Raw genomic sequence first — 72,089 nt, 5'->3', positions numbered from 1 at the left:
GTATATGATGGGGAATTCGTGATGAGGGAGGGAAGGGGAAGCTATGGTGTGAGTTTGGGGTCGAACAAAGGCGGCGGCGCCACCGGAGAGCCTAAGGGCGGCGCTAGGGTTTTGAAGGTTTGAAAGGTTCCGATGGGATTCGAGGAGAAAGGGTTGTGGATTTGGAGAGAGGAGGAGAAGAGGAATATTTTTGTGTAAGTTTGGTGGGAAACGGAGGTTCGCCGCCGCCGTGAGCGAATTCCGGCAGGCGGCAGACGGTGGTCTATGGCGGAGGTTGGTGGAGTCTCTGAGGGTGATGAGTGGGGTAAGGGAAACAGGATTGATGGGGGGGTAGGGGGTGTCTTGGAACAGTTATATATCAAAACCCTCATCAGTTCCCAACCGTCGGATAAGTGGAGATCAACGGCTCCAAATTAAAGTCAAACAAAATGGGGTCGTTTAATTAGTGGGGGGAACAGACCGGGCAAGGGCAGAACTGGGCCGGGTTTGGAGCTAATTGGACGGGTGTGAATGGAATTGGGCTGGTTAAAGTGTTTGGGCTTGGTATTTTAATTGATTTGGTCCAAAACATTTCTTCAATTCTTTTCTTTTTCATTTTCCTTAATTCCAATTTTAAACTAAAACCCTAAATTAATTCTAAAAGTAAATTATCCCACCAAATCATATTAAGCTCTAATTAATAACTAATACCATTAATTAAATAACAAATTAAAGAAAATTCACAAAATTCAAAGCTACAAATTAAGCAAAGCAAAAATAACTCAATATTTTTGTGATTTTTGTATTTTTTGCAAAATCCTAATTACTCATTAATCTAAAAATATGTAAAATTAAATCCTAAATGCAATGCGTATTTATTTTTTGTATTTTTTTATGAATTTATGTTAAAATCAAAATGCACACAGAAATGCAAATAAACATGGAAATGATGCAATTAATTCCTAAAAATTAAATAATTAAAAGAAAAATCCTAAATATAGGAATTCTGTAGGAGTAAATCATGCGATGCAAAAATCACGTGCTCACAGCAGTCAAGCGCTATTATGTGTAATCTTTGTGCTTTCCTATATGATGTATTTTGAACTACGTCTGACCTGATTCCCGTTTAAGAGGGGATACGGAGGCAGCCTTATGGGTTCGGTTACAATTCAATAAAATTTTCATTTCACCCCGCAATTGGAAATTGGGGCAGAATTTTGAGGAGGACCCTCAAAATTTCGAAGTAACTTCAGCCGACCATCGCAAGCGACCGTCAGAAGCAGCAACCCATTAAACTGGGGCAGAATTTTGAGGAGGACCCTCAAAATTCCGAAGCAAGAGAGGTTGCAATGTCCTGAACCACGTCACAGTCATCGGTTCATCTAAAAACTATTTCTTAAATATATACTTATGACATATCTTCAACAAACTCATGCATGTTTATTATTGAAGTCGCTTTGTTCAGCAACGCTACCCCAATGATACGCACAGTATCACCGAAACAGAGCCAAGCACGTCAAGCAAAGTCATCGGGGACACGAACTAACCTTTCCCCTTTACAAAACTCACGATTTTTCTTTGGATGCAGGCACCCAAGTCGCAAAATCATATATTATACACTCACACTATTCAAGGATACAACTCTCAGAACCGTCACACCTATTCACAGTTGCTATCCGCACACAATGTCTCCAGCAGCCACAATATCACAATCAGCTATCAGCTAAGAAATTTTTTATTACTATTCTCCTTTTATCTCTTGTATAAGGCTACCATTCTGCCTTCCGAGACTAAGCACTGTCTCCATCTGCATTTCCTGCATTGCATAAGGCTACCATTCTGCCTTCCGAGGTTAAGCTCTACCTCCATCTGCATTTCATGCATTGCATAAGGCTACCATTCTGCCTTCCGAGACTAAGCACTGTCTCCATCTGCATTTCTGCATTGCATAAGGCTACTATTCTGCCTTCCGAGACTAAGCTTTGTCTCCATCTGCATTCCTGCATTGCATAAGGCTACCATTCTGCCTTCCGAGATTAAGCTCTACCTCCATTTGCTTGGCTGAAATATCGCCACCTTATTTACATTTTGCATGGCTGAAAGATCGCCACCTTCACATTCTGCATGGCTGAAAGATCGCCACCTTAATTACATTTTGCATGGCTGAAAGATTGCCACCTTACTTACATTTTGCATGGCTGAAAGATCGCCACCTTTATTTATGTCTTGCATCGGCTGAAAGATCGCCACCTACTGCATCTCATGGGCTGAAAGATCGCCACCTACTGCATCTCATGGGCTGAAAGATCGCCACCTATTGCATTTCATGGGCTGAAAGATCGCCACCTACTGCATCTCATGGGATGAAAGATCGCCACCTATTGCATTTTATGGGCTGAAAGATCGCTAAACTGTCCAAAGGCATCATTGTTCGGAGGCACCATTTCCATAGCCCGAGAACGTCATGCCATGGCCCGAGGACCTCTTTTAATCTCTTGCATATCATTATTCAAAAGCATCATAGTTCGGAGGCATCATTCGCATAGCCCGAGAGCATCATTTCATAGCCTGCGAATCCTTTATTATACGCTTCATGGCCCAGGACATCATGGTCTAAGGACGTCATCTTAACCGTCCAAAGACAGCATTCATGGTCCAACGGGAACTTGCATCATGTTTAAATTTATGCACAATATCGCTTGTATTGTTTATTTGCAGGTAAACCGGCGAGCAACGGCCATCTCGGCAGGAGCATTCCGCTCCAGTTCCCGCAGCCCTTCTAAACCTTGACCATTCATCCCAACCTGAATATTGCGTCCTTTCTTGAAAGGTCTCCATCGGCATACTCCGCCGACGGATCCTGAACTACATACGGCCTGATTCCTGTAAGACCAGGGATATGTAGGCAGCTCAGAAGCCGGAGCACGCCAAATTTTCTTCAAAATATTTCGTTCGGTTAAAATTGGTCATCATGTCTTTACCCGACAACTCTTTCATCTTTCCCGGGTAAAGAGGGGCAGCTGTTGATACCAAATTTTTCCCTGTATATTTTTTATATGCAAAATACTTTCAAAATAACATATGTTTGCATATATAAGAGTGTCCAAATGTTTTTGTATTTTTCCTGATTTTTTAAAAAAGATTTTAAAATCAATTTATTGCCCTATTTTAGCTATACAAAAACCAATAATTATTCCTCAAATTATCATTTTGGTGATTAATTTATTTTATTCTCATATTTATCCCAAAATATAGCTAAGGTAATTTTTTTGCACATTTTTTACAAATTTATTTAGTATTTTTTAAAGCTAAATTGCATATAATTGCAATATTAGCCTATTTTAAGAATTAAATGCGTTTATAATTACCAATTTGATTCCAGTATTTTTAATTTAATATTTACATATTATTTATTAATTTAGTACCTTTAATTTGTTTTCAGAAATCATTTTACTGTTTTTATAAAATAAAAGGGGAAAAAGTGGCTATTTAAAATCTAGCCCTATTTCATTTCAATTGTAGCCCAAATCGACCACCCCAGCTAACCCAATTTCAATCCCAATTGGACTGGACCAAATCCTAAATTTACCCGCCCATGACCCAATTAAAAAACCCGCCCGGCTCCCCTTTTTTGATCCAGGCCGTTGATCATTTTGATCAACGGCCACAATTCCCCCTTCCTTTTTTAATTTCCAAACCCCCCAACCCTAATATCGTTTCACTTAGTCAGCCGCGTCTAAACACCCCCTTCTCTCAAACTCTCTCGAACCTTCCTGGAACCCTAATCGTCTCCTATCACCTCCACCGTGAAACCCACCGGAATCCATGGCTTCTCAGGCTGTGGGAGTCCTATACTCACCGCCTATTGCTCCTATGTGCCTGGTACCTGATGATTCGAGGTCTGACCTCGAAGGTTTTCATCCAGACCTTTGCCGGCTTGAGGTTTCACGACCATCTCCGGCCTTGCTCCGGCTCCGACTCAGGTCAATGACCTTTTCAAAGCCTTTCTCATTCTAGGGTTCTTCTGAAACCCTAACCCTTCGAGGTTTTTCTCCGATTCTTTTTAGATCTGTTGTGTATCTATGCTCTACTTGAGTTTTCAAACAATTTCCCTAACTTTTATTTTAAAAATTACTTTCAACGCCCTTCTTTTCCGATTTAGGGTTTTCTGGAAAGTGTTTAAGTGTTTTATGATTTTTCTTCTTTGTTATTCGTGTGTTTGCCTCTGCTGTGTTCTCGTATCATCTTTTGTATGCTTCTCTTACTGTGTTTTCCTATATTATGGTCTCGTAGACTTCTCTACTGTATTTTTACCATGCTCTTATATGTTTATCTTACTGTGTTTTCCTATATGCTTTTCTGCTATACTTTTCCGGTGTTCTTGTGTTCTTCTACTGTATTTTCCTGCTAAGTTTTTAAGTTTCTCTGTTTTCCTTCTATTGAGCCCTGTTTAAGTTTCTTCTAAGCATGCTTTTTCTACTGTTCGTATCAGTATTTGCCATTATGTTCTTTGAATCCTTCTACTGTGATTGCATGTTACTTTGCTATCATATTCTTCATAAGTTCTGTTGTTGAAGAAGCCCGTCCTTTTCTGAAACTTCTGAACATGATTTTGATTCAATTGCCTGCCCTCTCATCCTTGTTTTATGGTTTGCTTGAACTAGGGTTTCATTTCAAAATCCCTAACTCTGTCAGACTAACTTTGAGTCTCTGAACTGAGTTTACACCTTTGTTTTCATACAATGTTGAACATTTTGCTAAACTCTTCTACACTGGATTCTTTCTACTGATTTTTACAAGGGTATGACAAAATTTCCTTCATGTTTAACGTGTCTGTATGCTTTTATATGTGATGAATCTTTCTTCAAAAAAGGTTTTCAAAAAACTTGTGATTGATTCAGAATTCCTTTTAAATAGGTCTAATTGATTTGTTTGCTGATTTTCCTTAAGTTAAAAATCTTTCCCATCTTTCTGACTTGGTCCATTTGTACAAAATCTCTGGCCTCAGATTCTTGGCTGTTAATTGATTTTTTTTTCCTTAAATTGTACAACCGTGTATTTCAAAGACCTTGTCCTTAAATAGCCTTTATGTATTTGCCCCTAATTTACTACTTTGCACAAAGTGTTTGATTAATTTCTTTCCTTAATTGATTTTACCCGTTTGAATCTGAATCCCTTAATTAAGGGAAGCCTTGTGTAATTGATTGACAATCAATTTTCAAACTATTTTCTTACCTTATTTCTGCCTGCTTTATGTACTATAAATACACGACTCTTTAACACACAACACACACGATTAACAATCCTCCACTACTACTTTACAATCTCTTCTGAACTCTTACTAGCACTCTCTTCTTGTCTATTCTGTGGCTTTCACAAGACTATTGCACTTTCTCTTTGTTTGTTTCCTTTGAAACTGGTATGTTCTAATTTAAGTTTCAGCATCATCACAATGTGTTTATTTACAGCTTTTTTTTGTATCCCTGCCTACTTTACTACTTCTGCAAAGTTAACTATTTGAACTAGCATGTTAATCTTTTCTGTTTGTTTTTGCTATGAACCCTTGCTCCCTATCCCTATTTGTGCTGTGAGTTGCAGTTTAAAACATGGCAATATGCAAGTTATTGTCTATGGTTTGAACTTGATCCCTTAAAGGATCCTAACTTCTAAACAATGTATTCTAACAGGCTTATGTGGTAGGCCAGCATTCCTCATTGCTGAGTATGCCACACCAGCCTGCCGTTGCTTTTCCTTTACTATCTCCCCATTCCCTATACCCCTATGTGTATCAATGTGAACTGTTTCCCTTTCCCCCTTCCCCTTTCAGAATCCTGCACTTGCACTCTCTCTTAGTTCCTAGGTTCTGCCCCCCTCCTGTGAGCCTTGCCTTGGGACCTTGAGTTCCCTCTGAACTTGGACACTTGAGGGCTGGCTTTTCCACACTGCACTATGCCCTAGTCTGGTAATGTATTTGGGGTGTAAGCACTGCTCGGAGTTTATGTGAGGCTCTTAGGGAACTCTGACACACCCCAAATAAGAGAAAAGCTTTAAAATCTTGGTTTACTTCATATTTCAGACAGGAAGTCTGAATCAGGCTCTCCTTAGTTGTAACTTTCAATTTCTAATGTATTTTCTTTATTTTCTTTAGACTGTAATAATTTTGCAATAACTTTCGGGGATGGTTAGTGAAAAAGGGAAGGGTAACCATGCATGTAAAAAGGGGTAGATAACTTGCCTATAGGAATCTCTAGATTTCTGCATTTTCATATAGCTACCATGCCTATAAGATTTCTGCATTTTCATATAGCTACCATGCCTATAAGATTTCTGTTTTTTTATGCCTATAAGCATTTCTCCATTCTCGTTTAGTTACCATGTCTATGAGGACTTCTGCATTCTCATTTAGTTGCCATGTCTATAAGAACTTCAGCATTCTCATTTAGAGATCCTGCACTTTCATGTAGATATCATGTCTATAGCTTCTGCACACGCATGTAGAAAATATGCCTATAGGTCCCTTCTGATTCTTGCATACCCGCTTTTCACTAGGCAAACCTGTCCATAGGTCCTAATAACCAAAAAATGTAATCAGATGTCACGTTCGTAATAAGATGTAACACCTAGATATCATGTTGTAGGTTTTCTGCATTTTTCATATCTATAAAAGTGTTTAAAATCAACAACGCGTAGAAAGCATGCCTATAGGAACTATCAACCAAGTCTGAAACGTTTCCACTCGCTTATGAGTCTAAAACCAGTAATAATGTTTGCAGAACCTGTAACTTTTGCTAAAGTTTGCTTTTCTGTAATAATCTGGTAACCCCTCTTAATCAGTATGTATTCAATCTATTTCATTCTTGTTTCTGAAATTTGTAGATATCATGCCCATAGGCTTTCGTCTATCACTTAGGCAAACTGTAGGATAAATTTTATAAACTGAATCAGATCTTATTAGCTACAACCCACAGGTAGGCCTGCTTCGGGCTTCTTATCTGAACTATGTAATAAATCAGTCTACCTCAAACCTTCTAAGTTTAACTAGACCCTAAACAGTACGTGCAAGACATGCTAAACTATGCGCTTTCTTTGGTTTAAAGGAGGTCTGTCTGAGCCTTTTATTTGTTTATATGCTTCCCAAACTTGCTATATGTGTTTTTTGTTTGTCGCCTTAGCGTTTTTACCTTTTGAAACCACAAATAAGCCAAACATCCCCTCCCTTTAGGATTAGTAGTCCCAAGTACCTCCGGGACTGATAGGACAGGGGCGGTAATAGCATGCAATAAGTAAACGAGACCATTCCGCTCTTAAACACCTTAACAGGGTGGGAAAAGGTAGATATGGATATGATGACCACGCGATAACATCACGTGTAAGAGTGATTACCGGATATTGTGTGGGGTGATCCATATTATTAATAAACCTAGGACCCCCCTTCCCTTTGTTTCCTTGTTTCCTTTTAAATCTTTTAAAACGTTTCTTTTAAGAAAATCAACTCTCTTTAATGCTTTCCAACTTTGTTGATTCCTAACCTTTATGTGAAAAATCCCCTCTTATTTGAAGTCTTACTTGTCTATATGTTATTTATACCTTAAGTCATAACAATAGCTTGGCCAGGAACCACACTAGTGGATTCTGAGGGGTGTCTAACACCTTCCCCTTGGAATAATTTCAAGCCTTTACCCTATCTCTGGTTATCCAAAATCAAGCTCTTCTAAAAGTTTCCTAATGCACTTAAATCATTAGGTGGAGACTCTTCAATTCCATTAAACCCAATTCCCAAAAGGGAACGAGTTGTCTTCCCAAATGTCATAAACCCGATTTCGCGAGAAAAAGGGGGCGCGACAGCCAACAACCACAAACTCCACATTCATTACTAGTCGCGTTCGAGCGAAAGAGTTTGAGGGCTTATCATATGGCCAGAGGATGGGAGGAGCATCTTGACACTGCTAAGTCCTACTTGGACAAGGCAGCTAAGAAGATGAAGAAGTTTGCGGACCGTAAGTAACGCCCCACGGACTATAGAGTTGGGGACATGGTCATGGTCAAGTTTAACCTAAGACAGTTCAAGGCACTACAGGGCATGCATTTGAATCTGGTTCACAAGTATGACGGGCCATTTAAGATCGTCGCCAAGGTAGGCAAGATCTCATAGAAGCTTGACGTGCCATCGTATCTTAATATTTACCATGTCTTCCATGCCAGCATGCTTAAGCCATATCCTGAAGACAAGGATGATCCGAGTAGGGGCCAATCAAGTCGAGTGCCTATTACTATCACCGCCTTGCATTATCGGGAGATTTAGGCTATCATTGATTACCAGGCCAGGCAAAAATAGGGGTAGAAAGCCGTCGTTATGTTCCTCGTCCATTGGAAGGGGCAATCACCGGAGGAGGCCACGTGGGAACGATATTAAGACTTGTGCCAATTCAAAGATAAGATTCGAGAGTTTATGTAGCAGCATTGCGTTGCGGTAGTCGCAATATTAGGTGGGGGAGAGTGTGATGATCCTCCATGTCATCATGCCACATATGCATCATTTGACATATATTAATGCCGTGTGGAAGCTTACATAGTAGGAAGGCTAGCATTTGTGAGAAGATTCTAGAGAAGTATGGACATTTCCTCTGGAAGACCCAAGATCCTTATGGATTTGCTAGAAAAGTCCTTGGAATCTTCTATGTTGGTATAGAATTCTAGAGAAAGCCCTTATCTTGTAAATACTAAGGACTTGTGTAACAATTAATATTTACACACTAGCCCTTAGGAGACTAGTATATAGAGGGGGTCATTTATTTGTAACTCATCAAGCAAACAATTCAAGTTCTCTTTAATACAAAGCTTCTTTAGCAATTCTCTTGTGTTCTTTCTAGCATTCCCTTAACGATCTTGAGTGTAGTAAGGATGACTTGGCATAGCAAGAATGTGAGCAAGTTGTGCAAGATTGTGAGCGAGTTGTCAAGTGTCACACATGTACTTAGTTAACTACTAAGATCGTGACATGATGGTGTGCTCAATTTCGTGTGGAGTAATAAATATAATCTTACTCATAAGAGTCTAATACGGAGTGGCTTGCATTTTCCTTTGGATAAGTTGTAGTGGACGTTTGGACATAAGAATTATAAAATTCTAAAAAAAATTGTAAAATTCTAAAAAAAAAAGTAAAAAACAAAATTCAAGTGAAAATGGTATTTATAAATTTGAGTTGTGTTTAGACATGAATATAATTTTAGGTTGTTTTGATGTTTTATGAGCGATCTGAGTGAAAATTTTGAAAAACAACTTTTGGGAATTTTTTAAATTTTCGAAAAATTACAAAATTCATTTTAAACTGAAAATTAGAAAATTTATGGCCAAACATTAATTTCAGAAAAAAGTAAAATAAATTCTTATATCCAAGCGGGCTTGTAGTTTTATCTTCTTTTTTTCATTTGGTTCTGCAACGTCTATCTTCTTGGTATGTTACACGTCTTTTAAGATGTAAGGTTTGCGGCCTTCTCTTGGAATTTTCTCAATCCGTGTTGATTTTTACTATTATTTTCATGTTTCTTATCTGCATATACACCCTCTGTTTCATATTATGTGTCGTGTTTCTCTTTTACAAATTACAAACCTTAAGAAATATTAATTAGGAAAGGGATTGGATTATTCTACCCTTATTTATGTCTTAAGATATAATTTCTCTTTATTGAATATTTATTATATTTATGTGTTATCTCCATCTTCAAGAACAATTATTACTAGAGGTAAAAAGGGAAAAAAATAATCAATTTTTATCTTTAACTTCTAAAATGACAAATAATTTGAGACAACTATTTTTAGTGACCATTACTGTTAATATGAGACGGAGGGAGTACTATTTTAATTTAACACTTTCCGACTAAATTAAATTTATGAGGAATTTGGAAGGGAGTTGTGCTTCTAAAGTTTGTCGGAAATATATGTAACTTCTCCCTATGATACCAAAGGATATTCAAAGAGAGATTTAAAGTTTTGATATACTTCACTCATTACAGTAATATTTTTAATTATTGCTCATATTCTTTCAGAAATATGAGAGTAAGATATTAATATGTGTAGGATATTGGGTTTAACTTACGGGTCGCCCATGTCGACTGACCCGACCCACATATAAGAGATAAGTTTGATGGAAGTTAATATTATTAGGGAAGTTAATTAAATCCCATAAGGATAGGAGAAGTACCACACGTTAAAAAGAAGTGGCAACGTAGAAATAGAAAAGTGATCGGCAGTTCTCCTTATCTCCTCTTCTCTATATATTTCTCTTCAGTACAGAGATTCTCCCTAGCAAGAAAAAGAAAGAACACAATAAACTTTAGGCAACCAGTTTGTGAATAAAAACTTTATTTTCTGGAGATTTAGAATACGACTTGGGGCTATTATTTTGGTGGTGAATTCAACAATTCTTCCGCTCCGTTATTGACAGGTACGCTAATGTTGTTCCTGCCCCGCGATTATTAAACTAAATATAGCATCAGAGCCGGTTGTGTGTTCTGTTGTTTGAATGCACAGTTGAGATAGAATGTGTGTTATTCTGACTACACTGGTTAAAAAGGCACTATCATTGAAAGTGTATTTCTTTGATTGTTGCCAGTTTTTTTTTGGCGTGAGAGCCAATCTGAAAACGAAATGGAATAGAGCAACTTAAAATTTTCTTTTTGGTGATCTTTGAAATCTTGGTTTTCTCAAAGTTAATTGCTCCGTCAATTCTTAATTGGAATAAAATCTTTGAGATAGATATTGGACAAATATCTAATAAAGTCCCTAGAGAAATTGACTTCTAATTAACTCACGTTGGCTCCAGATTCTTATCTCTTTAATGACATTACTTAATTACTAGACATACGTAATTAAAGAAACCGAGATAGTCTATTGTTTGACAATATTGTTTATTGATTGTATTTGGAGTGGCTTTTTTAGATGCCTGCAAAGAATATAACCTATCTTCAAAATCTTATGAACAAAAGTTCATTGTTGGAATATATGTATTTACGTATAAACTTATTTTTGTCATTTTGTGGAATTGTGAAACACTTTTATGCGTAACTATATATTAAATTAGAATTGTCTATTTGTTTGTGACTTTGGTCATGAGATTGCCTCTATATTTGTTCCAATTTTGAAGTTAAGGCAGTAAGGCACAAATGCTTTATCTGAAAAATTAATTATTTTAGCCCTAATCCTTTAAATTGATATACTTCTACGAGTTATTGTGACATATGTTGTTACATTGAATGGTTGTAGCCATTCTTATTATTTTTTTGGTCCTATTTCAGACATGGCTGAACAGGGACAAGCTCGAATTACTCCAAGTAGGAGTTCTCGAAGTCGAGGAAGGGGACAACGTAGAAGGATGCATCATCGTAGGACTTATTTTTATAATGATTCAGACTCGGAGCCTGAAGTCATCAGGAATGTCCCAAGAGCGAGGTAAAATGAGTTAAGGAATCAAGGGGCTGAGCGAAGGGAAGGAGAAAAGAAATTTAGGGAGTTTAAGGAATTTAAAATGGGCCGTGATGCTTCCATTCCTGAACATCTACACCTTTTTCAGTTAAAAAGAGGTGAATTGGCTAATTACGTAGAAATTACTGATTGGGAAGCATTAGCTATTTTAGGGAACTCTTAGCTATCTCATCCACGAATGTGAGCAACACCCTACTGCTCAAGCTATGTGGGCACATTTAAGAGAGGCATATGGGGGTACAATTGTGACTCGCCTTCGACAACTGACAGTCAAGTTTGACACGTACAAAAAACGTTATGATCACGGTGCCAAGCAACATCTAAGGGTGATGTCAAATATGATTGCTCGACTCAAAAGTGCTGGCCATATTCTTTCTGATGAGCAATAGGTTCAGGCGGTGATTCGGTTTCTTCCCAATAATTAGGAACATCTGAAGGTTAACTTGACCCACAATGACAGCATCAAAACATTTGCTGATGTTTCCTGTCATGTGGAGCTTGAAGACGAGTGGCTTGGTGCTGCTAAAGTTGTACCTAGTGCCTTTGTGGCAGAATCAAGTGGTACAAAGAGATCAAGCTTCAAGCGCAAGAGAAACTGAAAAAATGATGAAAAGGAAAAGGAGACCAGAGAAGGATCCTCCAAGAAAAGAAAAAAGCCAAATTCCAAGAAAGGAAAATGGTTCTACAAAAAGAAATACAAGAGTAAGATAAAGTGCTACATTTGCCAAGTTCCAGGGCATTTTGCTCGTGAGTGCACTGAGCCGAAAAAGATAGCATTTCAAAACGCATCTCTTAGTGTTATATATGTCTCTAGTACTGTTTCACTAATTGAATCTTATCCTGTGTGGATTGTAGACTTAGGGGCCACCGACCATGTGAGCCATGATAGAGAAGCGTTTATAGAGTTTCGTCGAATTCCACCTAGATCAAAGCATGTATAGGGAAATAATGAAAAGCTTGAAGTCAAAGGGATAGGCACTTGGAGAATAGACATGTGTGGTTGCCGATCTTTGATATTGCATGACGTCCTATATGGTCCAGAGATTCGACGAAACTTAGTCTCTGTGTCTATGCTTCTAGATTTAGGTTTAAATTTGAAATTCAGTCGCAATGGTCTTAGAATTACTCTAGACAATGTTGTTTATGGTTTTGGACATCATTATGATGGTTTTATTGTGTTAGATTGTAATCCTTCTACGTATAACTATTATGTTGACCGTTGTGTTATGGCATATTATTCTAGTAACAATGATGCTGATATTATTACATGGCACGCAAGATTAGGTCACATAGGGTAGGACCGAATGAACAGATTGGCTAAGGAAGGACATTTATGTTCTTTCTCTAAAATTGTAATGCCAACTTGTGAAAATTGTCTTGCCGGAACGATGACACGCAAACCATTTAGAAAGGCTAAGAGAGTTGATTTTCCATTGCAATTAATTCATTATGATATTTTGTGGTCCAGCGAATGTGAGGGCTAGGTCTGGTGCTTTATATTTTATTACGTTCATTGACGATTACACGCGCTTTGGTTATGTCTATTTGATGTCTCATAAATCTGAAGCACTAGAATGTTTTAAGAAATATTTGAATGAAGTTGAGAATCAACCGGATAAAATGATTAAGACCTTAAAAACCGATAGAGGGCGTGAATATCTATCAAATCAGTTTGAAGAAGTGTGTAGTGAAAAGGTAGTCACCGGACAGTTAATTATTCCTTACACACCTCAACAAAATGGTGTAGCAGAAAGGAGGAATAGAACAATGTTGGACATGATAATGTCCATGATGGTGCGTGCAAATTTACCTATCTCCTTTTGGGGAGATGCGTTATTGACTGCCGCCTAAAAATGGAAAAAATGCCTTCTAAACCGGTTTCTTCCACTCCTTATGAACTATGGACTGGTCATAAACCAAACTTAAATAATTTACGACATTGGAGTTGTGCTGCGTATGCAAAAGATTCTTTTAGCAAGTTTGGGAAATTAGGTCCAAAATGCAACAAATGTATCTTCATAATATATTCAGAACACTCCAAAGGGTATGTGCTCATTGGTGAATTAGAGGATGGAAGTGTTACTGAGATTGAATCACAAGATGTTACATTTTTGGAAAAATATTTTCCAAAGAAGGGCGAGGTAAGGAATGGAGAGCCTCTTTATGAAATGTTGAACTCAGATAGTCAGCAAGTGTCTTCTGACACAGATGAAAATCAAATTGATCAGGATCTTGTTCTTGGTCTGAGTGGGAGTGGGAGTTCTCAATCCCAAAATCCTTCTGACGAATATGATTTTCAACTACGAAAGAGCACCAGGAAAAATATACCGAAACGTACTTATGAGATTGAAGATTATATTTTCTTAGTATCTCCCATAGAAATAAATGAGCCAGAGTCTGTGACTGAGGCTTTATCGAGCCCTGGAAAAGATGAGTGGATGAAAGCAATGAAAGAAAAATTAGAATCTATGAAAACCAACAAAGTATGTGATATAGTTGACCTTCCGCCTGGGTGTAGAGCCATTGGGAACAAATGGGTTCTCAAAGTTAGGCAAAGCGAATGGGTCAATAGAAAGATACAAGGCACGATTGGTGGCAAAAGGATTTACTCAAGAAACTAGAATAGATTATGAGGAAACATTTTCACTAGTTGTGAAATTTACTTCAATTCGCTTACTTTTGGTTATTGTTACACGTTTGGATTTGGAACTACATCAAATGGACGTGAAGACAGCTTTTCTCAATGGAGAACTAAACGAAGAAATCTACATGGAATAACCTATAGGCTTCATCGTTAAAGGCCAAGAAAAGAAGGTCTGTAAAATGAAAAGATATATTTATGGCCTAAAGCAATCTTCAAGGAAATGATATTTGAGATTTCACAAGGAGGTGATCTCGTATGATTTCACCATAATCAAAAAAAATTTCTTCTTCCAATATGGGACAATGTCCTTTAGTCAAGGAGGGAAAATCAAATATTTCATTTTCCCTCCACTTCGCATTCACCGTTTTTTAAGCTTATTTTAACTTAAAAAACCCAACATATACCAAACTTATGAATACAAGATATTTATTTTACAAAATAGACATTTATTACCAAATTGTGGTTAACTACTTCGTAATATTAAATTTCTTTTTAGTATTTGATTCCTAAAATTAAATTACTGATATAAACACAGTAAATTCTTTTATATACCCTTTTGTCGTGTGGCTGGTTAGCAAAGAATGAAGTTGGGAAACGTAGTTAGCAGCTAGTAGCCTAGCACAGCACATCCTTTAATACCTTGTGCTCCATGCTATTCTGATGTTGCACCAAAACCCACTTTACTGGTATTGCTGCCTGTCCAATAACAAAAGAAAGGAGAAACTAAACCAACAAGTTAATAGCCTGTTTTGTTTGAGAAGTGTTTTTCTCAAAATTACTTTAAGAAAAAAGTGCTTTTGTAAGAAACAGTTTGTACGTGGCTAATTAATTTGAAAAATACTTTTGATCAGTAATTATTATTTTGCCAAGCTTTTAAAAATTACTCTTAAGTGTATTTTTCTCAAAAGTGCTACAAAAATGCTTTTGGCCAAATACCTCAATTTTTAGTCGAGAGAACTTTTGGCCCAAAAGAAAAGCTTGGCCAAACAGGACTATAAAGCTTAATTAGTGCACAATTCAACAACTTTTGCTACCTTTCAAAGTGCTCCTCAAATACCGCATTTGTTATATATACTGTCTTTAACTGCTTTGTACAGAGAGTGTGTGTGTCTCTCTCTCTATATATATGGAGTAAATAACCTGATTTAATATGTTAAAATATATTGATATAGTTATATTTTCAGTATGTAAGTTAAAACAATTATACTTAAGGCTTAAGCTCCAGTGTTTTTCTTTCCTTGTGACTATTAATCTTAATCCAAATAAAATCAGCACATTTGCAGCTGAGAAGGGGTTGCAAGTACCTTTTCAAGTGTTAATAATGTTTATTGTTTATACAAGATAATCTTTTGTGTTAATCGATTACTATATTTTAAGTAGCGTTTGGACATAAAAATTATAATTTTTGAAAAAAATATGTTAAGTTGAAAATTGGTATTTGGAATATGAAATTATGTTTGAACATGCATTTTACTTGAAAAAATATATCACTTTTGTGAGTGGGGAAAAAAAATTTGAAAATTTTAAAAAGTGGTATTTTGAAAAGCTCATTTTCAAAAAATCTACAAAATTTCATGGACAAATAGATTTTTGAGAAAAAAATTCAAAGAACAGGAAAAAAAATTATGGACAAACGGGTCCTAAGTTTTCCATCTCACGCAAAATTCAAAGAGAAAAGAATTAAAGGACGCAATCATCGAAATGAATATTAACCCAGTTGTTTGTCAGTTGTCACCTACTATAATTGTAGTGACATTAGTGCTCTTGGTACATATTATTCCATCCGTTTCAATTTATGTGAATCTGTTTGACTAGATAAGAAATTTAAGAAAAAATAAAGAATTTTGGAATTTGTAATCCTAAATATGTCAGAAAGGGGTTCAGAATAATTGTGTGGTTATAAAAGATTCTCATTAAGAGTAGAATTAAAAATTTAAGCTAAATTTTTTTAAATTTAAAAAGATTTCATTTTTTTTTTTTTAAGTTCCAAACAACGGCTCTGTACACAGTCAGGCCCTGGCCCCCGCCCCCTCTCAGTCAATTGTTTTTGAATTGGCTCGCTTGCATCTGTCATTCATATTAACACCCCTTGAAATCACCATCTTTTTTGTCCCAACTTTTGTAACTCACCATTTTCAATTGTAACCCCCCCACCCCCACCCCCACCCCCTCCTCCCCTTTGAGTTTTGACCCTTTGCCTCTTTTCTTTTTCTGGACATTCTTCTCTTCTTTTCCATACCATTTCAGAAGTCTTTCCTTTTCCTTAATTTTAGGGTAAAAAAAGAAAATGGGGAGTTGTCTGAGCAAGAAGTGCTCTAGTACTTGTACTCCTGTTGCAATTTCAAGCACAAATCAAGAAACCAAACCAAATACCCTGCAAGTAGAAAAGAAGAAAGTAGAGGGACAAATAGTGAGAAAAGAAATCTTTGTTATCAAACACAGGATAAGCCATGAAGGGTCTATATGTTCTAAAGGCTCAAAAGATAATGCCAACAACAGTAATGGGGAATCTAGCAAGAAGAATGCTACTATTATTGTACCAGCACGAGTGAGGAGTAGGAGTTCAAGTTGTACAAAGGAAGAAGTTGATGCTATTTTAGTACAATGTGGGAGGCTTAGTAGGAGCTCATCCATTAACAAAGGTCTTTCCTTAGAATCTTGTGATAATACCAAGAACCACAATAGAAGTAGAAGGTACTCTATTTCTAAGAAAAGTTATGATTTTGACAATGAGAATACAAGTGGTGGTAGCAGAAGAGTGAGCAGATCTCCTGGTAGAAGATCTGAATCACCAATTACTGCTAACAATTGTGCTGAGCTTGTTTCTACAGCTTCTATTCAAAGGATTCAAGTGAAGAGAAATGTAGGTGCTGCATCTCCTCGTGCTCGGTCCCGGTCTCCAGCAAGGGTGAGTGCAAAGGTATCAAACGAGAACATGAATTTCCTACACCAGCCTTTGTCCCTTAGCCGCAACAATTCCAGGAAAAGGGAAGATTCTCCTTTCAGTAGAAATCCTCTGAGTGAGATTGGCAGCACTACTGTGGTCACTGAGCATATGCCCTTTCATGCACTCAAGCCTGTCAACAACAATTTCCACCCTCAGGTTGGCTTTTCTATCCTCTGGAAATAATGTTTTAAAGTTTCCAATTTGTAAATTGGCTAATGATTCTAGTAATGTTTCATTTCAAGGTTTTGGCATTAGGCCAATACTGATTTATATCTGCTTCGGGTTTGAGTTTGCTGTTGGATTTTGGCATTTATTGACATGAATATGTTTTTTTCAAATGCAGAAGCTGAATGCAGAACATGTAAGCTATGGCAAAGTCGTTCAGCAAGAAACTGAGAAAATACTTGGCATCAGCAAAGCAACTCTAGATTACGGCCTAACAAATGTTAATGGCAAAGTCAAGGAGCAGCAGCAGCTGGCACAGGAGGCTAAGGCATTGAGAACAGTTACAGCAAATGCTGCAGTGGATGTGGTTGGTTTAGGATTCGAAAGTCTTGTGCCTCAGGGAATGAGAAGAAGCAGGTCTTCGAGGCTATCCCGAGACCTAGACATTAGTCTTGGAGATCAGTCAAAGCCTACTCAATCATATACTGAGTTATTGCTTGAGGACATCCAAAACTTTCATCAAAAGAGCAGCAAGCCTGCATTTTCACTCCCACCTTGTGTAACAAAAGCTTGCTCAATAGTGGAGGCAGTTGCTGACCTTAACTCAAGCACTAGTTCCAGTTTATCCAGCGCTTTCTCTGATGACAGAAGAAGAAACCCCAAAGTTGAGCAACTTAACAAGAATACTGATACTTCTTTAGGAACCACTCCTCAGGGTAAAAAGAGGTTACAGATAAAAGAGCCATATGTGGAATCTGAGGTTGCTCCAAGTGATGACTTAATTAAGTCTCCTATCATACAGAAGTATGTAACCTTTGGAAGGGGAACTGATGGAGGTTATTTTGAAGAGCCAGAATCCTCAGGAAGCAACAGTTCTGTTGGTGGTCAGCGGTGTTGGTTTTCCCCATCCTCCCGAGGACCAAATTCAGCTGATTCAACTGATTCTTGGTCTCCTTCAAAATCTTACAGTAGGCTTCATGTGAATCCACTAGCCTTTCAAACGCATTCAGTATCTGAGTGTGGCCGTGATATGGATGAAGATAAAAGAAGAATGACAGCAAATACGAGGGATTCTGACAACCAACAACGTGGAATAGGTCGCAACAGGACACCTAGAGGACCTCACACAATATCTATGGCAGCTGCTGCTGCTTCAACTTATTAGTTATATGCAGTTTCTTTGAGGATTTATATGTTGCTGTTATGATTGCACCCTTTGCAACATTTTCATTCCAGTGCCTACAGAATCATTTACTAGAAGCAGCTGTATTGCAATTATTCTTTTAAGTTCTCTGACAGGCATAATGGGGGCTAAATAATGGAGTTTCACATTTATACAGATTTCAAACTTGATACTGAGATAAACTTGATGCTGTGGTAGCAGCGAGAATTCTCTACATGAATCTAACAGTATCAAACGCTTTAGTCCTGGACATTTTATCCAAGAAAAGTTTTGTCTACACCTAATGAGTATAATACACATCTTGAAGCTCACGCTTCATGTTATTATGGTATACAGTTGGGTTGGGAAACCACCTCCAAGCAAGTTCCAGCTTGCATATTAACATGTGTGTGCGCTCTTGCAGGGGCTTGATATAATCTTGATATCTTTTCTATACAGTGTATTTCTTTTCTGCGATAGAGTAATTAAGCTGCTGAGGGTTCTTCTCTCTCCAACACAAGGAGGATTACTCATCCCTTGACTATATCATTTGGCATCACTTTTGTAGTTAACCAAGTAAATTGCAGCCACCGTGACAAATGCTCCACCTAGTTGCACGGGTGTGAATGTCTCATCTAGATATAGGAACCTGTATCGGAGTTGAACAAATTAGGCAGATTCAGATAGGCAAAAAGTAGAAACCAAAAAGTGAAGATAGAAACCGAATCAAACATAAACTGCTTTGGACAGTAGTCCCAAAATTTCTTCTTAGAGGCAGTTGAAAGTGATGACCAATTTATTGATTGAGATCAAAATAACTTTCATTGGCTGGTTCAGGAATTTATTTTCTGCTAGGATGCTTACCCAAAAATTGAAGCAAACATTGGAGTTAAAAAGGTAAGGGAGCTGAGCTTTGTCAGGCTACCTGCAACGGATTAGCCTAGTCAAAATTGGCCGTAACTCACAAATAATAAGATGTAATGCATTGTTTGACATTCAGAGACCTGAATCTAACCTCTTGTTGCATTGTAGAAGTAGACGCCATAGCTTATGGCACTTCCAAAGATTGAGGTATAAAGCAAAGCCAACAAGTCAGTTGCTGTTAGCTCCATAGAATTCCCACTAAGGACAGGATCATGATTGAGAATGGAGATAGCCACCAGAGGGAGTCCACCAATAACCATGTGCTGAAATGGAAGTATCTGAAGTTAGCACAGTATTTGAGCATCGAAATCATGGTGTACTGTTCTTTGGGAACCTTCTACTCAAACCATTACATTGTTGCCAGTCATGCAACCATTTATTTTCAATGTTAAAAGATAAGTAACCATTCTAATCTTGAATAAACATCAGCTCATTCCAGAGGAGCAAGAAATAAATATAAGGGTTCAACATTGGCAAGAAAAAAACTTCTGTGTTTAAGAGTGAAGGTCCGCTGAATTTAGTGGGGTCGTCTTCAAATCCTAGCAGCTTCTCTTTTTTTTTTTTTTTTTTTAAGAAATAGTTCAAACAGAGATATATTTCTCTTGGTCCAACAATTATGAGCTGATGCTTTTTCCTTTTAGATTGATGAAAAAAGTTTCCAGTTCACTGTTTTATGTTTGCTCACTGAAATTTTTTTGACTTGGCAAGCGAAATCATTTTGTAAGTAAGAGAATAGCCACACGAGACATTGTCATTAATGGAATTACCAGAATGTTCACAATAAAATTTAGCTGTAAAAGTAGAATTTATTTTTTGCTACCAAGCATCCAAGTGGTTTTGAAGGATCCCACCACTCAGCAACGGTTAGAATCCTGCTTTTACATCCGCAAAACGCCTCCTAACAACACATCCAAGGTTCATGGCCAACCGACACCCTACCCACCCTACAATTTTCAAGTAGAGGACACTTACTCTAAGGATTAAATTGTCTTGGGTTAGATCTGGGTGCTAAGCTTCTGGCTCAGGTGGTGAGATGGGGAGTCAGGGCCTGAGCTTTAATCCATTTAGAATGATATATTCGTTTCATGGGGAGTCCTCATAAGATGATGCACCACCAACATTGAAGGAAAAAGGAATTTTTGCAGAGGTAAAGAACACACATTTCATGAATGGTTAAAAGAAGTTAAAAGTCCATTCCCTTTTGTCGACCTTAACTTTTGGCAGTGGAACGGTGGTGGGATTTAGAAAAGGGCCACAAATATTTTTCTAATACAGAGAAAGGAAGTAAGGAGAAGTTTTTTGTTTTGGATAGGAAACGAGGCAGTTAAGATAACGAAAGCACACTGCTCCAGAAATTCAGCTTGTAAGACAGACATCCAGAATGGTTGACGAATTTGGGGTAGAACATATAAATGCAATGCATAGAATACAAGTGATAGCAGAACTTACACATCCAACAGGAGGCCTCTTGTCAGTAACTTGATAAGGGGTATGACCATCATAGAGCTAACTGGAAAGGTTAAAATTATACTAGTTTGAGTTACTTTTTTATCATGCTAATTTTGGGATTTCTTCCTTCCTGTTTAATCTATGAAGTCAAACAACTGCATTTTGCAACAAATGGAACAAAGACCAATTTTATAGCAGAGTACAGTTTGATGACACAACCACTAGTGCTAGATAGTGACCATGAAAAACCTGATCTAACATTATAAACTTCAAATCAGCAGTGTAGTAATATGACTAACCCATCCAGTAGCCATGATTGGGTCTGAGTATTTAGAAACCCAACGGACCATTACTGTGCCAACAGCCATGCTTTGTGCTGCAAGAAGCATCCACCACTCTCCACTTCCCCATAGTGAAAAGTTGCTATTATCAACCGAAATAGCAGGTACCTGTACAATTAACTCTGTTATTTGAGAGCAGTATTAGTTAGAACCAACAAAAACAAGGAATAGGATTTATGACTACTAAGTGTTCTCCTAAATTAGATATTGAGCCTCCCTCCTTTCTTTTTGTTTATTTTGGCTGGGGCTGGAGCTGGAGGAATAATTAAAAACAAATCTACAGTCATGAATTGTTCTACTTTCAACAGGTGAAATCTAGTACACAGAGAAAAAATAAAAAGAAATATTGCTGCAAACACGTTATAAATCATCTTCTTCCTCTTTGCAGTTAAGAGAGAATTAAAATTACACATACATAAATGTATACATATAAAAAGCAACCTGAACACTCAAGATTCATCTACATATAGCATATAAACGTAGGAAATGGATTCAAAATCTTATAACTACGCTTCTTGGTTCCCTGCAGTACGTGTACGAAGAACAACATAAACTGTACAATCAATATATACTATCAACATCATTGCGTCTTCGGAAACATAACCAGAAACAAAATTGAGCATCTGCAAAATCTAGAATGTGGACACCACTTGAAGTTCAACAGTTAATTTGATGGAAGGTAGAGGAACGAGACTGGCCAATTCACTTCAAGGTGAAGTGTTTATACTACCGTCATGTTGTTTGGTATGACTCGAGGGAAAATAAATCAGATTTACTTCATCCTTTCTACAATTTGAAGAGATTTAACATGCTACGTCTTCATTTTTATTCTCTAACCAAATGGCTTTTACATACTCTCCTCCTAGCCTCCTCTTTCACCCCAACGAAAGAGATGTTTATCTACTTATTTGGAAAAAGAACAAATGTTCGCCTACGTAGTCTCCAGTTTATCGTGAATTCCAACAGAATCATGAATTTGGTAAAATCTCTGCTTAACCTTTTAAATTTCTGATACCCAAAATTTTGTCTTTGGTATCAGATTCTTCACCACTCCTTTTTGACTTATTTAAGGCCCAAACAACTACCTACGAAAGAAGGACCAATCAGTATTCTGTTAATTATCATCCACTGCCTCTAGAGTGAGGATAAGGCCATTCACAATTATTGTGAAAATAAATATAGAGATTAGTAATTTTCTGATAATATTACCTCAAGCAGTAAAAGGCCTACCACCCCGAGCACAAGACCTGCAGCTCCAACAAAACCTATGGACTCACCAAATAACAAAGTTGCAAGCACAGCCACTGTCAGAGGCTGTGAATCTATTATCACCTGAAATCACAATAAAATCTCGTCAAAATTAGGTCAACTTATCATTTGAATATCATCAATTACTTTACTTTTCTTTTAGCTGCATGGATTAGTTCAAGAGAACTGCTAATTGATCCTTTACTTACTCTCGACTCTATGTAATTATTTGGTTACACCACTAAAGCTAACAGTCTATTATTAAACATTATTGAATTTAGAAAGGCCAATCAAATGTTCCAAAAAACATGATGAGTGATGTTAAGGAAAACTCAATGCAGTATTAGAGTAGAAATCGTATATCATTAATTGAAATTCATCAGTAAGAAAAGCCCCATTCAAAAGGTTGAATGCTGGAGCATCAGAATTCTATTCAGTAGGACAGGTATAAAATATAACATTTCTCTGCTATGGTGTTCGTCTTCGTAAATATTGGTTACAACCTCAAAAGGAAAGAATATATACACTAATAAATTCCATATGAGCCTCAACTTGTTTGGAACTGAGGCATAGTTGCTGTTGTTGTACTAAATTCAATATTGGCATAAGACATCAAACTGCAATGAGAAAGTAAAATTCATCTTACACTGCCTAAGCCAGCAGATGTCCTCTGAAGTCCTTCTGCAAGAAATCCCTGTCCACCATATTTATACAATTAATGAGACACATTGCTGGCCCAATGAATAGTACTTTGTGCATCACTGAAAGCTTAACACAATTAACACAGGTAACACGGTAGCAGTGGAATCCGACATCTCATTCCTCCTGGTGGTGAACTAAACCAACAGAGAAAGAAATGCCTAGTTTTTGAAGACTACCTATTCCCCTGTTTGTTATTCCCCATTATCGAGTTCATAAGGCGTTTACAATCATGCTTTATTCTGTAGGACTCGATCCCAAATTATGGGGTCAGCCAATATTAGGACCTATTTCATTCCAATACTGACAAAAAAGTGTTATAAGATTCAGTATTTAATCGCCTATGATTGCTAAACAAAATATTGATCACATACTGAAAGAAAACTACCTGAAAACAAGCAGCATCGACTAGCGCAAAGAGTGTAATAGAAAGCCACGCATTAAATCCAGAGGGGAAATTCCTACCCCTTAAAGCAGCAAAAGCAACCAACATTAAACCAGCTGGAATTAATCTAAATGCTGAAACGAAAAAAGGGCCAGTCTTTGGCAGAACCTCCTTCATTGCCACCATAGCTGTACCCCAAAAGAAGAAAGGCGAAATTAACAATCCCCATTCCCATATTGTCCCAAGCAACTCAATTGACCACACCCCATCATTTTTTTCCACATTTTGAAACGTAAAGTTTGAGTCTTTAGACAATTCATCAGAAGGGTTCACTACACACTCCACGTTTAGCCCTGTGCCTACACATTCTAGTTCTTCTTCTGATGATGATGATTTCTCTTCAACCCCGGATTCAGTGGCCTTTGTTTTCGAGCAGGAAATGAACTTTTTGCTGCGGGAGCTGAGATAGAGATGATTCTTGGAAGAAAGTTTATGTGGGAATGGCGATAGTGGTAGTGGGGTGGATTGAAGAGACCCATTTCGTCTGTGGATAATTAAGTGGTGATGCAGCAAAGTATGAAGTAAAGGGGTGGATTTGCAAAGGGAATTTGTTGGATTAAGGCGAGGAGTACTAGTGAGTGAACAGCATAGAGCACTGGAAGAAGAAGAAGAAGATGAAGGAAATGGAGACCATGCCATTATTTTTTCTCCTTTTGTCTTTATTTTATTTATTCAGATTCTTGCTTTGCAGTTTCCAGGAAAGAATAAAAATCATAAGGAATAAAAAATCATGAATCTAAAAGGAGTGGTGAAATTATGATCTACGAAGGAGCGTGGGGGGAAGTGCACGCATAGCCGATTTTCAAGACCCTCATTTAACGCATAGCCAAAATTTCTAAATTTTTGTATGTTTAGCTGCTTTAAATCAAATTCGAACTCGCGAGTCTGAAGTTTATGACATAGCTTGCCAAAGGTTAATTTAAGTAGCAAAATTTTCACTAAATGATATCTTAAAGGGTGTTTGGATTGACTTTTAAGTTGGTCAAATCAGCTTTTAAGTTTTTTTTTTGTTTTTTTTTTTGCTGTTTGACAAAGTTAAAAGTGCTTAAAATAAGTTAAAATCTGCTTAAAACAAGTCAACAAAAAGTGGCAACCCCAACTTATTGTTTTTTGGCTTAAATATTATTTCTGTTAAAAATCACTTTTTTTAAGTCAATCCAAACGTGCTCTTAATTCTATTTGTCATTTTTCTTCTATTTCACCAATGGTACCAAATTATTATTTATATCATTTTCCTTCATTTCACTATTAACAACTCATTTCCATTTATGCTATTTTTCGTCATTTCACCAATGATACCTCAATTCTATTTATACCATTTAAGCCCGAAGTTAGCTCAAAGTAAATATAGCAATTTTAGAGACTTTAATGTGATAACCCAAAAAGTCATCACTTGTTTTAGAAATAAATTCAGTGTTTCGAGGCCTAAAAACCTCCTTTTTACCTCATCTCGATTAGCGTGCGCAGTCCGACCGCTTAGCCGGGAAGCCATTATATGAAAATCTGTGAAAAATAATGAATGTTGCCTTTAAAATGAATTTAAGTTGACTTCGATCAACATTTTGAGTAAACGGACCCGGATCCGTGTTCCGACGATCCCAGGAGGTCCGTAAGAAAATATGGGACTTGGGCGTATGCCCGAAATCGAATTCCAAGGTCCCTAACCCTAGAAATGAATTTTTAAAGGAAATTATTTTCTAGAAAATACATGAGTTTTTAAAAATGAAATGTGTTTGAAATTTGATGGTATCGGGCCCGTATCTTGGTTCCGGAGCCCGGTACAGGTCCTATATGTGATTTAAGTTGAGTCTGTGAAATTTGGTAAGAAACGGACTTGAAATGACGTGAATCGGACCTTATTTGAGAAAATTAGAAAATTTGATGTTTTTGAGTGATTTCATGATTTTGATGCTAAATTCATAGTTGTTGATGTTATTTTGGTGATTTGAATGCACGAGCGAGTCCGTATGATGTTTTTGGGTTAGTGTGCATGTTTGGTTTGGAGCCCCGAGGGCTCGGGTGAGTTTTGGATAGGCCACGGAGTGAAATTTGGACTTAGGAAATTGCAGGTTTTCAGCTGGTATGATCAGGCCTGCAGGCTTCGGTCAGACTTGTTTGGTCAAAGGTTTACTGAGATTAGCGACCACTGTTGGTCGCTAAAGTGGGACCCACCTACAAAATTTTAATAATTATATTATTATTTTAAAAAAATTATAAAATTTAAATATATATAATTTAAAATTTGCGACCAACGTTGGTCGCTAGTTAAAGGGTAGGTAGATAGCGACCAACTTTGGTCGTTAAAGTGGGACTCAGTTATAAAATTTTAATAATTATATTATTAATTTAAATATTATATAAAATATAAATAAATTTGATTTAAATTGGTCGCTAAATTAAATTCATGTATAATTAGCGACCAAAGTTGGTCTCTATTCAGGTCAACAATGGTCAAAATTAAAAATCACTTTTGTATTTACTATCTAAATAATATAAATGTAAGCCGTTAATACTTTTGTAATACAAGTGATGAATAGTACTACGAAGCGTGCGTGTGTGTCTATATATATATATATATATATATATATATATATATATATATATATATACACACACACACACACACACACACACACATACGCTATACTATGCACTTAAGTATAAGTGCATTAGCTAATATTATATCGAATATAGCTTATATATATATAATATATATACTTACGCTATACTATGCACTAAGTATAAGTGTATTAGGTAATATTATATCGAATATAGCTTATATATATAATATATATAATATATATATATATATATATTTACGCTATACTATGCACTAAGTATAAGTGTATTAGGTAATGTTAGATCGAATATATATACTTACGCTATACTATGCACTAAGTATAAGTGTATTAGGTAATATTATATCGAATATAGCTTATATATATAATATATATATATATACTTACGCTATACTATGCACTAAGTATAAGTGCATTAGCTAATATTATATCGAATATAGCTTATATATATATAATATATATACTTACGCTATACTATGCACTAAGTATAAGTGCATTAGGTAATATTATACCGAATATAGCTTATATTCGGTATTTTGGAAAATAATTTTTGAAAGTTGAATTTGTGTTTGAACATGTATTTTACTTGAAAAAAGAAGAAGACCAAAAACTGGCCCTGACCAATCAAAATTAATCAAAATCCATGAACAAATAATTATCTTTTTCAATTTTTTTGAAAAAAGTAAAAAATTAGAATCTATGTCCAAATGGGAGCAAAGTGAGTCTATTGATTTTTATTTGTGTTGAATCTAACTATTAAATAATCATTGGGATAGATATTAGAAGGTTGGACATCAAATTGCAGAGTCATTTGGATCAATTTTAAAGCAAAAGTGTGTTGGTAAAACTTTTACATGCATGGTAAGTCGTAACGATACGTTATGATCCTCAAGATTTGGCTACCATGATTTGTGACAAAATAAGTTTTGCCAATCAATCGAAAATTCTGATGATAGATCATGATTTTATTACGAAGTTTTGACCGCAAAGCTATTTTTGCAATTTTTTTTTTTAAAATGAGGTTAAAACTTAAATAATGACATTAAAAGCTCATATTTGTGCAAATGACCCCTCACTGGAGCAGTTATGAAGTACTGGGTTAAGGTCCATTGAGAAAGTCTGTTTTATTGAAGTTTTCGAAGTACTTCACTTCAACTTGACCTAACTGGCCTTTAACGTAAGTACTTATTGAAATTTGACGTATTCAACAAATACTGAGGAAGAGGAAGATGTTAATTCAGTTTCGTTTCACATATATAAACCAAGAGGGTCAAATGACAACAAGGGAAAGGTAAAACAAAAGTCAAGAAAAATCCAATATACAGGAGCAATTTATTATAATAAAATTAAATACAAAGTGGTATGAATAGAAATGACGTATAAACATATCATCAGTATTGTAACAAGCTAGACAAAAAAATACAATCCATAATCCTCCACCTGATTATTGTCGATTAAAAAAAAAAAAATAGAACAAAATAGTGGTGGAATATTATCAAGAATGAAACAATTAAAACCTAAACCGAACCTTACACTTATTATCCCTAATACGAATAATATTATCCTGAGACAAGCTATCCACGTTTAGTCTACACTTCAACAAAAACTTCCACTTCGTGAGCTTCAATTTTCCCAGCTTGATCCTTATTGGAACCTTAACTCGAAGATTCAATGGAATAATTCCACTCTGTTGATCCACCTGTAATGACTGCAACAAATTGGTAGCATTCTCTGTTTGCCCTGTCATTTTCACGTTAAGTACAGTGGTATTTCTATGGCCTTGATAAAACTTTGGCAATGACCCTTCACATAAATTTGTGCCTTTGTACCATACACTCAAATGACTTCCATTTTCGTAGTAAATTCCGATTTTCTTGTTGGGATTTCTTGCAGTGATGTTCACGTTAAAAGTTGCGGACAAGCTCATGTCGTTGTTGATGTTGAATTGTGTAATTCTCATGCTGTCGACTGAGTACTTTGGTATTTTTGGTTGGAAGACAAAGTAAATTATGGCTGCTAAAATACCTAGGAGTATGATCACTAGGAAAAATAGGCAACAGGACCAACACAAGCATTTTTTGCAGCAGCTTCGCTTTTTTGGTTGTGAATATGGGGTTAATGACCTTCTCAACGGTGGCTGCTGCCGTTCAGGGTCGCCGTTCTCCGACCGGGAAGAGCCACGTGGCACCAACGGAGCCGTGGGTTTGGGTAGCACTTCCTGCTCCGGCTCTGGTGCCGGAGCCGGATAAATTTTTTGGTGATCTGCCATGGAAAAGAAAATGTTATAACAAGATTAAGAACAGGGGTGCATGTGAACAACGAGAGCAAAATGTTATACAAAAGGAATTTCTTGGACCAAGATTTTTTTTTTGTATATATAGGGACTTTGAAGAGTTAGAGAGATTATTTGAGCGTTGAAAAAGTGACAATAAAATACAAACTATAGTGGGCATGTAAATGGACTATGTGATGTTTTCAAGCTTCCTTAATTTGACTTTTTGTGTAAGAGGTTGAATCTGAACAAACGTGTTTTTCCGTTTGGGAGTGTGCACGTACCTGAATGGGTCAATGTTACCCAATTACTTTTGCGTATTATTTCATGTAGTAAAGGGAGAAATTTAAAAATAGCCAGATTTACAAGTGGCCGTTCAAAAATAGCCCAGTTTCAAAAGTAATAAAAATTTAGCCACTTTTCATGTAAAGATAAATCTGAGCGAAAACACTGTTCAAAACCCGGAAAATACGCCAGTATATTATGCTGGAGTTCCAGCATAAGTATACTTGAACTCCAGCATATTATACTGGAGTTCCAGGATAAGTACGCTGGAACTCCAGCATAATATGATGGAGTTCCAACATAAGTACACTAGAACTCCAGCATAATATACTAGAGTTCCAGCAAAGTATACCGGTCCAGTATAATATGCTGGAAATTCATACGCAAGTGCTCGAATCTCCAGTATATTACGCCAGAACTTTCCGTGTGTTGGAGTTCCAGCATAATATGCTGGAAGTTCATACACAGGTGCACCGAACTCCAGTATATTATGCTGGACCGGTCTCTGTTGCAGCAAAATATTGGCTATTTTTCATTGACTTGGTAAACGCTGACTATTTTTGAATGACCAGTTCGAAAACTGGCTAGACCGTGCTATTTTTACTATAGTAAAAGCTTATGTTGAGGATTACCCAATTTCTTGGCGCGTTAATACTTTAGGGTCCAAAAGTACGGCTTTAGTGCGTTCCTTATTCGCTCGTTTTGGTAAGTATGCAGTTTTCCAAGTGAGGGATCCTCTTTACCACCCAAGATGATGGTCTTAATAAAAAATTTCGAATTCGAGCGATGAGAATAAATAAAATCTTATATCGAATGTTCTTCTTTAAGCGGATATTAAATGGCACTAAACTAAATTTGTAGGGACTCTAATGAGTGGGAAACCAAAAAAGAAAAAAATATCTGGACAATTAATCTCCAAACTTTGGACGGTTTGAATTTGAATACCTTTCATGGTTGAATTATATGCACAACCTTGCAATATGAACAAAATGTTGCCTGGTATTTCATACATGTTTCTTTTTGTTTTTCCTGTTTGTTAAAGGGGCCAAATTAAAGAGTTTTTACTTTTGAGCAGAAATTGGAAAGATGACATTCACTTCCTATCATAATTCAGTTTTGGTTTTGTTGAGGGAGCTGGAGGGTGATTACTGCGACAATTTCTCTCAATTTTTAGATTCAAAACTCTTGTAATAGTCAAACAGCTAAAACCTCTATATAAAACTAACCAAATTTAGAAACTTCAAAAATTAACAAATTATTTTGTTTTTTTTGGCCAAATGTTGTAAGGGTCTTTCCAAGAAAGATTTTTTTAAAAATATCAGACAAATGTGAAAATAAGTCAGTTGACCATCCAGGTTTCATGTTAAGTATGTTACACATGTACACGCCACGGCAAGAAAAAGCAAACTCTTCTTTATTCCATTTCCACCATTGCTTCTGCAATAAAATATGGTTTAATTCTTAGGTAGCACCAAAAATAACAAAATTCAGACAAGTTAAGCTTAGAAACAGACTTTTAGGAAGCTTCCTTAATACAACTGAAACTTTAAGGCAATATGTCAACGGCATGTATTGACGATATATTTCTGTGTGATCTTTTGGTGCTTTTGAATACCAAATCCTCTTGACTTTAGGTGCCTTTAGTAGGCACGCAGAACATTGGTATGGAAATTGCTGAAGTAACAGGGATTTGAATTACTTCATTTTTAGTCAAAGAAGTGAACATTCTTATGCCACATGCATAGGGGCGGAGGTAGAAGCCCGGTACAGATTCGGTCGAACCAATAGATTTTGATCAAACACTATATTTATGTTAAGAAATTAATCAAATAAGTATATATTTTAAATTTATAAACCAATTATTAGCACTTTAAGTCATCATTCTAAAATTTAGAACCTATAAAATAAAATTCTTATCTCCGCGTCTGTACTTGCACTAGGTGTTTGTATTCTGAAAAAGTAAAGGTAACTATAGTAATTATTATATGAAATAATATAATTCATCAAGACACAAGTTATATGAAATGACACAATTCATCAAACCAAACTGCATAATTCATTATCGCCCTTCCCGAAATTAGCATCCAACTCTATATATATCAATGTCGAACGATTTAGCACAACCACCCCTAGCTCGATCATTTCCACATACAAAAGACATCTCTTCAAATATACCAATCTTCTTGTTGCTGAATTTTTCATAAATAGGACAATGGAATGTGATCGGTTTCAAATTCAATTAGACTGAAATATACAATCAATCAAGCTGCTGCAAATAGTAAATCACAGTGGGCTATATTCAGCCTTAGAAACTGTATATTTCAATTAGAAACTATTTAGATGCATTGGCCACTGAGTACATATGGATATATTTAGGCACAGAACAGTGATTGCAATTTTGTGAAATCTGTCCAACTCCAACACACTAGTGATTGCAATTTTGTGAAATCTGTCCAACTCCAACACACTAGTAGAATCACTCTTTGCCTCACTTGTTTCGTTGGAATTACATTATGAGGAGTGGCGACTCTATGCAACTGTACTTAATAATTCACCTTATTGTTGCCATTGACTCAGTCACGAGCAATAACAATGAACATAAAGACAGTAGACAAGACAACCAGAAAAAGAAATTACAACGATAGCCAAATGCTCACAAACCTGTTGAATAACCTCCTATGCAAGAGCACCTGGTTCTATAATCCGAAAACCAAGAACAGAAGTGATCCATGAGAACTTGCTCTTCTCTTCTCTGGTTTTATCCATCTAGGTTACAGCTCAAACAGCATTCCAGCAACATCTTATAGCTGCAACAGTAATGATATTAAAATAGGAAAGAAGTGAACGATAAGAAAAGACCTAGGTAGACAATACCTTCTGATATCGAAATTTTCTTTCTGTCTTCAGCCTGACGATGGGCTGGACTAGACTTTCCAATGTTCTGTCAGCCTGTCACTGATGCTAGCAGACTGTCCGAGGCTTATTTCGATCAAGCTTGGATCAGCTTTAGCACACCGCACACAGAGTGCGCCTCATTTACGCCGTCCAAAACTTTTTGGATCCGCTCAGACGGCAGGCAGAAAAATTACTTACTCCCTCCGTTTCAAAAAGAATGAACCTATTTGAGTGGGTACTGAGTTTAAGAAAGAATATAAGACTTTTGAAACTTGTGGTCTAAAACAGTCCAAAGATACTTGTGTGGCTATAGATCATCTCATTAAGGGAAAGTTTAAAGTTACATTATTTCCAAATTTATAAAGTTGTCATTCTTTCTAAACGGACTAAAAAGGAAATATGTTCATTCTTTTGAAACGGAGCAAGTATTTGTTGATTTGCTATAATAAATATACTCAACAACTAATCAAAAGCACAACATTTTATAATGGTTAAAAGTGACAGGTTGTTTCATGTTAAACTCAAGTCAAATCCATGCATGCCTTCTCCTTTTGCAGAGCACGAATGTGAGATTGGTATTCGGCGAGCTTTCTCATGACAAGTCGTACTCTTTCAGCTTCAAAGAAGGCCTCAAAGCATTGACGATATTAGAATACCCAGAAAACTCATAAGTTATCTCATCAATTTATGATATAATATCTGCACAACTTTCATATTTCTTAACTTTTAAATCATCTTCAAGTGGTGGATTGATTCCAGTTGCCCCTTCAATGATGCTGACTTCTTCTATGGTTGTATCGATTGAGTTGAAAACGCACGGTTTTGAAGGATTGTTACTCGAACTGCTGCAAAAATATTTATAGAGTGCAGATGGATAGAAGACTAGATTTAGCTCCACATGAAATCATATTAGGAACACAAGCATCAGATTAAAGCATGAGAAGAGCAGATTAGGGGTTCAAGAGTCTAGCCCTTGTATTCTAGATTAATAATTTGTACGTATTAAATAAATTTCTTAAGACAAATGTAGAGTTTGGACCAAAGTTACTGGGTTCGGCCGAACCCGCACATTGGTCTCTAGCTTCGCCACTGGAGAAGAGAAATGCATAAAGGGTCTAAAACAACATAGAATTAAACAATTGTGAGATCAAGCATACACTATTGCGCCCTAGTGTATCTCAGTTCCAGGAATTCAAATAACCATCTCATGCTCATAGGAAATCGACTGAACTAACAATCTTAGGTAAACACAGCATATATATTCTCACATTGATGAATTTGAATATAGGGTCATTTGAATGATAAAAAAGAAAAGTTAAGGGCATGGAATCAAAACACAGATGAGAGAAAGATATCTGATGAAGCAGACTTTCTTGAATCTTTCTAGTGATTTATATAGTTTAAAGTTAAGGTTAAACATTTTTAGGTGGATAGTAACGAACATAAAGAGACTATTTACACCTTCAAGTGAAAAATAAGTCACCTTGTTCCATGATTTATAACCAAATGGTCCCTCAAGTTAATCTGCCTATTATATGTCTTCCCAAAAGAGCTCCTTCAATTCAGTAACCCTACCCTTGTTCTCCCAATTCCTTCTCTTCACCAAACCTCTCTGTTATGCTAAGTTCAAAACATTACCAAGATCTGCGAAAAAGTAAGGAAGTTACAAGCACGAAAAACAAATGCATTGGCATTTTTTAGGATGGATCTCATTCAGGAGTACCAGAGGAATGGCTTTGAAAGCTCCAAGCATCTCAAAAGGTTAGCAAGAAACAGATAATGGCACGGAATAAAGCTTCACAAAGAACAAATCATTGACAGTTTCTACAGGTGGACAGCCAAATTGATCACTTTTTTACAGACCAGCTTCAGGGAGTGATCGATTCAACCACACTTATACAAATACTCAAGAAACAAGCTCATAGTAGTAAAAGCAGCCACTATCGAATTTCAATACCCACATCAAACACACAGATTTGTTTGTATCGGCAAACAACCTTTTACCCAGCACCAAATATAACAGAAGAAGTAGAAACTGAGAAAGCAAGGCTATGAACGAAGAATACTTTCGCTGCCTCCAACTTTGCCAGCAACAGCAGGTGCACCTCCAAATGGTCTATAAGTCGGGACCTGGAATTGCTCAATGTTTTTCCCGTAATTAAGCCCCAATTATCTCAGTATATTGAGCATTGCATGCTCAAGCTCCACCTGATGCAGCTTATTATGCATTATCTTGGGCTACATTAAGGAAGTGGGGAAGTTGAGTTTGTGTTCCAGTTATGGCCTTTGTTGAACAAATCTGATTACTTTATGCATTTTTTCCTCCTCTTTTTTTTATTTCCTTATTTTGTGTCTCCTTTGAGTCTTTGATCCAACTTCACTCTGTTTTTCCTCTCTTTCATTGAAGGACATTATGGCAACAATAACATACTGATATGCAATTTTGTATTGTATGACTACAGTACAAAACAACTCTAACATTTTACAGTCAGGACTGAAATTTGTTTGCATTTGTCGTACCATTTTCTCTTCTATGTCCAATTCTTTTAAGAGACGTCCCCAAAGGCATTATAATGAAAATAACTAATTAGCACGCTATTAGAAATTTCCAGAAAAACAGCAGAAACAAACATAGAGAATAAGGATATAAGGCTACTAGTTTACTAATATGACATATACCATGGGTCAGTATCACATTGACTAAGACCAACAATTGTAAGAAGTTTGCTACTATCTACATTCTACAGTCCTAAAACTGTAAAATACCCGAAAATCTTCATACTATTAACAAATTCTCAAACTATAAGCTGTGAGAGAGATAGTTACATTTCATTGTCATCCTCAGCATAACAAATACTGAGATCGTCCAAACAACTAAACTCACCTAAAAGAGATCCATAGTTATCAATGATTGGTAAGCGTAGTTGGAGTGAAAATTTGATTGCCCTATCACCTGAAGTTGGACCCATTGCCCCATCCACAAATCTTCATCCTCTTGACCTACACGCTTCTCCCCTGCAGTAGAATCAGTTGGCATATTGCTTTGCAGCTCAACCTTTTCTGAGATCTGAAAATCCAATTTCTTAGGAGGATTAGCATGGAAAGCTTCTTCGGTAGGGCCTAGGGTCCCCAATGAATTTTTTGTTATACTAGGATCTAGTTGTTCAGTTTTTTCTGTATTTAAGCACCATTTTCAGTTCTGAATATTAATTTCCACCAGCAAATATTATCTCTTCTTCTTGCCTTTATTTCCTCTTTTTTCTTAAAGTTGCAGTACAACTGAGAAAAACTCCAACACATAGAGAATAAGGATATAAGGGCTACTTGTTTACCAATATAACATATACCATTTGTCAATATCATATTTACTAAGACCAACAATTGCAAGAATTTTGCACATTACAGCTATCTACATTCTACAAGAGTCCTAAAACTGTAAAATACCCGAAAATCTTCATGCTATTAACAAATTCTCAAACTATAAGCTAGGAGAGACATAGTTACATTTCATTGTTGTCCACAGTTTCAACAAATACTGAGATCATCCAAACAACTGAACTCACCTAAAAGAGATCCATAGTTATCAATGATTGGTAAGCCCAGTCGTAGTGACAATTTGACAGTCCTATCACCTGGAAGTTGGACCCACTGCCCCATCCACAAATCTTCATCCTCTTGACCTGCATGCTTCTCCCCTGCAGTAGAATCAGTTGGCATATGGCTTTGCAGCTCGACTTTTTCTGAGCTCTGAAAATCCAATTTCTTAGACGGATTAGCATGGAAAGCTTCTTCAGTAGGGCCTAGAGTCGCCAACAAATTATTTGTCATACTAATGGGGCTTGTAATTTCGGTCGTATATTTTCCTGATTTTCCCTTTCGAAACCTCATGGAGTGGATTATTTCATGAAAATCAATCCCCTGGTCACTTCCTCCATCCAACGAATTTGATATTGGAACATCAATTTCTGAGGACGAGGATCCACCAGCTGATTCAGGCTGCAATCCTTCACGATTTACAGCTTCATGTCCTAGCTTGACATTGACTAATTTCTTTTTTCCATCCTGCTTCTCCCTTGCACTAGACGTTAGCTTACTGCATTGCTGCTTTGCCTTGAGTTGTTTCTGAAACTCGAGCTTCTTAGATTGATAAGCCTGGGAAGCCTCTTCAGCAGTACCATAAGTCCCTAACCAAAATTTTCTCTTACTAATGGGGTTTCTAATCTCAGAAGTATAATTCCCTGAATTTCTCTTGCGAACCCCAATGAAGTGTGTTGTTTCGGGAGAATTGCTTCTTCCACTTCTACTTACACCAGCAGTATTTAAGGACTGATCATTAGCCAGAGGAGATAATTCTCCACCAGATGAATCAGGCTGAAGTTGTTCACAATTCTTTGATTCGCCACCTTGTTTTCCCTGGTTTAATTTCTCAAACCCACATTTCTTGGAGAAATAAGCCTTGGAAGCCTCTTGAGCACTGCTAAAGGTGCCCAACCAAACCCGTTTTTTCTTAATCAGGTCTCTAATTACAGCAGCGTACTTACGGTTTTTTCTTTTTCGAACCCCAGTAAACATGGTTTCGGAAGAATTGCTTCTTGCATTTCTACTTACTCCAGCAGTGTTTAAGGCTTGATCATAAGCCACAGGAGTTAATTCTCCACCAGATGAATCAGGCTGAAGTTGTTCAAAACTTTTTGATTCACCGCCTTGTTTTCCCTGGTTTAAATTCTCAAACTCACATTTCTTGGAGAAATAAGCCTTGGAAGCCTCTTGAACAGTGCTAAAGGTGCCCAACCAAGCCCCTTTTTTCTTAATCGGATCTCTAATTACACCAGCATACTTACCATTTCTTCTATTTCGAACCCCAGTAGATATTATTTCGGGAGAATTGCTTCTTGCATTTCTACTTGAATCAGCAGTATTTACGGATTGATCATTAGCCAGAGGAGATAATTCTGCACCAGATGAATCAGGCTGAAATTGTTCACAATTCTTTGATTCGCCACCTTGTTTTCCCTGGTTTAGTTTCTCAAACTCACATTGAGAGCAACGCTAAATGAACCCAACCAAACTCGTTTTTTCTTAATTGGGTCTCTAATTACAGCGGCATACTTACCGTTTTTTCTCTTCCAAACCCCAGGAAATTGTGTCTCATCATGCAAACCAAAAACTATACTGTCCATGTGATATTTGTGATCGTGTAGGAAGAAAAAACAGTGGGAGGTTGTTTACCTTTTTGTCAACAAAAAAACTCGGAGAAACCAAGCTCCGGCTGCACTGGCTTCTTCTTCTTTGTCCTCCGCTTGTCGTCCATCAGTTTCCATGGAGATTATGTAAAATGGTTATGCATTGAAATGAAAGGATGTCTTGCTGATGAGATGAAAAGGGGGGAAATGGGGTTTGTTTGGCCACTGAGCTCTTCGTGGTCTCTCTCTCTCTCTACAGTTCGGACTGCAGAGTAGTACAGTGGACTGCTATTCGCGCTTGTTAACAGGCCACAACCGCCACATGACGCGTGTTACATTTTTGTTTCTCTATTCCATCTTTGCTTTGTCAAATAAACGCCACTTCACTCTATTAACAAATCTTAGCAAAAATATACCCGCTTTGTTATGAAACAATAAAAGAAGAAGAATATATAGTATTGCAGAGAAAAGTAGAGGAACACAATTCTTATTGATTTGGGATGAATTACAATGGAAATAGAAGCCTTTATTTATAGGGAGAGGGTGACTTAGCCACCAAGCAATGAACCCTAGAATCTCTCTAACTATAGACATTCACCATAAATACAATTCTATTTATAACACACCCCCTTGAATGTCTATTCAATAGATAATGTGCCTCGTTAAAACCTTAACTAAAATAAAACCCAGTGGGAAAAAAATTCTAGAGAAGGAAAAAGAGTACACATGTTTAGAAATACGCCTTTTGGTTGCCTCGTTAAAAACCTTGCAAGGAAAACCCAGTGGAACAAAACCTTGTAAGGAAAAAAGAGTACAACGCGTATTAACTCCCCCTGATGAGAGCATCAATTCACATCCTTAAGCATTTGCATTCCAATCTTGTGCACCATCTTCAAAAGATCTTTGGTAGATATTTGATAAGCAAATCAGCCATATTAACTTGAATGAGTATATTGCACCTTGAAATCATCATTCTTGATAGAGATGGATTGTCTTCATATAATGTCGTGGAATGGCTCTTCAATATCTCCATAGAGATTCTCGCTATCATATTATCATGCTTATAATTATAGCAAGATACATATATGCACAAATTGCGCTGAGGATGTGGTACTTCAAGATCAAGAATTGTATATGCTTCAAGCAATTTAAATCCTTCAGGGATTATCATATAAGTATAGTCAAATAAGCCATATAAATAGACTTTAGATTTGCATCAAGTTTTCATGTCATGCCAGACATATAAGATATCGAAAACTGATTGCACATACCATTGACTTTATGTCTTTCATAAGAAACAAAATTCTACTTGAATTGTTTCTCCAGACTTAAGATCCTCATATATATTTAGCGATATTATCGATGTCGTCGACAAATATTTTATATCGGTTCCAAGCTCCTTATTTTCATATAGACATAACATAGAGATCTCTTCATTCATATATTCAGGTACCTGAATCTCTCATGAGATTTTATGAAGTGTTATGTCATGTGATCTTCTAGATCACTTGCCTCCTTATTATGATCCTTTTGATCATTTGCTCATCTTCTTTATCAAGAAGTTTATTTGAAACCGATTTGTCTATATGCTTTAAGCGTACCATAGACTTTGTCCTTCTAGGACTTAATAGGAGCATTTGCAACGAGAATATAGTTACTTTCTTTGGGTCAGCAAATTCGTTTGGCATGCTTTGCAATATATTGCAAATGAATTATCTTTTTATGAACTTCAAGTTCATATTATCTTATTCGAGGATCGAGATGTATAAATAATAATTCATTCCATGTAACTTTTTCTCAACTGTTTATCATGTCTCCCCCTCATGTTAGAAAAACTAACTTGTTTCCTCAACTTTGAGAACCCATCTTTGTGCCTTATGGTGTTAATCATAATATACACCGCACATCAATAATAATAAGATGAAATTATTTGGTTCCTGACCCTGAACCACTTGTGAGGGGAGAAAATAATATACTTTCGTATATAACGTATATCAAACTGATATATATAACTTTGTTCTCATAAGCAATAGTTTAGCTATTAAGTGGAGGCACTCAATAAATTATTTTGCTAAACCAACTGTGATGTAAACCAACTTATCAAGAAGAACTATCTTGAATAAAAAATCTGGAAATTATGCTCTATATTAAATTATTGAGCAAGTTATCTCGCAAACACCAGGTTGCGGGTCAATAATAATTGCACATGTAACCATCTCATAGATGCATTTTATGTGGTATACATGGCAGGTGAATGGGCCTATATTCACCTTTGATATTTCCAGCATTCATGGGATTCAATCCCAATTTTAATTGGTCTATTAATTAATGAGAACAAGCAATGTAAGAGAATTCGTAAAGAACTTTCTAGTTCTTTAATATTTACCCATGTGAATTCTCGTTTATTTTTGCACATCATGCTTAAATTAATATGGCTAAACCAATTATGCCAACTGAATAAATTATCAATATTGATAAACTTCGGATTTACACCATGATGTGTGCAATTATCAATAAACTCCAAGTTTATTATGATATGGGTTTTTATATCAATAAATATCCACTTCATTGTGGTATTCTTTTGTTTATGTAGTACAAATTGGAGAATAAAACGGGTAGCTTTTCACATGCATATTACCCCGCTACAAGTTGTAGTAATTGAAGATATTAAATCTTTCCTTTATTTATAGTCTCAATATAACCAACCGTTTTAGTTATACTTTGGAAACTGAATAAGTTTCTTTGAGACTTAATACAACACAACACCTTATTGGTAATCAATTGTGTTTCTCCAAAATAGTATAATTGGCTCTTGCAGAGTTCTCAATTAATTTTGTACTATCACCTATTCATCAACATCCATATGGTGAATATCCTTTTTAAGGAGAAAGTTATACCATTATAGTCATGCTCAAAATTATATGCAAGATCTGTTTCTTGCATTACCGTTGTCTTTTAACAATCACAATGCCAAAATATTTTGGCGTACAATAGGTACGTGACCAATGACCATTCATTCCATAATAATGACATTATTTTCTTATATCATCTCAAACCTTCTTTTAGAGGTGAGTGCGGTATATTCACTACCACTAACACGCTCATATTCTTTGAAGAATGAATATGTATTCATAAATCAGATGTTGTCACATTCACATCATGAATGGACCATAATCATCTATATGTGCTTTACAAAATCTCATGTCAAATCGATGACAAATATTTTTCACAGAGTGAAAGATTATTTTGAGAATCCTTATTGTTCTCATTACCACAAATGATGACGATTATAATTTTGTCTATTGCCACGTCCATATCCATTGATACATTCATAGTAATAATTTTGTCTTCTTTCAGACTTATCACATACTGCTATCACATTCTTTTAAGGGAATGAGAATGGAGCAAATTCAATGGGACGGGTATTCAATTCTTTGCCCACAATCATACATGAATTTGATCATGGCGAGGCATAGAAATTTTAGCACTTCAGGTGGTTATAATTTCTTACAAACTCCATTAGAGTTATAATCAAACTTTCTTTTCTTTGCTTGTATTTAAAATCAAATTATAGAATAAAAGAGAAAAATAAGGTAAAATACTTACCTTAAATCCAGAATTTAATCATGAAGGAAGTTCATGGAATAATTGACAATCATTATGCTCAATCTTAAAGCTTCTACTCAATTGGTTAGAGTCTCGTGCTGATAACGTGTTATGAAACAATAAAAGAAGAAGAATATAGAGTATTGCAGAGAAAAGTAAAGGGAGAGAATTCTTATTGATTTGGGATGAATTATAATGGGAATAGAAGCCTCTATTTATAGGGAGAGGGTGACTTAGCCACCAAACAATGAACCCTAGAATCTCTCTAACTATAGATATTCACCATAAATACATGTGACGACCCAAAGGGTCATCACCGGACTTCTTCCTATTTGCGTGCTTCCGAGGCCTTGAAAATCTCGCTTTTAGTTGCCTCGATTTGCGTGCGCAGTCCGGCGCGCGAAGCCGGAAAGCTTTTATGTTGAAATATGTGAACTTTGTGAAAATTTTGAAGAATTTTGATATTAATATTACTAAAGTTGACTTTGGTCAACATTTTTGGTAAACGGACCCGGACCCGTGATTTGGCGGTCCCGGAGGGTCCGTAGAAAAATATGAGACTCGGGCGTATGCCCCGAGTCGAATTTCGAGGTCGAGAGCCCGAGAAATGAATTTTTCTGTGAAATTATTTTTCTGAAATTCTTAAGGAAAATGAAAATCAAAATTGATTAAAAGACCATGGTATCGGGCTCGTATTTTGGTTCCGACGCCCGATACAAGTCTTAAGTAGGTGTTAAGCGCTTTCTGTAAAGTTTGGTCGAAATCGGATGTCATTTGACGTGTTTCGGACCTAAATATCTAAAGTTAGAAGTTTAAGAAGTTTTAAATGAAAATGATGATTTTGAGGCTTGATTCATGGATTTTGATGTTGTTTTGGCGATTTGATCACTCAAGTAAGTTCGTAGGATGTTATTGAGTTAGTGTGTGTGATTGGTTAGGAGCCCCGAGGGCTCGGGAGTGAATTGGAGGTGGTTCGGGGTGATTTTACACTTAGAAATATAGCAGGTTTTCCTTCAGCTGTTGCAGGCCAGGTTTGTTCTTCGCATTCGCGGTCGCCCTTACGCGATCGCGATGCTGGCCGGGTCCCCTTCTTCGCGTTCGCGAACCTATTCCCGCGTTCGCGTAGCTTTAGTTCTACCTTCTTCGCGTTCGCGAACTAATTCACGCGTTCGCGTAGTTAATTTCCCTGGACCCCCCAGTCTTCCTCTTCGCGTTCGCAGCCTCCTCATGGCGAACGCGATGGTCTGTTGAATTAACCCTTCGCGAACGCGGCTCCTTTCCCGCGAACGCGGAGGGCATTTTTTCCCAGTTAATTTTAAAAGCTCAAAACAGACCCATTACGGGATTTTTCCCATTTCTTCATAAAACTTGTCTTCTCTAAGCTCTAGGGGCGATTTTTGAAGCTCTTCTTCAGCAAAGTATTTGGGTAAGTAATTTCCCACCTAATTCCTTCACTCTTCTTCATTAATTACTGAATTCCTAGACCTAAATTATGAAATCAAACTAGAAATTAAGGTTTTGGGTAGAGCTAGGGTTTTGGGGATTTTGGGTGATTCAACCTCAATTTGGGGTCGAATCTTGAAATAAATTATATATTTGAACTCGTGGGGTTATGGGTGATTGGGTTTTGGTCCGAGCCTCGTGTTTGGACCATGTGGGACCGGTGTCGAATTTTGGTGTTTTTGGAAGAATGATGGAAATTTCATTTCTAGGCTATGAGATTATGTTTTTGAGCCCTTATTGATTTTATTGAACTAATTATGACTAGATACCATTGTTTCGGAGTCGGATTGTAGAGGAAAGGCGGTATTTGAGGGTTGATTGCTATTCTTTGGACCGAGGTAAGTGTTTGTTCTAACTTTGGCTTGAGGGAATAGGATTAGGATGTTATTTGCTACTTGCTAAATGTGGAGTATGGTGTATAGGCATGGTGACGGTTATCTATGCACCGGAGTCTAACATGACAGTGAGTCTTAATTGCTTGTAATTCGAATGATGTGACACAATTTCCCTGTTTACTCGATAAATTTCATATAATATGAACGGTTGAGGAAGAATTGTGATTGGTATATTTTGGAGCATTGGCTCGAACAAGAATGTGATAGTGGAGAAAGAAGTGATTTAAAAGAGGATGTGTTGTGATTATTCCCTTGCCGGGACGTGTAGACTATTATTATGTACTCTCCCTAGCCGGGATATTTGGGTTGTTAGCTGTACCCTTGCCGGGTTAAAGTGTTATGTTGTCGAATTTCCCTAATGGGGCCTTCTTTACAAAGTCAGATATTTTGGACTATAGTATGGGATCGTGTGGCACGCCGTCCACTTATATACTATAATATAGGATCGTGTGGCACGCCGTCCACTTATATATTATGAAATGGGATCGTGTGGCACGCCGACCACTATATATGTTATGAAATGGGATCGTGTGGCACGCCGACCACTTATATATGTTATGAAATGGGATCGTGTGGCACGCCGACCACTTATGTATTATAATATGGGATCGTGTGGCACGCCGTCCACTATATATATCATGGAAACCCGGAGTAGTTCTGCTGTTATTTCTAATAATTCGTCTTCATTTGTTATCCCCGAGCATGCCCCCTTCCCAGCTTTACTTGATATCTTCTGTTATTATTTCCGTTGCTCTTGTATATGTATATATATCTGTACAGGTTGTTTTTGGTAGGTCCTGTCTAGCCTCGTCACTACTTCGCCGGGGTTAGGCCAGGCACTTACCAGCACATGGGGTCGGTTGTGCTGATGCTACACTCTGTGCATTTTTGTGCACAGATCAGGGAGCAGCTTTTGGACCGCAGCAGTAGGATTTCCGGGAGCTATCTTCAGTCCAGGGACTCACGAGGTAGCCTAGCGGGCGTTCGCAGGCCGAAGTCCCTTCTATGTTTTAGTTTGTTTACCTTGTATCGAACAAACACTATGTATTTCCTTTCAGACTTGTTTTTAGCATTCTATAGTAGTCCGTGAGCTAGTGACACCAGACTCTGGGTAGAACTATGTTTCAAACTTCCGCATTTTTGGTTTTCAGTTGTATTAATCTAAAATCTTCCGCTTATTTATTGTTCTCGTTTATTGTATTGTTTGAATGAAATCAGTAAAAATATTTTAAATGTTTGGCTTGCCTAGCTCCGATAGTAGGCGCCATCACGACTCCCGATGGTGGGGAATCCGGGTCGTGACAATACAATTCTATTTATAACACGCTTAACATTTTTTCACATTTCTTTAAGTCAAAAATTGCACGGCATATCCCCAAAGGGATGCCAAAATTTCACGGTATAGCCAGTTTTCGGACTGGTCAATCAAAAATAGCCAGCGTTTACCAAGTCAATGAAAAATAGCCACCGTTTTCCTGCAATAGAGACCGGTCCAGCATAATATACTGGAGTTCGGTGCACTTGTGTATGAACTCCAGCATATTATGCTGGACCGGTATACTTTGCTGGCTCCAGTATAATATACTGGAGACTGGAGCACTAGTGCTCCAAACTCCAGTATATTATACTGGACCATTATACTTGCTGGAACTCCAGTATATTATGCTGGAGTTCTAGTGTGTTTATGCTGGAACTCCATCATATTATGCTGGAGTTCCAGCATACTATCCTGGAACTCCAGTATAATATGCTGGAGTTCAAGTATACTTATGCTGGAACTCCAGCATAATATACTGGAGTATTTTTCGGGTTTTGAACAGTGTTTTCGCTCAGATTTATCTTTACATAAAAAGTGGCTAAATTTCGATTACTTTTGAAATTGAGCTATTTTTGAACGACCAGTTGTAAATCTGGTTATTTTTAAAAATCACCCCAAAGGATTGGTCTTAGCACAATGTTCCCTTTTTTTACAGTCTTAGCAATTTTTTTTTACTCTAACACTATAATTTTTTAATATTTAAAGTTTGAAATTCTTATTTGATGGTGAAAAGTAGAAGGTTAATAATCATCGTTTCAATATTGCTAATTATACTTTACTTTTTAGTTCAATTAACAATTTGGTTATTTACTGTTAGAAAAGCTCAAAACTCTATTGTTGCAACTTATAAAGTGTTGAAGATGACAAAGTGAATCTTTTTCATTTGGTGTTATTTGACTTAATTGGTGATTGTAAATTGTTTGAGTTGGTATTTGGAAGCTTTGTTTCAAAATTTGAGATCATTTGTAGCAGATTTGAGGTGGTTTGATCTGAACTGAATTTGCAAATTTGAGAAATATTTTGTTAAAATAACACAAAAAATTATATCAATCGGGTAGACTTCGGTGAACAACTTAATAGATAGGTAGAGTAAATATAGCATAAAATCTATCACTCTAGCAGAAAAAACTAAAGAATAATAGTTGTGTGTGGGTCTAGGGCCATTTTTTAAATATCGTCAATTTTGAGGACATTCGACTGGGCCTCATATGTTTGTAATTAATGGGGGTCTGAATCTTAATCATTTAGATCTCAAACATTAAGTGTCTTTATTTTTTAAAGTCAGAATCTTAATTATTCATATCTTAATAATTAAGTGTATTTATTTTTTTTTACTTCAGAGTCACTTAATAGGTCTGAATAGGTCTGCATGATTAAGATTTACAACAGGGACTTAATTTCATCAAGATATTATCATCATATTCTTTATTAACTGCTGCCACCGCTTACCATTATCAACTACCACCATACCACTCATCACCAACATACTCAACCGCCACCACCACCACTATCCTCAATCATAGTCGCCACCATTATCGACTACCACCACCCATCATCCCCACCACTCCCACCACCATCATTCTCAACCAATTAACATTCATCTACCTCAACTACCACAACAAACGACCCCATCACCATCAACAATCATAGCTGACACTGCCCATCATTATAAACTACCACCATCCACTACCACCTTCCTCAATTTCAACTACCACCCCATCTGCCATTATTAACTATCACCACCTACCACCACCATCCTCGATAATAATCGCCACCATTACCAATCACCACTAGCTATTACCTTGAACCATCACCATCAGCAAAAATTATAACCAACCACCGTCTCTACTCGGCATTCACAAGCACCACCATTAGTCATCACCACCAGCAACTATCATATTTTAAAATATATATTTATTAATAGAGTATCAGATTAATTAGTATTTCATTTGAATTTCAAATAAAGATAATTTTTAAATATTCAGATATTAAAAATTAAACAGTCTTAATCATTTAGTATTCAGATCTTTATAAACATTTTTGTTTACTCGTAAAATGGTACAGTTAAGTTTATACGCGAATTCTAGACAAGTGAACAATTTGATCATGAAATAATCAAAAAATTATACAATACTTAGCCTTAAAATATATACAAATCGGCAAAAGCAATAGTTACGGGAACAAGGGCACAACTATAATGAAATCAAAAGGCGAGAAAGTAAGATTGTATTAAGCTTTGTATATAATGTAGTGTAAGTTTGCCAAAAATTTCCTCTCCATTACAATGATAGCTGAGCTCATTATTTTAGCTATCTCTAGGGAAGGAGGTCCAAAGATCATGCCCCTCTTTAGTGTCAAATTATAAGGGCCATTGATGAATATGTAATGGTGAGCATAAATGAATTTTTTTTGTAACGGGCATCATATTTAATACCATGATATATTCCCCACTAAATGCTACCGGACGAAAAGTATTTGTTACATCCTTATGAGAGTTATTATCCTCGGTGACAGACGAAACAATTGCCTTCAATTTTGGACATTCCCCCCGTCTTAGGTTCGACGTGTCCCTTTTTTGGACGGCCATGTGCATAGCGTATTTTACCCTATACACTATACAGATAGTCCCCCTGCTTTTCGGTGACATAATTTTGTGTTATCGGGAAGTTAGTAGAAACATTCTTTTGGCGGGAATTACTATAGCTCCCTTTGAAGGCTTCTGACGGTTGATTAAATGCACGTCTCTCCGCATTTAATGCCCCAAACATGCGTCATCCCACGATTCAGCATAGCTTTTGCCGATTATCGAGGTAATCATGGCCATGAACTTAGCCGCCAAAACTTTTGCTTATACACATCAACTTTCTCTCTTATACTCCATAATTCCCCAAGCTTCCCTTATTCAATTTGCATCCTGCTCTTCATCTTTTCCCTAATTCTCTTCAAGCAAAAACCTTTTCCTTCTCCCGTACAATGGATTCTTCCTCCAAACGTACCAGTTCTTCAAAGAACAAGAACAAGGCCGAGGACTCTACTCCTCCAACAGTGGGATCCATAATTCCTAGTAGTCTTCTAACCACAAAATACTTCGAAGAGAAATTTCCTACTGCTAACCCTCTTACATGGGCTGTCAGTAGGTATCCTTCTTCCATCCATCCTTCTAGCATTCCTGCTATGAAGGAAGACTGCCACTGCCACGATTTGGATATTGTTTCTCCTGATCTATCAGAGTGAGTGACCCCACCCAAGGAGGGGTTTTACATACTTTTACACGTATCTCTTTACTTTGGGTGCATTTTCTTTGAACGGAGAGCTTGACTTCGTTATTGCGGAGTTTTTTTCCGCTACCAGGTATGTTTGGCACAAGTAAGTCCCTCTATGTGGAGGACGGTTGCCTGTCTTTGACGTTTGTTCCAAGAAACGGGAGAGGAGCTATCTTTAGCTCATGTGATGAATCTCTATTCTCCCAAGATCTTCCGCAAGTGAAGGATAAACCTCTGCAAGCGCGGCCACCATGTTCTATTATCTAGCATGGATGATGGCAACGACCGTGGGTGGATTGAACGATTCGTTGCAGTTTCCACCAACGTGTCACACCCCAACCTGGGGAGGCGTGGCTGGCACCCGGTGCCGTACTAGCCCGAGCGAACCACTCTATAACTCATTTATTTTTCTTCTATAACTATCATGGGCCAATATGACCACAACTCATAATGTACAACTGTAAGTGGACAACACTGTATCAATAAACTATCGTTCTTAAAATATGAATACATATGGGCCGTCAAGACATCTGACATACTGTATAAAATAAACCTCTGTCTACAAAGCCTCTAAGATTATTTGACATCAAATGGACAGGGTACCGGCCTACCCATAGGTCTGTAGCCAACTTCTGACACGATGACTTATAGACTCGGCTGCACTTCGAATGAGGTGGAGTCTTACCGATCCTTCGCTGAATGCCAATCTCGTCTACTATGAGGGCTCGTCAAGCTGATTATCTATACCTGTAGGCATGAATGCAGCGTCCCCAACAAAAGGACGTCAGTACGAATAATGTACTGAGTATGTAAGGCAGAACTGAAACATAACAATAAGTCAACATTAATTAAAGACATATAACAATCAACATGAATCTCTGAAGTGCCACCATATATGCATACTTGTTATACTTACATATATATAATGCGTCTCTTTGAGACTATTATCCATATCGTATGATGCATGAGTACTCAACTGATCAGTGGTAACTGCCCGACTGGTCATTGCACGGTGGTAAATATAAGACTGCCCAACCGATGGTAATTGCCCAACCGACCGCAGCTCGGTGGTAAATGCATGACTGCCCGACAGGCCGCAACACGGTGGTAAATGTATAACTGCCCAACCAGTCGTAGCTCAGTGGTAAATGCATATGCATGTATTACCTGGAAAAAGTTTGACTCACTCAATATAGTGAGTATTCTTGAAATTGCTAACCTTTCCATGAGCCAGAAGGTGGTATGAAGGAATTTATTTTCTGATGAAAAGGTAAAGAAAAGTACTAGTAGTATTTACGGATTGAGATACTTTGTAAAGTAATAATGCAGATATTGAGATCAATTCCAGCTTGTGTTTGTTTCATGATATTATGGGACCAGAGGTCAATTCCAACTTGTGTTTGTTTCATGATATTATGGGATCAGAGGTGCATTGAGGGTAAAGCTACACTTGTTATATGTTGAAGTATAGATGCTTAATTCAGTTAGCTCTCTGCTGCAATTTGACATATGAATATATTGAAAAAAACAACAATAGAAACCATTAGCTCGTTTCAACAGTAATCTGTAATCTGTTATATATGGGGGCTAACCTTTTTTTGTTAATCCTACACTGACTTGATGCATATCTATATTATATATAAAATTCTTATTTACTCCTAAAAAGCATATAATATTCACATTTACCTACATCAACCAAAATTAGTGTGAGTAATAATAATTATTATGAAAAGACATTTCGCGCAATCACTCCTCAGACGTTCTGTCCCCTTTGTAACTCCAATATAAGTGAAGGTGAAAGAAAAAGATACCTCAAATTAGTAAATCTATCCATATCATGTTTTCCCTCGTAAAAGTAATCCCATAGTTATTTCCGTTGAACTTTTTCATTACCAAGCACGAGTTTTCATGGAAATACAAAGTCAACACTAGTTATCATGGTAATATACCAATCACTTTACGGAAATGAATAACATAGATACCCTTAATTGTTAAGAGTAAAACCATTACGTTTACATATCGTTACTTTTATCATTCTAAAAGAAAAAAGGAATAGCCATAACATACCTTAAAAATTTCGTACTCCAACTTTGAGGAAACAAACTTGTGAACGTAGACCCTTTCAGTTTGCACTTCCCATCTCCTTGATGAATCCTTACCAACTCCAGCCATATCACCACTCCACTGGCAATACATTTCCTCCAAATAAATTGTTCCAAGGTTTAATCTAAAGAAAGTTTAAATATAAAACCAGCATCAGTCCGCAAACTTCAACCGTGAAAGGATTAACTTCAACTTCTATAATGTGATCTACAGCTAATCATCTTTCCAAATGATTATCCACTCAATTCCACTATCTTGTTTCACTCTGATCTTTTCTCAATTCGCAAGTCCCCAGAAACATATTTAAAGCATTAAGCAATTAGGTGAAGATTCCAGCAAAACAATGCAAATGTGCCACCACCGATTCTTTCACACAAATTAGTCATACCTTTCTTTAGTTGCCATGGTCCCACGTGGACAAAGTAATTCCCACACTTATCCACTTAATTCCCACGGTTAATCAATTATTCACATAGTTAAGAATTATCTCAAATTACTTAAAATATTACTATCAAAATATTAAAATATTAATAATTTATGGTACCATATAAAATCAATACATATACTATTCTTTCATTAAAACATCTGTAATCCGCTATTGTGTTAAAACACAAAATCAAAAAAAAACTGTTAGAAGAATAAAAGAAACTGGAAAACAGTAAAGAATAAGAAATATTCCGAGTCCACAATTTGCTTGTGCGTCCTTAATGAATTTTAACCCCCTCACACGTTGCCACGGTAATGGATTAAATCCTCCCAGGATGAAACGGAATAAACCTTCCTGCAACAGTGGCAATACAAACTGCAGGATACCAACGAACTCAAAAAACGGAGCAAAATCACACTTACAAATTTGAGAGAAAGAGACTGCGAATTAGAATGCAGTATTTTCAGAAAGAAGGAAGTTTTGTAATTTTTCCAGTGTGTTAAAAACGAAGCCATGTCTCAGAATTTATAGGCAATTATTAGAAGAGGTGTGATGTTTGTTCTGGAAAAGGTGTCTGTTCAGAAGTTTGCGCGTCCTGCCGCGGTACCGCGGCCAGAGTGGCCTTCTGAATCTGCAGCAGTGTTCTGGCGCGGTCCTACCGCGGTCACGCCCGGACAGCAGCTAACTAACTGACATTTAATTAATTATTAAGTAATTAATTAAATAAATTTTGTCCAAAAATAATCTTATCGATCGTTTTCCAAATCCGAATCCAAATCCGAATCCAAATCCGAAGCCGAAGCCGAAGCCGAAGCCGAAGCCGAAGCCGAAGCCGAGCCGAGCGAGCGACGACGACGGCGCGAGGGTTCATTCTCTTCAACTCCTTTTAAGAGCTTTAAGAAGTGATTCTATATATATACACACAAATGTAGTTGTCCCTCACCAATGAGGGACAAAGTTCAAGTCAAAAGCTCACTTCATTCAAATTTTCATTTCCCTCCATTTTATTTCCCACCATTTCCAATTCACACTCTTAGACTTTAAAGCCCAATGCTTAAAGTCTTTGAAGCCCAATGCTTTAAAGTCCAACAACATCTAGGGGTGTTCGTCGGTCGGTACGGTACGGTATTCAGACATTTCGGTTCGGTATTTCGGTATTCGGTTTCTTAAAATCCTATACCAATACCGTACCTAATTAAATTCGGTATGGTTCGGTTTTTCTCCTTTTCGGTTCGGTAACTTTGGTTTATCCGGTTTGAATACTAGCTAGTGCATAGAGCCATAGACTCTAATATTCTTAATTAAAGTACTCAAAAATACAAAACTGAAAATGTTTGCTGACAAAAAATTTGTCCAAAACTAGCAAATATCGACCCAAATAGAGAAAATTGTACATAAAAGAATATTTGATTATTAGAAATATTTTGTTACTTGTTTAGACTTAATTGATGAACTTAAAGAATAAAGGAAAGTAAAATTTTAGAATTTTTATATTTATGTTATAAATGTAATATATGTTTTTTGTAATATAATATATATTTCGGTACGATATCGGTATTTCGGCATTTTATTTTAAAATACCAAATACCATACCTAATACCATTTTTTTTAAAACTTAAACCAAATACCAAAATACCGTATACCAAATACCAAAATCTTCGGTTTCGGTACGGTAATTCGGTATTTACCAAATTATGCACAGCCCTAAAAACATCCATGTAAAAGTACATATATTTCTTTTCAACTTCTAATTTTCCTAATCTCATAAGGAGTAAAAATTTTCGTACGCTTAATTCTTAAAATGGTAAAAAGATAACCTTCTTTTCTTGTGAAAAAAATAATTCATATCTTTACAATAAAGAAAATATCATAAAATTTTCTCATATTATGTGTGTAATTTAAAACATATACGAAAGTAGTAATTTTAATAACCATATAAAATCATTTTTTTACAAAAATGTTCCACTCAAAATACCATATATATATATATATATATATATATATATATATATATATATAACGGTATCAAGGTTGTTAAACTTACGGGATGTAACACAACGATATTATTCCAGCAATGGCTTCATCCTTTCCGGAAGCGTGGAATCGCACTCGTAAGCTTTTTGTTTCATATTTAGTTTATTAAGGATTTATCCATGTTTGTATTGATCCTTCATTCCACGCTTGTTTCATTAATTCGATGGGTTCCACCTATGGTTGAAGGCTTGATCCAGTGGGTCCAAATGATCTTGGACGTCACTAAGCCCGAGACCCGTACGTGGAAAGATTTGTCCATCAAATACGGGTGGAAGGCCAAAAATAATGGTAATTCAGACTAACCTTGTTTCAACTTTTTATGTGAGGAAATTGATTGATCCCTTCTATCTTTTTCTTAAAATCATGACTACTTACGGGCTATGTTGTTGTCCCCGAGGAGGATGTCTTGGCTGATCTTGCTGATGCAGCGAGGCTGCTTCAGGAGGCGCTTACTCGAACAGGTGTCTCCGGGCCTGCTTCGGGAACAGGTGTTTTACTACGGAGTAACTGGCCGGAGAACAAGCAACCAAAAAGAAGGCGTTCTTTCGTGGCCGGGGAAAAGAATAAGAGCGCGAAGACTATTGCCCTCGAGTCATCTCCAGAAGTTGTGATCACTAGCCCTCCTCCCGGGCCGGTCATAATTATCGTGATGATCGACGATGATGGAGTAGATATGATGATGGGGATTCTCTACATAGAAGGCGACGTTTATCATCAACTCAACAGAATGCTCAATCTGTTGAGTTAGTTACACCAGCCAAGGACGACGCCTCGGCACTTGGGAGGGGGGGGGGGTTGATTTAGTAGAAAATGTCAACTCCCATTTTCGAGCCCCAATTACTATGCTCGGTACTGTGGGGCTGAGTACCAAGTCCTTGCCGTCTTTGGTTGGTGAGCATCCAACAACCAGCACTGCATTTGATGCAGTTGTTTCTCATTCTTCAACTCCATCAGCTTCATTTCCATCTTCACCAACACCAGCAACTGCTACATCATTTCCATCTTCATCCACTCTTCCACCAACAACTGCTACATCATCTCCACCGGTCGCATATGACCATGAAGAAGGTGTTCCTCTTCCCCAGTCCCCATGGGATCTTGGGGCAAAATTATGCTGCCCCTTCTGAAGATCCACAAAGGAAGAATGTTACTCTTTCGGTCTCTACTGGATGCAACTTGCTATCCCGGCTGGTGGGGCTTGCTAATTATCTGAAGCCTTTGGCTTCAGAGAAAGATTGCGAAAAGATTCAGGCACTCCCGGGAGAGTGTTTGTTGAACAACGCCATGCACAATGCTGCAGCAGTACGTTCCTTTTTTCTTTTGTTATTTATTTATTTTTGTATAAACGTATTCTAAGTTTTACCTTTCTTGCTTTGTAGGCCAACTTTCTTGCTTCCGAGGGCTTTCAGAGGTTGATTCGTGAGAAGGAAGAAATTACTTATGCACGGGATCAGCTTTTGGCAGAGCGGGAGTAAAGTGTCGCTTGCCTCTCGAAACTGGAAGCCAAGGCCACTGAGGCCGTTGTATTGGAAGCTCATTTGCAGTAAAGCGAGCAAGAGGTGGAAACGCTTAGCAAAGATATCGCCCCGTTAAGGGTTCAATTTGAAGAAGCTAAAGCTAAATGGGTTGAAGTGAAGTCCGTAATGCCATTCTTGCTGCATCCGATCATGAGGCTGCCTTCGTTGAAAGATGGAATAATTTGGAGGAAACCTTGAATTCCAAAACTGAAGAGCTTGCTGCTGCGGGGGCGAAGCATGCCCAGCTGGAGGAGAAGTACAAGAAAACTATCGAGCATAACATGCTCTTTAGTTCAACTGTCCGTGACCTTGATATTAGCCTCAGATCTATTAAGTCTGCTCGGGAAAGCCTTTCTGCCGAAGTAGCTCAACTCAAAGAAGAACTTAAGCACCGAGCGACTTTCCTCATTGTTGAGAAAACTTACGATATGTACAGTATGAAGATAAAAACCTTGGAAGAGTCCAAGCTGGTATCATTGGGTTTGATGCAAAATTGCTAAGGACCGTGAGCTTGAGTTAGCTGCTAAAAATGGACTCCTAGTGCAGCTTGATGCTCCTAGTCCTTCTGGTTCCGATTCGGAGTTCTCGGGAACTGAAGAAGGATCGAAGGACGACGATGCTGAAGGCCAAACTGGTAAAAATGTCGAGCCATCGGTGGATCCATCTACTTCTCCCGAAGGCGCGGACGCTTTTCTTCCTCTTGGTTCCGGAGATACTACAGTTTGGCTTTTCTTTTCTTTTTCCAATTCTTGTACCTGTGCCGTTTTAGCATGTTTTTGTAAATAAAGACATCTTTTTGCTCAAGTATTGTTTGAGTCTTACTTCCGTTTGAATATCCATGCAAGTTTTTAATCTTTGCATTTTCTTCCTTTTGCTTAAGGACTTTTCACAAGTTTTCCTGTTTGCGTCATATTACGTGTAGCCTTGGATGCATTTTTCCCAAAAACATTTTGGTTCTGGGCATCAACCCTTTTTCGTGAGGGCTTTTATAAGTATTTGCGCAAGTTTACTTTTTGCGCCTTTCGTATACGTCCTCGGGTTTATTTTTTCCCAAAGGTATTTTAACTCCGGGCATAAATTCTTCCAAAGCCAACCCTTTAACGTGAGGGTTTGCATAGTAGAGGACCCTCTTATGTTTACAGTGCTCTTGAAGAGGATGTCTCCTGTTCATTAGGACACTAGAATTTGAAGTACTTGTTTAACTTTCAAATGACAAAGTTAATTCATCGTTGAGACAAGAAACAAGATAAAAACAAAAGGATTTCATTTTATTTAATTCCTTCTATTTTCAAAAGTACATAAGCATTTGCTATGCTGAAAAGAAATTGCCATTATTTGTGGATATCTTGTACAACTTGTTTTTACGGGGCTAGCCACGCAGTCCCCTATCTGATGATGCAATTATGTTTTGGGTTTTTCATTTCCCGGTCGATGTGGCAATCATTGTTGCCGTATCCTCGTATCATTCCTCCCAGTGTTCGAATGTGAAGAGTGCGAATTGGAACACTGGAAGTCTTGTATCTTCAAAGATTCCACCAATGAATTGCTAGATAATCCTTAACTTGGTAACACACTATACTTCCCCCCAGGAATCTATGCTATCGAGCAAAAGATTATCTAATAACCCTCTAGTGGTTTGTGCTCGTGAGCGGTCGTGTAACCTTTTCTCAATAGCAAACTTAACTTTCTAGTGGGAATTTGCTATAGAGCAAAAGATTATGTGACCGTCCTTGAGTGCATCCTTGCTTGTTTGTCTTGCTATTAAAGGTCTTATTGTTGCTGTCTTCGTAGTATGCTTTCTGTCGCTGCCTCGTTAAAAACCTTGCCAGAAAAACCCAATTGGGACAAAAACTGAACAAAGGAAAAAAGTGTGTATCATATACTTTCTGATCGGATAATGTTCATTAGCAATAATATATTTTGAGGTGCGTCACGTTCCAATTACTGGGCAACTTTTCTCCATTCTGTTTCTCCAATTCCTATGAACCTTTCCCGATGATAGCTGAAACCCGATACGGGCCTTCACATGTTGGACCTAGCTTCCCCGCGTTGAGCTCCCGAGTATTTTGAGTTACTTTCCTTAGGACCTAATCTCCTACTTTGAAATAACGGAGGTTGGATCTTCGATTATGATAGCACTCGATTCTCTGCTTTTGAGTTGCCATTCTTACGCCAAGTCTCTGCGTTCACCGAGTAGCTCCAAGTTGACTAACATTGCTTTGTTGTTCGATTCTTCATCTGCCTGGAAATATCTCAAGGTGGGTTCACCCACTTCCACTGGGATTGAAGCTTTTGCACCGTACACAAGGATAAAAGGAGTTTTCCCTGTGCTCGACTTAGCCATTGTTCGGTATGCCCATAGAACTTCGGGTAATTCCTTGGGCCAATTACCTTTAGCCGCTTCCAACCTTTTCTTGAGGTTTTGAATAATCACTTTGTTCGTCGCCTACGCATGACCGTTTGCGCTTGGATGATAGGGTGAAGATGTGATCCTCTTTATTTTTAAATCTTCGAGGAACTTTGTAACCTTTGCACTAATAAACTATGGTCCATTGTTGCATGCTATCTCTTTTGGTATTCCGAATTTGCAAATTATATTTTCCCATAAGAAATCGACTACTTCGCGTTCTGTGATCTTCTGATAAGGACCTGCTTCCACCCGTTTAAAAAAATGTCAGTCAAAATTAAAAGAAATCTTACCTTTCCGGGAGCTGGTGGCAGCGGTCCGACGATGTCCATCCTCCATTTCATGAACGACCATGGGGACAAAACTGAATACGAAGGTTCTGTCGGATGATACACCAGTGGTGCATAGGGTTAACTATCACATTTTCGCACGAACTTTGGCGTCTTGTTCCATGCGGTTCCAGTAATATCCTGCCCTTACCAATTTCAGAACCACGAAATATGTGCCCGAATGGTTGTCGCATATCCCCTCGTGGACTTTTCTCATGACATAGTTAGCTTCGGATGCCCCTAAACATAGGACCAGCGTGCCTTGGAAAGATTTTCTATATAATTGGTCTCTCTTGAAGCTATATCGCGCTGCTTTGGTGCGCAACGTCCGGGATGCTTTGGGGTTTTCGGGCTACTTCCCGTGCTCAAGATAATAGATGATTTTATTTCTCCAGTCCAAGACCAAATTAGTTGAATTTACCTCATATTAACCATCCACATCCAGGACTGAGTTCATCAGTTTTACTATCGTCCCAGACTCCGATCTCTTTATTTCTATCGATGATCCTACGTTTGCCAATGCGTATGCTTTTACGTCATCCTTCACTGGGATATGATCAATTGACCACTCCCGGAATCGCACCAACAAAGCCTGGACCTTTAACACGTGTTGTTGCATTTGGATTCGAAGACCTCGTAGACCTAATTTACCACCATCTGTGTGTCACATTTGATTTCGATGACCTCGGAGTCAAGTCCCCGGGCTAATTCGAGCCCTACAATCAAAGCTTCATACTTTGCTTCATTGTTAGTTAAAGGGACCGTTCTAATAACTTGCCTTAGGGTTTCCCCCGAAGGCGTGATTATGACTATTTTGAGCCCGAACCTTTTTATGTTGGAAGCTCCATCCGCAAATAAGGTACAAACTCCCGATGTCGATTCCGGCACCATTACTACCTCCTTGGTCGCTAAAGGCAATAATCCCAGATTGAAATCGGCACTGAAGTTAGCCAAGACTTGCGACTTAATTCCAGTCCTTGGTTTATATTCTATGTCGAATTCACTCATTTCAACGGCCCATTTGGCCAATTTACTCGAGATCTCGGGCTTATGGAGGATGTCTGCAAAGGGAAGTAGTCACCACGCTATTGGGTGACATTGAAAGTAGGGCCTCAGCTTCCGAGCGGCAGCTACGAGAGCTAAGGCCAGTTTCTCCAAATGTGGGTAGCGAGTTTCTACTCCCATTAAAATTTTACTAACACAACAAATGGGGGATTGTGTACCTTCGTCCTCTCGGACTAAAATCGCACTTACTGCAACTTCCGAGATCGCGAGGTAAACTAGCAATGTTTCACCTTCTTTTGGTCTTGAGAGCGATGGAGGTGTTGACAAGTACTTATTCAAATCCTCAAAGCACAATGGCACTCCAGTGTCCATTCAAAATTATTTTCTTTTTGAGTAGTGCGAAGAAGCGATGACATTTTTCTGATGACCGGGAAATGAACCCGCTCAAAGCTGCAGACATCCCTGTGAGCCTTTAGACTTCCTTTACGGTTGACAGTTGGTCCGTGATATCTTCTATGGCCTTGATTTTATCGGCGTTTACCTTAATTCTCCTTTGTGAGACAGAAATCCCAGAAACTTACTAGAGCTAACCCCGAACGCGCATTTCTCGGGATTAAGTTTCATATTTTGCTTCCTCAGGATGTCAAAATTTTCTTGCATACGTTTAAGGTGATCACTTGCATTTAGTGACTTAACGAGCATGTCGTTTATATAAACTTCCATAGTTTTTCCTATTTGATTTTCAAACATCCTATTCACGAGCCGCTGATAAGTGGCTCCGGCGTTTTTCAACCTGAAAGGCATCACATTGTAACAATATGTACCGAAATTTGTTATAAACGAAGTACTTTTCTGATCTTCTGGGTTCATCTTAATTTGGTTGTACCCAAAATAAGCATCGAGGAAACTCATTAACTCGTGCCCGGCCGTAGCATCAATTATTTGATCGATATTTGGCAGTAGGAACGGGTCTTTCGGGCATGCCCTATTAAGATCTTCATAATCTATACACATGCAAAATTTACTGTTCTTCTTAGGAACCACTACTACATTGGCTAGCCAGTCTGGATATCTTACCTCTTGGATCGAACTGATATTAAGTAAACGGGTTACCTCTTATTTGACGAATTTATTCCTGGCTTCAGCAATAGGGCGTTTCTTTTGTCTTACCGGAGGTACGTTGGGATCCAAGCTTAACTTGTGTATGGATACCTCCGTCGGGATGCCTGTCATATCCTCAAGAGACCACGCAAAACAATCGTCATTATATTTAAGGAATTCAATAAAATCAGACCTGAGCTCCGGGTGCAGTCCCGTCCCCAAGTGGAATTCCTTTCTAGGAATTCCTCGAACAATGCAACTTGCTCCAGTTCTTCCGCTGTTCGTTGCATCCATCTCTTCTTGAACTTGGAAATACCTCGGCACTTGAAAATATTTTGACGCCTCTGTCCCCGGGCTAACTTCTTCTAGTTCGGGAGTGGGTGCTGGTTCCTGTAATTGCTATATCGCGTGTTCCTTTCCTTTGCTACCGGGCACCCAAATTGCATTCATCTCCCTCGCTGCCAGTTGATCACCCCTTATCTGCTTAATTCCCTCGGGCATTGGAAACTTCAGCAATTGATGATATATTGATGGTACAACTTTCTTCCCGTGCAACCAGGGTCTTCCTAGAATGATGTTGTATCCCATATCACCATCTACCACTTTAAAAAGAGTTCTTTTCATTACTCCTTCAGCGTTGGCGAGTAATAATATTTCTCCCCGGGTCTTCACGCTTGCGAGGTCGAATCCGGTAAGGAGCTTCGTGGCCAGAATAATGCTTCCGGTAAGTTTAGCTTGCTCTAATACTCTCTATTGTATGATATTAGCCGAACTTCCTAGATCCACTAGAACACGTTTAATTTTAAAATCTAGCAGATTTAAAGAAATTACCAGAGCGTCGTTGTGTGATAGCAGCAATCCATCTATGTCCTCCTCCGTAAAAGTGATATCATCTTCCCAGATTCCTTTTACTATGAGTTATTGACACTTTCATCGTCTTTGCTGCCGAGAATGTGACCCCGTTTATCTCATTCCCTCAGAAGATCATGTTGATCGTCTGGCATGGGGGATCTTCTCCCGCTTTCGAGGGTTCCGCATTGTCCCCGTTTCGACCATAATTGTTCTTAGCTTGGTCACTTAAGAATTCTCTGAGGTGACCATTCTTCAACAATGTTGCAATTTCTTCCCCGAGGTGTTGGCAGTCCCCCATCTGGTGGCCATTCATCCCATGATATTCACACTATAGGTTGGGATCCCTCTGGCTGGAATCATATCTCATTGGTGTCGGAAATCGTACCTATGTGATATTTATCATGGCTGATAATAATTCCACTATACTGACGTTGAAGTTGTATTCCGATAACTTGGGATAAGAAAGACCCCGTGACCCTGTCGTTTCTCTATCCTGTAGTGATCTACAATTCCGTCCGTGATCAGTCCTCCTGTCAATGGCGAACTTGTCCGCTGTACAAAAGCCTCTTCCACGGCCTTCGGTCCATTCGTAGGGCCAAAACCGGCCCTTCGAAGGTCGTCTATCCGTCTCGTAATCATCCTTTGATTTTTCTCTATTCTTCTCTCGTCCTTTGGTCGATGATGGAAAGTCAAGCTGATCATCCTCGATTCTTATTTTTGACTCGTACCGGTTGTGGACATCTGCCCAAGTCGTTGCTTAAAACTCAAGTTAGTTTTCCTTCGGTTTCTGGGAAGCGTATGAACTTATTGGATTCAATCCCTTGGTGAATGCTTCAGCTGCCCATTAATCTAGGACATCCGGGAGCAACATTCTTTCCTTCTAGAATCGGGTAATGAATTCTCGTAGTAACTCAGACTCTCCTTGCACAATCCTGAATATATTAGCCTTTCGGGCCTGTACTTTCCTGGCCCCGGCATCAGCCTTGATGAACGAGTCTGCAAACATTTTAAAGGAATTTATGGAGTGCTCGGGTAATAGTGAAACTACGTTAGGGCTCCCCATGTGAGAGTTTCTCCAAATTTCTTTAACAACATAGATTCAATTTCATGAGGAGCTAAATAATTTCCTTTCACCACTGTTGTGTAGGTGGTAATATTCTCCTGAGGGTCTGATGTTCCGTCATACTTTGGCACTTCAGACATTTTGAACCTTTTTGGGATTAATTTTGGTGCCACACTTGCCTTGTATGGAAATTGAGTATACTTTGAATTAGGGCCTTTCAGCACTGGTGGCACACTTGGGATTTGGTCCATGTGGGCGTTCACTTCCCTCATAAACCGTAAAATTTCATTCTTGAAAGTATCGTTCTCGCTATTGAGGTCGGATCCGCTTCCCCTAGCCCCATCTGAGCCAACTTCACCCCCGGGAGTGTTGTTGTCGACCCTCTAGGCTGTTTGGTTTGCGAGAACACCGGGAGGAATTGGATCTTGACTGTTTGCATTATTCGAATCCCCCGACAATGCCTGCTTCAACTCTGTCATAACCATATCTTGTCGCGTGAGGTGGCCTAGAATGATCGCCTGTTGCTCTTGCAAGACCCTTACCGTGTCAACGACATGTTCCTCATCAGAACCATCAGGAGTTGTCTCTCGAACCTATCGAGGATATTGCCTATCATGCATCGGTGTGTCGCCATTCCCCTCATTGTGGGTGTCACTGATTGAGTCCTCGAAATGAGGCTGATCTCCTCAAATCTCGGGGTTGTGCATGTTGTTTACAGTGTTATCTGCCATTTCTTATGATTTTTTCTAAGACAAAATAATCAAAACATGTTAGTAAAAAGGCAAGGATCAACTTAATTGCACGACTGTCTAGGCCCTACAGTGGGCGCCAAACTGTTTACCTATAAAACGGTACAGTTGAATTTATACGTGGTTTCTAGACAGGTAAATTAATTTAATCCTGAAATAATAAAATAATCGAAGAATTATGCAATACGTAGCCTTAAAATGTAGGCGAAATGGCAGAAGCAACAGTTTCGGGAACAAGGTTTCCGGGCACAACAATAATGAAATCAAAAAGCTATAAAGTGAGATTGTATTAAGCTTTATATAGAATGTAGTGTAAGTTTTCCAGAAAATTCCTCCCCCTTACATGATAGTTGAGCTCATGATTTATAGCTACGTCTAGGGAAGGAGGTCCTAGGATCATGCCCCTCTTTAGTGTCAATTATAAGGGTCATTGATGAAGATGTAACCGTGAGCATAAATGCCAAATTTCTTATAATGGGCAATCGTATTTAATACCATGAAATATTCCCTATTAAATGCTATCGGGCGAGGAGTATTTATTACGTCCTTATGAGCGTTATTCTCCCCGGTAACATACGGAACAGTTGCCTTCGGTCTTGGACATTGCCCCCTTAGGTTCCACGTGTCCCTTTTTTGGCGACCATGTGGCATTGCATATTTTATCCTATACAATTTTAATATTCAGATGTGTATTCAGATTTATATATCTTAATCTTAATATACATCTTGATATTCAGATGTGTATTCAGATTCAGACGTCTTAATCTTAGAAAAATAAATAAGGACTAACCCCTTACGGGGCATTCCTGTCAATCACCCGCAAGCCACATCACTTTGTTGTAAGTCCACTTTCATACCTAAAAATTTGAGGCCTATTAATTCACATTGTTGACACCCAATTTTTCTCTATATATTTTCAATATGCAAAATAACTTCAAAATGGTATATGTATGCATACATGCATATGTCCAAGTGCTTCATTACTTTTCCTTAATTTTAAAAGATTTTTAAATCTATTTATTCTCCTATTTTTATCCATAAAAATCCAGTAATTGTTTACAAAAATTATCACTTTGGTGATCCACTTATTGCACTTTTATATTTATGCTAAAATATAGCCAAGGGAATTTTTGCATATTTTTACAAATTTATTTAGTATTTTTAAAGCTAAGTTGCATATAATTGCAATATTAGCCTCTTTTAAGAGTTAACTGCGTTTATATTCATAAAATTAGGTCTAGTATTTTTAAATAGTTAATTATGTGCTATAAATCATTTTAGTACCTTTAATTTATTTCCAGAAATTATTTATTATTTTTTATAAATCAAATAGGAAAAATTGGCTATTTAAATGTTAGCCCAATTTTATTTCGATTGTAGCCTAATTTTGACCCCAATTTTAATCCCAATTACCCCGGTCCGATTTTTATTTAACCCCGACCCAATTACAATCAAACCGACCCATGCCCGCATCCCTACTTACCCGTTTAAATCCAGGCCGTTGATCATTCAGATCAACGGCCAAAAATCATCCTTGCCTTAATTAATTCTAAACGACCCCTAAACCCTATCATTTCTCACCATACGCCGTCTCTGAATCCCTCTTCTCTCAAACACTCTCTGCAACACCCCCAAACCCTAGCCGCCGCCACCCTAATCCACCTTAATCCATGGCCTTCCGAGGTAATCTGAGACCTATACCTGCCTTCCATGGCTTCTATGTGTTTGGTTCTGTGGTCTAATGACCAGACTTTGAAGGGATTTGGTTCAGTCGTTGCTCGATGACCTTTCTCCAGTCATCCTTGACCTTTCTCCGGCCAACCATGGCCATTCGAGTCAGATCTTTGACTCTCCTGGTTAGATCGGTAACTTTCAAGGCCTGTCTCGTTGCTTTTGGGTTTTTCTGAAACCCTAATCTCTAAGACTTATTCGATTTCTTTCAGATCTACCTTAGATCTACGCTTGTCATGAACTTCTTTAACTTTGCTTTCAAAAAGGACTCTTCATCTTTTCCGATTAGGGTTTTCCTTCAAGTTTTTCTTTTCAAAATCTTTTCTCTGATTTTAATGTGTCTGTGATTTTACTATGTTTTGTTCATGTTATTCTCCTATCTGAGTTTAGCATGTTAAAAAAACTAATTTCTTTTGGGTTCATTCGAGTTTCTGAAGCTGTTTGCTAAGTGTTTGTTTGATTTATTTGTTTATCATCTTTAAACTCGATTGATGTGGAAAACCCTAATTTCCTTTTGGTTCATTCGAGTTCTGAAACAGTTTGTTAGATAAGTGCTTGTTTGGCTAAGTTCTTGTTCGATTTATTTGATTATCATCTTTTAAGCTTGACTAGTATTGAAGGAACCTATGTCTTTGGGTTTGAAACTGTTCGTTTGAATACCTGACTCGATTTGAAAGTTCCTTGTTTTAGAACCTCTTTTCTTTATGTGAGTCCTCTGATTCTGGGTTTTTACTATCTTTAAAACTCGACTATGCTTGAAACCCTGACTTTTCAAAAGGTCTTTCATCTGTTACTGTGAGACCCTTTACATGCTTCTGATACTCTATTTTTTCTTCACTATTGATTCAATGTGACTTGACCTACTTGAGTATTATGCTTGGAATGTTTGCTATCTACTGAACTTTGTGCTACAATTCCATGCTGTTTCTTTTGCCAATAGGTTTGGCCTCGCATATCTAGTGTTTGTTCACTCTATTTATATGCTGAGGATCCTTCTTTGATTGATCTTCAATCTTGGGACTGATTTCAAACTTTTCTTTTGTGAACTCTAATTTCTCTCGCCTGTTAAAGTTAATTGATTCCTGTCCTTATTTTGCCTTGTTGAATCTTTTCCAGAATAAGTGTATCTCTATACGTGGACTCTATTGCTTACTTAATGTTTTAGTACTTCTTTTATGGTAATAATCAGTCTGCCTACAAACTGATTTTCTTTCCTTATTTTGAATCTGTTAGCCCCGTTAAACAAGTGATTCCTCAATTAAAGGGGAATCACTTGGTTGATTGATTCTGACTATTGATTGTTTCCATATTTGTATTGAACTTTACTTATTGCCTTATTTCTCACATGTTTTCAAAACTATAAAAACCCACGCCCTCTTCTTTCAAAGACACGAACACAAGGAATAAAATACTTGAATTCCGACACACACTCCACTAAAATCTCTCTCTTTTCTCTGTTGCTACTTGTATTGCTGCCTTACCTAGTCGGCTGAAAGTCAAGGCTAGGCTGTGGGAAGCTTGCTTACTTTTCTCTGCATTTGCATCTTTACTGGTATGTTCTAATTAATTTTCAGCATCAACAACAACATGTTTCTTTACTATTTCTTGCACCCTTGTTTGTTTCCTATTTGTATTTAATCAAGTTCCATTGTTAAGCATGCTGTAATCTGCCCTTTCAATTCTGAATTAATGCTTTCTTTTGAATTCTGTCAGTCACTTATTATGGCTTATGAATCCTAAACCCCAATCCCCAATGTGTTTGGTATCTGTGGTTGGTTTGGAGCATGACAACATTGGACATTGCTGTGCATGACCCAAACCTGATCCCCCTGGGATCATAACCTCCATGTCCCCTCTATATGTTGTGTGTTCTGATTGGTTTATAGGCATGCCAACACCTTCTATTGCTGTGCATACCCAAATCTGATCCCTGCCTAAGGGTATATGCTCTTTGCAATATATTCCCAAACCCCTGACCCCTTTGTATGAAATTATGAACTCTGTGCTTTACCACTACTGTTTTCCCATCATCCCTTACCCCTTCCGTTCTCCCCTCAGTTTTTAAATCTCTATTCCTGCACTTCCACCATGTTCTTAGACTTATGTTCTGCCCCTCTTGTGTGAGCCTTGCCTTGGGACCATGAGCTCCCTCTGAACTTGGACACATAAGGGCTGGCCCTTCCACACTGCACTCATCTCTATCTGGTTCTATGAACCTGGGTGTAAGCACTGCCCGGGGTCCTTTGAGACCCTTAGGGAATTCTGACACACCCAGGTCTGAGAAAGGCTTTGAAACATGGCATTTTGAGGTGGTTTATTCCCTAACTCAGAGAGGAAGTCAAGAATCAGGCTTCCTCTGGTTGTAACTTCTTTTTATTTTTTTTATTTTGATGTAATTCATTATTTATGGTTTGTAATAATTTGTAATAAACACACGGGGTTGTCTAGTGGAAAAGGGATGGGTAATATGCATGCTCAAGGTTAGAAAACATGTCGATAGGATTTGTGTTTTGAATGATTCAATTCTGCATTTAAAAAGCATGCCTATAGGACTGGTTTTAAATCCTGCGTGTTCAATTCTGCATTTAGACACCATGTCTATAGGATTTATTTTAAATTTTGCATGTTCAATTTAACATCTAGATAACCTGCCTATAGGACTTTATTTAAAATTCTGCACGCTTGTTACCACTTAGACATCATGCTCTAGGATCTAAACGGCTATAAGCGAGTATCATGTTCATAATGTTAAAATCAGTATAATGTATAGAAATCATGCCTATAGGAATTCCCAAGTAAAATCCTGCCTGTTTCCATTCTACATTCAACTAGATATCATGCCTATAGGGGTTAAAATCATTTAGATATCATGTCTATAGGGGATTAAAATCAGCAATAGTAGATACCATCATCTGCAGAATCTGAAACTAGTCTAATTTAAAATCAGTCTATTCTGAACCCGTTTTTAAGTAACCCAATCTCCTTATTTAACACGGTTTAGCAAGCATGCCTATAGGATCTCAAACCGTTCGTTTTTTAAATTTGTTATTGCTCTGCCACATTCTGAATTGGTAATAGATATCATGTTCATAAGATCTCACTCAAACACTTAGGCAAACCTTAGGTAATAACAACAAATAAAACTGAGCCCGCTTCTGTTAACTAGTAATTGCTACAACCAGCAGGCAGGCCTGATTCAGACTTCTTATTTGAGTTACATAATAAATTGGTCTGCTTCAACAACTTAAACTCCCTTTTGACTTAGTATTTTTGGATTCAGACCCTGATTGTTGTTTGAGTCATGCTATTTGGTTGCTTTGCTTGAGGAGGTATACATGAGCCTTCAGTGTTTACGTGCTTCCCCTTTTAATGTGTTGTCCTATGTGTTTTGTATGTCGCCTTAGCTTTTTCACCTTTGAAACCTCAAGGTAAGCCTAATATCCCTCCCCTTTAGGACTAGTAGTCCTAAGTGCCTCCGGGACTGATAGGAATGGGACGGGTAATGCAATAAGGGTCGAGACCAATCCGCGCTTTAGTACCTTAACGGGTAGGAAGGGTAGATATGGATATGATGATCGGTGCGCTAATACCACGTGTGGCCCCTCTTTTGAGGAGTGATTACTGGGTATTGCATTGATGTAATCCATATTATAAATAAACCTAGGACCCCCCATCCCCTCTCTTTCTTTGCCTTTAAAGCATTATGACTTCTTTTCAAAAATCAGCTTTTTTTTATGATTGCTCTATTTTACTTCCAAGAATTTGTGTATTAAAATACCCTCTTATTTGAACCTTATCTGCTTACATGTTAATTTCACCAAATTCAGAAAGAACTATCTGGCCGAACCACACTAGTGGATCCTGAGGGGTGCCTAACACCTTCCCCTTAGGATAATTTCAAGCCCTTACCCTATCTCTGGTTATCAAACAAACTCAGAAGTGAACCTTGTTGGTGTCCTAATGCACCATAAATCATTAGGTGGCGACTCTTCAAAAATGCAAAACCCAGTTCCCAAGAGGAATGAGTTGTCCCATACGCAAATGTCATAAACCCGATCTCCCGATGCAAAGAGGGAAAAAGGGGGCGCGACAGCATGACGACTCTACTGGAGATTTTTAGACTTTTACCATTTCAGATTATTCTTGTGATTTTGTACCTCTCTCTATGTGCAATTATCTGTTTATATTTCCTTTAGCATTCAATTTCTTCTTTAAAAGCAAAACTGACATGTCTCCCTTGTTTTTATTCCTTTATTGCTTTAAATTATGAAACTGCTGTATTTATCGCTTCCTTAATGTGCAAATACATGTCAACATAATTTCTTTTAATTATTGCATAATCATGCTCAACATCATACTCCACTCGTGCCAAAAACAAATACTATAGCAACGCTTATAATGAGTGGTTGCGCTCTTCCTATATCATCACCCCCTAAATTCGGAAAGGCATATTTGCGGTAAAACTAGTCGATCAGCGGTGCAGTCGACAGTTCCGAGCCTTCCCCCTTGAGTTGTCCGCTCAAGGGTACCAGTCTAAAACCCCATAGAAACCTTACTCTGTTTAAATTGTGCATGCATCATGGTCAAACCTAGCCGGATCAGTTATGTTGTCCACATAATGATCCTTTAAGATAGCCCTGTCCAAAGTCCACCGGGTTTCCCTAAACCCAAACGGACATCATCACGTTCTGTGCATTTATTTGGAGAACTAAATGCTTCATGCTAATTGTTGATGTTAAATAGTCGAGTCTGGTGGGGGTAGGGTCTAACCCTTCTGTTTTGCAGAAAATGAGGCACGAGGTCCCCAATTTCGGTATGATTAGCACGCCCCCACTCTTGCTAGACCGGTGGAGGAGTCTTCCATAAAATGACCAAATCAATGAGTGGAAAGAGAGGGCCGCCAAATCTAGCGAAAAGTTGGAATATCTGGAATACAGTCTGCTGGAATTGGAAGGAAAAGTGAGGAAGAGAGTCACCGACTGCCAGAACGCTGAGGGAAACGAAGGGGAACACCTGGCGAAGGCATTTTTACTTGTGAACCTACACGAACTGGAGGATTTGATCAACGAGAGCATTCAACCCGAGGAAGGTCCTTCTGGGACCAAGTAGATAGGAATTTACTTTTTTTCGCTTTATGAATGTAATAAGGCCAATGGCCATTAGTGATTTTTATTTCTTGCTTATTTAGTATCGTTTTGGGGATTCGTCTATTTTTATCAATAAAATGAGGCATTTAGCATTCCAAGTTCTCCAAATCAATTTGTCGCTAGGCCTACCTCGGGCACAACGAGTTTTCCAAATTAGGACACGCTTTACATTCCTGCACTACATGTTTAAATATTGCAATACTTTTTATAATCCTCACTAACTTGATTACCTTTTGTTTTATTTTTTGTTTTATTATTACCCTCCCTAAAGGTTAGTTCGTGCACTCTGGCATGATCATCTTAAGCAGAGAGGCACATCTCAAGAATTGGACCATCAGTACCACCAGAGCCCGACGAGCCTCGGGGTAGCAAGGCTAAAACAAGCATTATTCACTGTTTTATTTACTGAATGATTTTCTTTTCACATTCTTCAATTTCCGCAATAAGATCTTCAATGTTCAAAACAATTATTCAATTTATCAAAGCATGTTTGATTTTTTTCCAATGAACTAATATTTATTTCTATCGTTTTCCTCCTTACTTTACCAATACAGCATTACTATTACTTATCTTGATGAACCAATGACTGTGACATGCAATGAGACAACGCGACAAACGGACATTAATTCACAAAAAGATGACATACCTGATGAGATCGTCAAAGAAGTTGAGAACTTTGAGAACAGACCTAAGTCCAACCTGGACGAAACCGAGATTGTTAACTTGGGAGATGCAGAAAACGTCAAGGAAACACGAATCAACGTTCATTTATCGCCATCAGAAAAGAAGAAATACACAGAATTTCTAAGGGAATATGAGGACATATTCGCCTGGTCGTATGATGACATGACTGGTCTGAGTACGTCTATTATAGCTCACAAACTGCCAACCGATCCGACATGTCCGCCGGTAAAGCAAAAGCTCAGAAAATTCAAGCCTGATATGAGTTGGAAAATCAAGGAAGAAGTCACTAAGCAAGTCAAAGCTAAGGTTCTCAGTGTAGTAGAATACCCGACATGGTTAGCCAACATAGTGCCAGTGCCAAAGAAGGACGGGAAGGTCAGAGTCTGTGTCGACTACCGGGATCTCAACCGGGCCAATCCGAAAGACGACTTCCCTTTGCCGAACATACACATCCTGATTGATAATTGCACCAAGCATGAACTGCAGTCATTCGTGGATTGTTTCGCCGGTTACCATCAGATCTGGATGGATGAAGAAGATGCTGAGAAAACGACTTTCATTACGCCGTGGGGAATGTATTGTTACAAGATAATGCCGTTCGGCCTGAAGAATGCAGGGGCCACCTACATGAGGGCCATGACTAACATTTTCCATGATATGATACACAAGGATATAGAGGTATATGTGGACGATGTTATTGTCAAGTCCAAGAAAGCCGCCGACCACACAAAAGATCTTGGGAAGTTTTTTAACAGATTACGGAGGTACAACCTGAAATTGAACCCCGAAAATATACATTTGGGGTTCCTGCTAGGAAGTTGCTTGGGTTTATCGTGAGCCGTCGAGGAATAGAACTGGATCTATCAAAAGTCAAAGCCATTCAAGAACTACCACCGCCAAAGAACAAAAAGGACGTGATGAGTTTCTTGGGAAGACTCAACTACATCAGCCGGTTCATAGCACAGTCCACAGTCATCTGCGAGCCAATTTTTAAGATGTTGAAGAAGGACGCCACTATTAAATGGACCGACGACTGTCAAAAGGCCTTCGACTTAATCAAGGAGTACCTCTCAACACCACCAGTCTTGGTCCCGCCTGAGCCAGGTAGACCCCTATTACTCTACCTTGCGGTGTTGGACGGAGCTTTCGGTTGTGTTCTGGGGCAACATGATGAAACAGGAAGAAAGGAACAGGCCATCTATTATCTCAGCAAGAAGTTCACTCCATATGAGGCCTGGTATTCTCTTTGGAGCGCACCTGCTGTGCTTTGACTTGGGTGGCTCAGAAGCTAAGGCATTACTTCTGTGCCTATACTACATATCTCATATCAAGGATGGATCCTTTAAAGTACATCTTTCAGAAGCCCATGCCCACTGGCAAGCTAGCCAAGTGGCAAATCCTGTTGAGTGAGTTTGATATTGTCTACGTAACTCAGAAAGCGGTCAAGGGACAAGCACTGGCAGATCACATTGCTGAAAACCCCATGGATGGAGAATATGAACATTTGAAAACATATTTTCCCGATGAAGAGGTATCATTCATAGGAGAAGACATTGCAGAATCCTATGACGGTTGGAGAATGTTCTTCGATGGAGCAGCAAACTTCAAAGGAGTTGGCATAGGAGCAGTCTTGGTGTCAGAAATCGGTCAGCATTATCTGGTGTTTGCCAAACTCAGGTTCCCCTGCACCAACAATATGGCCGAGTATGAAGCCTGTATCTTAGGGCTCAAGATGGCCATTGACATGAACGTGCAAGAGTTGCTAGTGATCGGAGATTCAGATTTACTCATACATCATGTGAGGGAAGAATGGGCAACCAAGAACTCCAAGATACTCCCGTATCTACATCATGTACAGGAATTGAGAAAGAGGTTCACAAAGACGGAATTCCGACATGTTCCCAGAATCCAGAATGAATTCGTTGATGCATTGGCTACCCTGTCATCCATGATACAACATCGCGATAAGAATTTCATTGATCCCATTCCGGTGAAAATTCATAATCAGCCAGCTTACTGTGCCTATGTTGAAGAGGAAGTAGACGAAAAACCTTGGTTCCATGATATCAAGGAATATTAGGCGAAAGGAGAGTACCCGGAGCCTGCCAATCATACTCAAAAGCGCACACTTCGGAGGTTGTCTAACAATTTCTTTCACAGCGGAGGAATCCTGTATAGGAGGACTCTGGATTTGGGATTATTAAGGCGTGTCGACGCAAAAGAAGCACCCAAGCTGCTAGAGGAAATTCATGCTGGGACCTGCGGTCCACATATGAATGGTTTTGTTTTAGCAAAGAAGATACTCCGGGCTGGTTACTTTTGGATGACTATGGAGACAGATTGCATCCAGTATGTCCAGAAATGCCATCACTGTTAGATTCATGCAGACATGATAAGAGTGCCTCCAAGTGAGCTCCACACAACAAGCTCACCATGGCCATTCGCCGCCTGGGGAATGGACGTCATTGGACCAGTCGAGCCTGCTGCTTCCAACGGACACAGGTTTATCCTAGTAGCGATCGACTATTTCACCAAGTGGGTCGAAGCAGCATCTTACAGAGCAGTAACTAAGAAAGTCGTGGTAGATTTCGTCCGCGACCGTATTGTTTGTCGATTCGGTATCCCAAAGTCGATCATCACTGATAATGGCTCCAATCTCAACAGTGACCTAATGAAAGGTATGTGCGAAACCTTCAGGATTAGCCACAAGAATTCCACAGCCTACACGCCTCAAATGAATGGAGCTGTGGAAGCCGCTAACAAGAGAAGATATTGAGGAAAATGATAGAAAAGCATAAACAGTGGCACGAGAAGTTATCATTTGCTCTATTGGGGTATCGCACCACAGTCCGTACATCAACCGGGGCAACCCCTTATATGCTGGTTTATGGTACGGAAGTCGTCATTCCCGCCAAAGTAGAAATTCATTCCTTAAGGATCATACAGGAAGCTGAGCTTGACGGCGCAGAATGGGTGAAAAGTCGTTATGAGCAACTAGCTCTTATAGACGGAAAGAGGATGAACGCAGTTTGCCATGGTCAACTCTATCAGAACAGAATGTCCGGAGCCTTCAACAAAAGGGTCAAGCCAAGACAGTTCACACCGGAACAGCTGGTATTAAAGAAAATTTTTCCGCATCAAGATGAAGCCAAAGGGAAGTTCTCTCCCAACTGGCAAGGTCCGTACATGGTTCACCGGGTTCTGACAGGAGGAGCCCTCATACTTGCAGAAATAGATGGAGAAGTTTGGCCAAAGCCGATTAATTCAGATGCAGTCAAGCGCTACTGTATGTAATCTTTATGTTTTCCCTGCATGATGTAATTGAACTACGCCTGACCCGATTCCCATTTAAGAGGGGATACGTAGGCAGCCCTATGGGTTCGGTCACAATTAAATAAAATTTTCATTTTCCCCCGAAATCGGAAACTAGGGCAGAATTTTGAGGAGGACCCTCAAAATTCCGAAGCAATTTCAGTCGAATCGTCGCAAGCAACAGTCAGAAGCACCAACCCATTAAACTGGGCAGAATTTTGAGGAGGACCCTCAAAATTCCATAGCAAGAGAGGTTGCAATGTCTTGAACCACGTCACAGTCGTCGGTTCATCTAAAAGTTATTCTTAATTATATACTTATGTCATATTTTTACGAAATCATGCATGTTTATTACTAAAATTGCCTTGTTTAGCAACGCTAACCCATTGATACATGCAGTATCACCAGATCAAAGCCACAGGTCTAGCAGAGCCAGCAGGGATACGAACTAACCTTCCCCCTTTTATAAAACTCACTATTTTTCTTTGGATGCAGGCACTTGGATTGCGAAATCATCAAACATACTATACACTCATGAGACAAACATTGTTTAGGAATACAACTCTCAAGACCGTTGCACTTACCCACATTTTCTATCCACACACATCAGCGACATTCCGTGTGTCACAATGTCCCCAGTAGTCACAATATCGCAATCCGCTATCAGCTAAGAAAGCTTCCTTACCATTTGCGTTTTATTTCTTGTATAAGGCTACCATTCTGCCTTCCGAGACTAAACGGTGTCTCCATCTGCATTTCTGCATTGCATAAGGCTACCATTCTGCCTTCCGAGACTAAACACTGTCTCCATCTGCATTTCTGCATTGCATAAGGCTACCATTCTG

At 38.1% G+C, this 72,089-nt stretch overlaps 5 protein-coding genes across 7 annotated transcripts in view; 2 read left to right on the top strand and 3 right to left on the bottom strand.

The window, feature by feature from the left end:
* LOC109212371 (uncharacterized protein At1g65710-like) lies at positions 16,312-18,416 on the top strand. The gene is made up of 2 exons (XM_019376013.1): positions 16,312-17,207; positions 17,395-18,416. The coding sequence occupies exons 1-2, from the start codon at positions 16,392-16,394 to the stop codon at positions 18,379-18,381; spliced, it is 1,803 nt and encodes a 600-aa protein (XP_019231558.1). The 5' UTR covers positions 16,312-16,391; the 3' UTR covers positions 18,382-18,416.
* On the bottom strand, positions 18,541-24,279 carry LOC109212380 (WAT1-related protein At3g02690, chloroplastic). Its single transcript, XM_019376025.1, has 7 exons — positions 23,428-24,279; positions 22,987-23,034; positions 22,302-22,424; positions 21,051-21,200; positions 19,394-19,565; positions 19,243-19,303; positions 18,541-19,027 (listed from the first exon to the last, which is right to left on the bottom strand). The coding sequence occupies exons 1-7, from the start codon at positions 24,121-24,123 to the stop codon at positions 18,925-18,927; spliced, it is 1,353 nt and encodes a 450-aa protein (XP_019231570.1). The 5' UTR covers positions 24,124-24,279; the 3' UTR covers positions 18,541-18,924.
* On the bottom strand, positions 27,367-28,444 carry LOC109212364 (NDR1/HIN1-Like protein 3-like). The gene has a single exon (XM_019376000.1). The coding sequence runs from the start codon at positions 28,330-28,332 to the stop codon at positions 27,574-27,576; it is 759 nt and encodes a 252-aa protein (XP_019231545.1). The 5' UTR covers positions 28,333-28,444; the 3' UTR covers positions 27,367-27,573.
* LOC109212345 (ethylene-responsive transcription factor RAP2-12-like) lies at positions 31,035-36,961 on the bottom strand. 3 transcript variants are annotated; one of them, XM_019375987.1, is made up of 5 exons: positions 35,079-36,961; positions 34,400-34,582; positions 32,999-33,159; positions 31,495-32,360; positions 31,035-31,427 (listed from the first exon to the last, which is right to left on the bottom strand). In XM_019375987.1, the coding sequence occupies exons 1-2, from the start codon at positions 36,085-36,087 to the stop codon at positions 34,566-34,568; spliced, it is 1,026 nt and encodes a 341-aa protein (XP_019231532.1). In that variant the 5' UTR covers positions 36,088-36,961; the 3' UTR covers positions 31,035-31,427; positions 31,495-32,360; positions 32,999-33,159; positions 34,400-34,565. The 3 variants fall into 3 exon arrangements, with proteins under 3 accessions (XP_019231532.1, XP_019231537.1, XP_019231526.1); XM_019375992.1 differs by having other exon boundaries at positions 34,469-34,582; XM_019375981.1 differs by lacking the exon at positions 34,400-34,582.
* The window catches only part of LOC109220915 (glutenin, high molecular weight subunit DX5-like), a 19,759-nt gene continuing 8,249 nt past the window's right edge, over positions 60,580-72,089 (top strand). The window contains exon 1 of the mRNA XM_019385388.1: positions 60,580-60,608. Within this exon, the coding sequence (XP_019240933.1) occupies positions 60,580-60,608 (29 nt within the window). The remainder of the gene's footprint in view (positions 60,609-72,089) is intronic.

The sequence above is a fragment of the Nicotiana attenuata genome, chromosome 2, assembly GCF_001879085.1.
Source record: "Nicotiana attenuata strain UT chromosome 2, NIATTr2, whole genome shotgun sequence".
Classification (NCBI taxonomy): Eukaryota; Viridiplantae; Streptophyta; class Magnoliopsida; order Solanales; family Solanaceae; genus Nicotiana; species Nicotiana attenuata.
This window is presented reverse-complemented; position numbering and strand designations above follow the sequence as displayed.

What these genes read in the sequence shown, in the direction of transcription:
- LOC109212380 (XM_019376025.1), bottom strand. Translation starts at nt 24,123, where the DNA reads ATGGCATGGTCTCCATTTCCTTCATCTTCTTCTTCTTCTTCCAGTGCT. An exon ending in CTTCTACAATGCAACAAGAG is followed by an intron (nt 19,304 to 19,393) that starts GTTAGATTCAGG and finishes AATCCGTTGCAG; the next exon opens with GTAGCCTGACAAAGCTCAGC. An exon ending in ATGTTTGCTTCAATTTTTGG is followed by an intron (nt 19,028 to 19,242) that starts GTAAGCATCCTA and finishes ACTCCGATACAG; the next exon opens with GTTCCTATATCTAGATGAGA.
- LOC109212345 (XM_019375981.1), bottom strand. Translation starts at nt 36,087, where the DNA reads ATGTTTACTGGGGTTCGAAAAAGAAAAAACCGTAAGTACGCTGCTGTA. An exon ending in TAACTATGGATCTCTTTTAG is followed by an intron (nt 33,160 to 35,078) that starts GTGAGTTCAGTT and finishes ACTTTTTCGCAG; the next exon opens with ATCTTGGTAATGTTTTGAAC.
- LOC109212371 (XM_019376013.1), top strand. Translation starts at nt 16,392, where the DNA reads ATGGGGAGTTGTCTGAGCAAGAAGTGCTCTAGTACTTGTACTCCTGTT. An exon ending in ACAACAATTTCCACCCTCAG is followed by an intron (nt 17,208 to 17,394) that starts GTTGGCTTTTCT and finishes TTTCAAATGCAG; the next exon opens with AAGCTGAATGCAGAACATGT.
- LOC109212364 (XM_019376000.1), bottom strand. Translation starts at nt 28,332, where the DNA reads ATGGCAGATCACCAAAAAATTTATCCGGCTCCGGCACCAGAGCCGGAG.